This window comes from Camelus dromedarius, chromosome 12 (assembly GCF_036321535.1).
Source record: "Camelus dromedarius isolate mCamDro1 chromosome 12, mCamDro1.pat, whole genome shotgun sequence".
Lineage (NCBI taxonomy): Eukaryota > Metazoa > Chordata > Mammalia > Artiodactyla > Camelidae > Camelus > Camelus dromedarius.
Window position 1 is genome coordinate 45,052,707 of NC_087447.1, and position 51,854 is coordinate 45,104,560.

The 51,854-nt window shown below is 40.7% G+C and overlaps 3 protein-coding genes across 13 annotated transcripts; all 3 read right to left on the reverse strand.

Moving 5' to 3' along the window:
- Positions 1 to 1,971: 1,971 nt before the first annotated feature.
- Positions 1,972 to 2,921, reverse strand: LOC105097931 (olfactory receptor 52H1). Its single transcript, XM_010990559.3, has one exon. The coding sequence runs from the start codon at positions 2,919 to 2,921 to the stop codon at positions 1,980 to 1,982; it is 942 nt and encodes a 313-aa protein (XP_010988861.1). The 3' UTR covers positions 1,972 to 1,979.
- Positions 2,922 to 13,508: 10,587 nt separating this feature from the next.
- LOC116151278 (tripartite motif-containing protein 5) lies at positions 13,509 to 45,392 on the reverse strand. Of its 10 annotated transcripts, none has more exons than XM_064492631.1 (9): positions 45,182 to 45,314; positions 22,158 to 25,401; positions 21,481 to 21,576; positions 20,644 to 20,874; positions 17,124 to 17,146; positions 15,809 to 15,909; positions 15,501 to 15,527; positions 15,167 to 15,277; positions 13,509 to 13,891 (listed from the first exon to the last, which is right to left on the reverse strand). In XM_064492631.1, exons 2-9 carry the CDS (start codon positions 22,578 to 22,580, stop codon positions 13,797 to 13,799), a joined length of 1,107 nt encoding a protein of 368 aa, XP_064348701.1. In that variant the 5' UTR covers positions 22,581 to 25,401; positions 45,182 to 45,314; the 3' UTR covers positions 13,509 to 13,796. The 10 variants fall into 10 exon arrangements, 9 of the variants coding, with proteins under 9 accessions (XP_064348701.1, XP_064348703.1, XP_064348700.1 ...); XM_064492633.1 differs by having other exon boundaries at positions 13,509 to 14,495; XM_064492630.1 differs by lacking the exon at positions 22,158 to 25,401 and adding an exon at positions 26,637 to 26,761 and having other exon boundaries at positions 13,509 to 15,277; positions 45,309 to 45,392.
- On the reverse strand, positions 32,464 to 45,321 carry LOC105097932 (tripartite motif-containing protein 5-like). 2 transcript variants are annotated; one of them, XM_064492636.1, is made up of 8 exons: positions 45,182 to 45,321; positions 40,657 to 41,140; positions 39,980 to 40,075; positions 39,143 to 39,373; positions 35,625 to 35,647; positions 34,308 to 34,408; positions 34,000 to 34,026; positions 32,464 to 33,776 (listed from the first exon to the last, which is right to left on the reverse strand). In XM_064492636.1, the coding sequence occupies exons 2-8, from the start codon at positions 41,077 to 41,079 to the stop codon at positions 33,190 to 33,192; spliced, it is 1,488 nt and encodes a 495-aa protein (XP_064348706.1). In that variant the 5' UTR covers positions 41,080 to 41,140; positions 45,182 to 45,321; the 3' UTR covers positions 32,464 to 33,189. The 2 variants fall into 2 exon arrangements, with proteins under 2 accessions (XP_064348706.1, XP_064348707.1); XM_064492637.1 differs by lacking the exons at positions 32,464 to 33,776; positions 34,000 to 34,026; positions 34,308 to 34,408 and adding an exon at positions 35,139 to 35,286.
- Positions 45,393 to 51,854: the final 6,462 nt, after the last annotated feature.

Here is a 51,854-nt window from a genome sequence, read left to right on the forward strand (position 1 = left end):
TGGATAGATAATTACACAAGCAAATAAGATGATGGCTTATAATAGTGGCATGAATAAAGCAGCCCCTACATGTGTCTCTTCTAAACTGCCTACAGAGTATTACAGACAGCAAAAAAATATCACCACTCATAAATACAATGGATCTTATTTTAGAATGATAGTCTTACTCTTTACTTCTTACTCCTAAGGAATTTAATATGTTCATCTTGATTAAATATATGGCTTTTTTTCCAGTTGAGAGTTTAGGAAATAGGTATTTTTATCCTGGGACAGTTTCTTAAGAGGAGCGTGTATGGCTTCTGCTCAACTCCACCCAACACACACCGTATCCACACCAAGTTTGTGGTTCTTTTGTTTCTGTTTTTGTTTTTTGTACAATAACAAAACACTGGCTATGATAACACAAAAGAAGAACATCACTCTTGAAATTACTTGCTCAAAGAGTCAGGGAAGAGCAAATTAATTAGAAATAAACATACACCAAGTGTGAATAAATGTAAATCAAGTGCAAGGCTCTGATTTTCATGGAAGGTTGCTCTTTTTATTAAAGTCTTCCATTCCCTGCAATGATCCTAAAGACAATACTTATGCATGATCTTGAGAACAACTGAACTGTTGAAGAGTTTCAAGATGCAAAGAGACACAATCATATGTGGATAGTAAAATGATTGCTCTGGCTTTTATAGAGAGAGTGGATTGGATGGAGCAAGGATGTAACTCCTTGAAAAGGATAATTTTGAAATTCTCTCAAAAGAGACAGGTAATAGATAAGGGCCCAGATAGGCTGAAAGACCATGACAAAGGTGAGAATATGATGTGTATATCTCCTGTAATGACTTGTGAGCACTTCAGATTCAAATATTCAACTCAAATACTGAGTTCATTTTGTTGGAGGGTGACTTAGGGGAGATAAGGGGGAAGCCACAGGCTCCTGGTGTTAGACTTCAGGTTTGTGGTGGTGCTATTTACTATAAAGGAAAATAGAAAAGGAAGAGTATTTTTTAGGGAGGAAGTTAGTGAATTTCTAGGTCAGTTTTGGAGAAATTAAGTTTGAAAAGTTTAGGAACCATTCAAGTGAGTAGATATCTAGGGAGAAATTGGATAAAGAACTCAAATTTAGACAGATCTGGGTTTGGATCTTAAATATCTATTTGTCTTTCTGTAGTCTTTGTAAGTCTCTGTTTTATTTCCTCATTTGTGAAATAAATTACCTAGTGTTACCTTTTCATAATTCTTTTTAAATTAAATCAAATTTTAAATTTTAAAAATTAAATCAAATTTTTAATTCTTAAAATTAGACCAAATTTAAAAATTTTTAAATTAAATATAATTTTAAAATACATTTTAAATTAAATGTAATCATTTCAAATTAAGTTAAACTTGTAAAATATGGGCCAAGGGTAGTGAAAAAGTTTTGAAGCATGCGATTGAAGAAAACAGATGCAAAAGATAATCAGCTCTATGAAATTTGAGGTGGGTAGGGGAAAAAAAGTAAAGCAAGTGAAGGACAGAGGAGGAGGGATTAATAACATACAGAATCAGGACTGAAGTGTGAGCTGTAAGTTTGGTAGTCGTAACAGAAAGAATTGATAGCTACTTAAAAGGGAAGGAGGCTTTGTCTTTGATTCAGAAACTGAGAAACACAGAGGTGAGTTGCATGTTAGAAAATATCTAACCTTCAAATATCTCAAAATGAGAAATAGGAAATACATAAACCTTAATCTTAACGCTCTTTTGTACCCATCATCAGCTTCTTCATACAAGTGATGAAAAAACTAAACCAAGAAAATTCTTGATTTTCTAGACGTCCCAAAGACTTTCTTTCTCCCCTCTCCCTCCTGCTTATTCTTTGTACATGAGTAGAGCTATAAAATTTCAAGTTAAAAGTAGTTACAACTATATGCTTATGTCTTCCTGCATTATACAAAAATTCACCTAACTGATTTTACCTAAATATCTCCTTCAGGGGTCCTCCCCACTCATTGTGTCTTCTTCAAAGTGAAGAGGAGAACGAATTTGTCCTGGATCTGCTTGGTCTTCACACCATAAACTACAGGATTTAGAGCAGGAGGGATGGCCACATAGAGGTTGGCAAATAGGATGAGCACATTTCGAGGCACACCATGCCCAAAGTGATGCACAAGGTTGGAGAAGAAGGCAGGAGTGTAAAACATGAGGATCACACAGATGTGGGAGCCACAGGTGCCGAGAGCCTTTTGGCGGGCACCCAGGGATGAGAGTTGAAAGACAGCATGAAAGATGAAGACATAAGAGACAGCAATAAAGATCACATCTGAGATGACAGTCATGAGAGGCACAGAAAATCCATACCAGATGTTGATGGAGATGTCGGCAGAGGAAAGCCGAGCGACACCTATGTGCTCACAGTATGTGTGTGGGATGATACGTGTCCCGCAGAAGGGCAACTGTTTCAGCAGAAAAACATCTGGCAGGATGACAGAGAAGCTCCTCACAACGACGCTCACCACGAGCTTGATAATCACCTGAGGAGTCAGGATTGTGGTGTATCTCAAGGGGAAGCAGATGGCCACATAGCGGTCCAATGCCATGGCCAGCAGGATGGCTGAATCCACTACAAAGCTGAAGTGGAGGAAGAACATCTGGGTGAGACAACCAGTGAAGGTTATTTCCTGGGAGCCAAGCCAGAGGTTACTGAGCAGTTTGGGGACTGTGGCAACAGACAGGATGAGGTCCGTGGTGGCCAGCATAGAGAGGAAGAAAAACATGGGCTCGTGGAGGCTGTCCTCAACTGCAATGAGGTAGAGGAGGGTGCCATTGCCCGTGATAGCCAGAACGAAGATGACACAAAAGGGAATCCCAATCCAGATGTGGAACTTCTCCAGGCCAGGTATTCCAACAAGGATAAAGGAACCAGGGTTGTAACAGCTCAAGTTATACATGGTCTTTTCAGTCTGGGATCCACTGGATTCTGAGCCCTGAGAACAAATCAGTATCAGAATGGGCTGTGAAAGACAACAATCCCGCTCTGGTGCTGAACTCGTTGAGGACTGCAAGGGTCACATTCAGGGTGCCTGCATGAGAAGGAGAAGCACCTGCTGTCCCCAGGATGAGTTGGCACCCATAGGTCTAAAGTTGTTGCCCCTTTAGTTTGCCAGTGGCCCCATATCATTTCTTTATACATTTATTAATAAACCATATGAGATGGTTATTTTTATAGGTCACAAATTTCATGTGATTAAACATAAATAACTGGCCCTTTCTCAATACAGAATATTCAGGATAGGTCCAGGTTCAAAAGGAAAAAAAAATGTATGCATGAGGAGGAGGGAGGAGTGTGTGAGGGAAGAAAGGGAGGAGAAGAGAGAGAGAGGAAAGAACATTAAAACTGTTAAATGGGATGAAGAAAGGGGAGTAATTGATTTGTACACAGTAAATATTGTCTCAGACAATGGGTTTGATAAAATAAACTGAAGAGTTTCAATAAAGTAGCAGATAAAGAAAGGGAAAGGAAAAAGAAAGAACAGATTCCAGGGCTGTAGGTGGTATGGGAGCTTTTGTTACACAGAGATTGAAATATGGTACAGATTAAGATGTGTGCTTACTGGGCTGTGAATATATGAGAAAGCATCTACCAGTAAATGCAAAGGATAAGCGAGCAACATTTCCCTGACTCAGGCAGAGAGCAGTGAGCTCAGAGGATGACCTCAGGGACAATGCCAAAGCTTTGGAAGACCTGTTTCCTAACATAAATTGGGAAGACAGCTCTACCCATCAGTGAGCCTAGAAATGCCTCTATAATAGATATCAGCCAGTGTGATTTAGCCTAGGCAAAGTCAAGCAGAGCAGATTTTCACCTCCTAGAGATGGAAGGAAGAATAATAAAGTTTTGCCCCCATGTTTTTATTTCTGATCTGCCCATGTTGGACTCCATCTTTGGGAATTTTCAGTTTTGCACTAAATAGAGCCTGCCTTTGGAGGTGACTTTTGCACTGGAAATAGCCTTTGAGTTTTACCTCTGTCATGTGATCTATTTTATGAAGTACTTTTGACCTTATACTGGAGAATCCCAGAATAACCTGACCCATCTTTAGACCAGTTTTGAAGAGGCTTAGTTCTTATCCTCCCCTCAAAATTTACAGAGTCATTCAAAAACTTTAGGGGAAGGAAGTAGATTTTGTGGACAGGTTATAAGAGCTCTATATTATTGCATCTGGTGGGTATCTGTGGTTTTGTGCACAAGGAGGGAAGAGTGGATTGAGCCATGTAGGATTTTGTGACATCTCTAGCAGAACCCCAGTCAAATTTTACATAGTGAACTTCTTTCTCTCAGGGGATGGTTTTGTCGTTGCCAGCGTCCTTAATTAACCAAAGTGAACAAAGCATTTACCAAGGAGGTATGTAACTAGTTCCCACTGTCCAAAGGTAGCTCCCTGCCCCTTAAGAATGTATGTTCTAAGTGGCATCTCCAGATCTGTTGCAGATGGAACTCTTCCAGGCACTGAGCTTATTAGAATAAAGAAAGCAACAGTCTTCGCAAAAACCTCCCTTAAAAGGTTAGCTGCATCATCTTTTGTGGCATGAAGACCAGGTAGACTGAGAAAGCTCTAAAATGTCTCTGTAATTTAGGCAAGTCAGTTCTTTGGCGCATAGACTCACTGCCTCCTGACAAGAAATGCATTTCCTCGGGGTCACTGGGGTAAAAACATAAAAGGAGAAAAATAAAACCTCTAATCATTAAAACTACAAAGGGGGATCAAAAAGAAACATCCAAATCAAGGTCTCCTGCTCTAGTCAAAACCTATTCAGACCTCAGTCTTTTACCCAAAAAGCTCTTCTTTCCTAATGAAGTCCCCACTGTGACCTGTCACAGTAGCTGGTCTGCACTGAAGCATTGTGCTGTACACCAGAAACTGACACAAGATTGTAAACTGACTACACGTCAAAATAAATAAAATAAATAAATAAATAAATAAATAAATAAATAAATAAATAAATAAGAAATCAATAGTTTCCTTTCCTTTCAGGGTCCAATTACCATGGAGTCATTGGTGTGAGACTGTCTTCCCCCCAAAGTCACATCCTCCAGGGCACAGCCCCAATTTGGACACTAAAGAAACCTGAGGCTACATTATTTGATTAAAATCGCAGGGTCAGTGGATTTTTGGATATTTCTTCTCCCTGATTAACTATAGTTTTCAACTCACCGAACTCTGCCTTCTGTCTCTTGCTTCACAGGAGTAGTAGGAGGTAGCAATATGAAGGAAGAAAGTAAAATTTTAGGCTGGAAGAGATTCCGGAGGAGAGGAAAGAAAACATTTATGCATTTCCTTACATTCCCAAAAGATAGACCTCAGGCTACGTGGACCTGTCCATTTCCTGTTCCCAGACAAGGAACTGAATCAACCATTTTAACTCTTCCCTTGAGATGGAATGTAGCTTGGTGGGTTTAGTGTGCTTTTTATTGGATCCCTAGGAGATTCAGCCTAGACAATTCAGACCCAGTCTGATGAGACAGAATTCTCAGTGGCCTTGTACATGTGGTTTTCTTTAATTAGTCTGTTTGTATAATCTCACTAATACTGTACATTTTCAATTAAAGTTTTCTAGTCTTGATATTGGCAGGTAAGTGCTCCAACTTTTTTTTCTAAAGAATTTTAGCCATTCTCAGTACTTTGCATTGCCATAAAAGTTTTATAAGCAGCTTCACAACTTACAAACACACACATACACACATTTAGAGTTTTAATTTTGATTGCATGGAATCTATATATCAATATGTGAATACTTTGTATGTTTGTAATACTGTATACATTTGTATTATAAAAATAGAAACATGATATATGACTCCATTAATGTAATCTTTAAATTTCCTCAAAAATGGGTTAAGATGTAGATATGTTCTTAAAAAATACCAATACCCTTTTTTGTTGAATGTAGAATATTTGTTTTCTATAACTGCTATATCAAATTATCACAGACTTTATGCCTTAAAACAACATAAATTTATTATCTTACAGTTTTGCAGTTCAGAATTCCAGCATGTCTCACTGAGCTAAAATCAAGGTGTTGAGAAAGCAGTGTTCCTTTCTGGAAGTTCTAGAAAGTAATCTGTTCCCCTGCCTTTCCCAGCATCTAGGAGCCCCCTTTCTCCATCTTCAAAGCCAGCAATGTTACTTCTACCCCTCTTCCATACTCGCATTTCCCTCTGATTCTCCTCTTCTGTCTTCGTCTTCCCTTCTAAGAAGCTCTGTGATTACATTTGGGTCACTTGGATAATCGAAGAAACTCTCCCTATTTTTAGCTCTACTGAATGATTTCATGATATTCATCTGAAACTCAATTCCCCTTTGCTATGTCACCTAACGTTATCACAAGGGTTTAGGATGAGGGCATCATTTAGGTGGCCATTATTCTGCCTACCACACCAGGTTTCACAGTTTGCAAATTAAGTTAATCAATCTCTCTAATCTTGATTAATTTTAATTTGCTAGCTATGTTAATAATAATAGATATATTTAATGCCTCATTTGACTGTTAATCTCTTCTTGCTTCTTAGTTAGTATTTTACATATTGAGACTATTTTTACATTCACATAAGTTGCCTATTTTCACATATCCTCGTGGTTTGCAGCATCATTCTGAGTGGGAGACACCCTCTAACTTTTCCTTTGTTACTTCCTTCTTGAGCTCATCCTCCCAGTTACCCCATCCTCTTCTCCTAGGCACTCTGTCCTGAACCAGAGTTTAATGCGGTAGTTTCTGATCCTGATCCGGTGATGATTTTATGAATATCATAGATCTAGTTTCTTAGTCAGAAGGAAGATAAGTTTGATTCCTGAGAGCAGAATTGCCCATACTCTCTTACTTTTCTAAGCAAACCACTTTCTAAAAACTTTAAGTCTGGAAAGTAGTTTGATACCAGGTTTGGGTGTGTGTGTGTGTGTGTGTGTGTGTGTGTGTGTGTGTGTGTGTGTGTGTGTCTGTATGTAGATACATTTACATTTTGATGTGCTTAGTCTACATTTTAGTAAGGAACCCCATCTCTCATTCTTGGTTTCAAGTAGTAACCTCAGTTTAGGTTTTCTACATAAAAGAATTTTTACAAACTTGCAGAAGCTACTACTTTCTTTTTCTAGATCTGGAACCCAGACTATCTATGGGTCTGTGTTCCTTCTGGCTCATAATCCTTGTTTTATACTTTCTTTTCTGATCTGCAGGATGTAGGAATGCACCTGTAGGGTCTCAGAGGTGAAGCAACACTCAGGAGAAAAATAATACCATACTTTCCACCTCAGGGAGACTAGATGAGAGTCTAGTTGGGAGAGTGCATCACTCAAGGAAGCATGGGAAGGGTAGGGGCTGAAGACAATGAGAGTAAAAAAGAGTTGGGATTGGACAACCTGGAGAGATTAGGGGTAAAAATCAACAGGTTGTCCATTTTCTTAAATCCTAAAAGCTGAGATGTCTGGGCAGAAGTGGCAGGACCTTCCCATCCACCTCTAGGCCCATGGAGGGGAAGAAGGAGCAGTTCTTGGAGAAGTCACAGGGGCTGCCCCTCAAAATTTGGACGTAAGTTTTCTCAGGTGAAGGGAGGGATTGAAGAGTCAAGTGGGGCAGTGCAGGGCAGACCTGTCTGAGCTGAGCTCGGACTTCCCCTTGGCCTTCCGGGCAGTCCCAGGGGGACGTGGCTGTGCTGCTGCTGCTGCTGTCCATGTTCTCTTAGCCTAGAAGCAGCCGCCACGAGGGCAGCAAATGCCTTCTGAAAGAGGAGGTTTGCAGAAAGGTCCCTACACTGTGCCGTTCTCATTTACTGACTTCGGCAAGTTGATCTACCTCCAGAGGGGATCTAATTAAGACTTTACACAATCTTTATAAGGCTGCTGGGCAAATGGAGCCTAAAGGACTCTACATTCTTTTTTTTTCCCATGAAGTTTCAACAACTGGATGCACTGCAGGGTGTTATCAGGGCCAGAGACCCAAAATAGTCACTCAGCTCACAGAAGCCCACTGGCCATTCCCATTCATTCCTATGAAAAGGCTGGGGAAGAGCTTCTCTAGCTTTCTCCAAACCCCTCTGAGGTAAACAGACCCCCAGTGATTCCCGCGTCCTGGTGTTCATGATGTTGTGCAATTCCTTCCCCTTGCGAGTGAGCAGAATTTGTGAATTCCTTGTAAGCAACGGAATGTGGCAAAGGTAATGGAATGTCAACAGTATGGTTATGTTACAGTATTTGAGACTGTCTTCCTAGAGTAGTTGTCTTTTCCTGCTACCCTGGAAGAAGTAACAGTCATATTGTAAGCTTCCTATGGAAAGACACACATAGCAAAGAACTTTGGACAGTCTGTAGCAGCTGAGGGTCTTGGTCCTATAAATGCAAGGAACTGAGTTCTGTCAACAAGCTAAGTTAGCTTGGACCCAGATCATTCCCTACTCTAACGTGCATCCTAGCTGGGGCCTCGTGTATATTCCAGTGAGAACCTAAAGGAGAGAACCTAGCCAAGCTGTGCTCAGATTCCTGAGCCAAAGAAACTGTGACATAATAAATGAATGTTCTTTTAAGCTTGAATTACTGGATCCCATCAATGAATTCAGTAAAGTTGCAGGATACAAAATTAACACACAGAAATCTGTTGCATTTCTATACAGTAACAATAAACTATCAGAAAGATAAATTAAGAAAACAATCCATTTACCATCACATCAAAAAGAATAAATACCTAAGAATAAATCTAACTAAGGATGTAAAAGACTTGGCAAAAGATAAGACAGTGATGAAAGAAACTGAAGACAACACACACAGATGGAAAGATATATCATGTTCATGAACTGGAAGAATTTATACTCTTAAAACGATCAAACTACTCAAGGCAATCTGTATATTCAAAATAACCCCCATCAAATTACAAATGGCATTTTCCCCACAGAATTAGAGCAAATAAATTGTGTATGGAAACAGAACAGACTGCTATAGCCAAAGCTACCTTGAAAAAGAATAACAGAGCTGGAGGTATCACACTCTCTGACTTCAGAAGACTACACAAAGCTACAGTAATCAAAACAGCATGGTACTGGCACAAAAACAGACATATGTAGATCAATGGAACAGAAAAGAGCTGAAAACCCACACACTTACAGTCAGTTAATCTATGACAAAGCAGGCAAGGATATACAATGGAGAAAAGACAATCTTATCAACAAGTGGTGCTGGAGAAACTGTTCAGTTTACATGTAAAAGAGCAAAATTAGAACATTTTCCCACATCATATACAAAATAAACTCAAAAGGGATTAAAGGTGTGAGTATAAGCCCCGAAACCATAAAATTCCTAGAAGAGATCATAGGCAGAACACTTTTTGACATAAATCTTAACAATATTGTTTTGGATCTGTCTCCTAAGGCAAAGAAAACAAAGGCAAAAATAAACAAGTGGGACCTAACTAAACTTAAAACCTTTTGTCGCAAAGGAAATCATCAACAAAAGGAAAAGACATCCTAGTGAATGGGAGAAGATATTTGTAAATGACGTCTGATAAGAGGTTAGTATCCAAAATATATAAAGAACTCATACAATCAATATAAAAAAAACCCAAAAACTTGATTTAAAAATGGGCAAAAAACCTCAATGGACATTTTCAAAAGAACACAAACAGGTGGCCAATAGGCAGGTGAAAAGATGCTCAACATTGCTAATCATCAGGGAAATGCAAATCAAAACCACAATGAGATATCACCTCACACTCATCAGAATGACTATCATCAAAAATACCACAAGTAACATATGGTGGTGAGGATGTAGAGAAAAGGTACACAGTCAGTGAGAATATCCAAAGAAAACAAAACAGTAATTCAAAAAGGTGCAAAAGCTTATGAGTTTAATTAGGTCCTATTTGTTTATTTTTCCTTGTATTTCTATTGCCTGGGTAGACGGCCCTAGGAGAACATTGCTCAGATTTATGTCAGAAAATGTTTTGCCTATGTTATTTTTTAGGAGGTTTATTGTGTCTTATCAGCCAGTTTGAGATTATTTTTGTGTATGGTGTGAGGGAGTGCTCTAACTTCATTGATTTACATGCAGGTGTCCAGTTTTCCCAACACCACTTGCTGAAGAGACTTTTTTCTCCATTGTATATTCTTGCCTCCTTTGTTGAAGATTAATTCACCATAGTCTGTGGGTTAATTTCTGGGTTCTCTGTTCTGTTCCATGGATCCGTATGTCTGTTTTTATGCCAATAACATGCTGTTTTGATTACTGTACCTCTGTAGTGTTGTCTGAACTCTCGGAGGATTGTTTCTACAGCTTCATTCTTTTTCTTCAGTATTGCTTTGACAATTCTGAGTCTTTTGTGATTCTATATAAATTTTAGGATTATTTGTTCTAGTTCTGTGAAAAATGTCCTGGATAATTTGATAGGGATCACATTAAATCTGTAGACTGCCTTGGGCAGTATGGCCATTTTAACAATATTGATTCTTCTAATCCAAGATCATGGGGTATCCTTCCATTTTTTAAAAGTCATCATTAATTTCCTTAATCAATGTTTTGGAGTTCTCCATGCATCACTAATTATCAGAGAAATGCAAATCAAAACTACAACAAAGTATCACCTCACACCAGTCAGAATGGCCATCAATAAAATATCTTCAAATGATAAATGCTGGAGAGGGTGTGGTGAAAAGGGAACACTCCTACACTGTTGGTGGGAATGTAGTTTGGTGCAGCCATTATGGAAAATAGTATGGAGATTCCTTAAAAAAATAAGAATAGACTTACCATATGATCCAACATTCCCACTCCTGGGCATATATCTAGAGGGAACATGCACCCCAATGTTCATAACAGCACTGTATACAATAGCCAAGACATGGGAGCAACCTAAATGTCCATTGACAGATGATTGGATAAAGAAGTTGTGATACAGTTATATAATGGAATACTACTCAGTGATAAAAAATAATAAAATAATGCCATTTGCAGCAACATGGATGGACATGGATATCGTTATTTTAAGTGAAGTAAGCCAGAAAGAGAAAGAAAAATATCATATGATATTACTCATGTGGAATTTAAAAAAAAAAGAAAGAAAGAAAGAAAAAAAAAGAGGTCACTAATGAACTCATCTGCAAAACAGAAACAGACTTGCAGACATAGTAAAGAATTATGGTTACCAGGGGAAAGGGGGTGGGAAGGGATAAATTTTGGAGTTTGAGATTTGCAAATGTTAATCACTATATATAAAAATAGATAAAAATACAAATTTCTTCTGTATAGCACAGAGAATTACATTCAATATCTTTAACTTTTATTACATTCAATAACCTTTAATGAGAAAGAATATGGAAACAAATATATGTGTGTGTGTGTGTGTGTGTGTGTGTGTGTGTATATATATATATATATATACTTGACTGGGACATTATGCTGTACACCAGAAACTGATGCATTGTAACTGACTATCAACCCAATATTCATAGCATCATTATTTACAATAGCCAAGGTATGGAAGGAACCTAAGTCACTGACAGATGAATGGATAAGTCATACTATAGTTGTATTTCTCAGTTTGACTTATTTCACTAAACATAATGCACTTTAAATCCATATGTGTTGTTGCAAATGGCAGAATTTCATTATTTTTAAATAACTGAGTAATATTACATTGTGTATAATTATCACAATTTATATATTCACTCACCTGTATAGATACCTAGTTTGCATCCATACCTTGGCTATTTTAAATAATGCTTCTGTGAACGTTGTGGTGCATGTATCTTTTTTAGTGTTTTCTTTTTTTTTTTTTTTTTTCAGTTATGTACCCAGGAATGGAATTGCTGGATCATATGGTATTTCTACTTTTAGTTTTTTAAAGGAAACTCCATACAGTTTCCATTGTGGCTGCACCAATTTAATAGCCCACCAACACTGTACTTGCATTCTCATTTCTCCACATACTCACAAATAGTTGTTATTTGCTGTCCTTTTGATAACCATTGTAATCGGTGTGAGGTGATAGCTCATTGTGGCTTTGACTTGCATGTCTCTGACGATTAGCAATGTCGAGCACTTTTTCATGAGCCCTTTGGACATCTGTGTACCTTCTTTGGAAAAATGTCTATTGAATCTTCTGTCCTTTTTTTATTTGGATTCTTTGTTTTATTGATAATGAGATGTATGAGCTGTTTTTAAATTTTGATATAAACACTATTGGTCATATCATTAGCAAATGTTTTCTCCCATTCAGTAGTTTGGTTTCTCAGTTTGTTGATAGTTTTCTTTGTAGGGCAAGTGCTTTTAAGTTTAATTAGGTCCCATTTGTTTAGTTTTGTTTTTCTTTCTTTTGCCTTAGGAGACAGATCCAAAAATCTATTGCCATGAGTTATATCAAGAAGTGTCCTAACTATGCTCTCTTTTAGGAATTTTACTGTTTCAGGACTTACATTTAGGTCTTGAATTTCTTTTGAGTTTACTTTTCTACATGGTGTGAGGAAATGTTCAGTTGTCATTCTCTTGCATGTAGCTGTCCAGTTATCCCAGCACCAAGTATTGAAGAGATTCCAGGACACCTTTGGCATTTTACTGAGGAGAGGATCTGGAACTGGGAGCAACTTAGGGATATCTTACTGTTTTCAGCAGAGGGCTTCATTTCTGGGGCCGGGAGTCTCTGTTATAAAGTGAATGCCCCTGGATGTGCAGATGTTTCTCTGTTGTATACGGAAACTCAGGGCTTTCAATTCTTATATCTGGTTGTTTCATTCTTAACTGGAGGATTGGGCATTCTAGTAAATGAAAAGCCATCATTGTCCCTGGAGAGTCATTTGTCAATAATCAAGGGTACAGATTTTGCTAATGAGTCAGAACGTCAGTCATCGTAGCAATGGGGTGACAGGAAGGCAGAGGTCAAAGGGAAAATTTAGACGATCAACTCCCTTCAGTTCCTATGGATGAATGGTCAGATATGGATGTGTACATACACACACAGACACAGAAACTGGAAAAATTGTCCTCGCAAACCCTCATAAACTCAAAGGTCATCCAAAGATGAGGAAGCTGAGAATTCTTGGGAAAAAGCAGGAATGAGAGTAGATTCTACTTGAACAAACAATTCACTTTTTTCTTTTTCTTTTTTTTGAATTCTAATTTGGTTGGAGAAAATGTTGGAGAAAAAATTCCAAAAGACAGAGGGATCCCACAAAGCTCTAGATGAACATATATTGCAGAAATAATTCCTCTCTTAACTCACTGAGGGAAGATAACAGGTTTTTCCTCTTCTCTTCCTTCCTAAGAACTTTTATGTCATTGCAAAAGTTAGTGTGACTAGGGCACACAAAACAGTTACCTACATCAGTTAACATATCCCACAATTACACTTCTGACTATTAATGTATCACTGTGAATAATAGCTTATTAGCTGGGCAAATAGAGCCCAGACTAAAATTCAATTTCAATAAAATTGATTATAAGCAGACCATTTTTTAAAATGTAAGATAAGGCAAATTGCAGAAAAGTTTGAAATAAAAAAAATAGTAATTCATTGATCAATTTATTCAGTTCTTAAAACATAGCAACGGTAATAATGTTGAATACAAACTAGCATATATTCTAAAAATGATTTATCTTGGTCATAGGAAGAAGGAGACAAAAAATAAATACATATCATATTGGACCACCACTTATATCCTAGAAATTACAGACGCTATTGCAAACAGTGTATTGTTTAATATTCACAATATTGATCAGGTAATTTTTTTACAAATGAGAAACAATTCCATAGAATTTAGTTTACTTGTAAAGAACCAGTGTGTAGCAACACCAGAATTATAATAAAATTCTACTTGTGGTCACACACACACAGTTTTCCATGGCAGGGAGAGCTGGAGTAGTCTTGTCAGCAGCACAGAGGCATCTAGAATCTGCAAAATGAGACGACAGTAAAAACAACCCTTGTGCCCCTGAAGGCACAAACCTGTTAATGAGACACTGACACGGGTTATATTTCTCAGTAATGAACAAATCTAATATTTATTGTTAAGTTGAGAAGAATAGATGCTTTATACTTAATAACATTTATCTACTCACAATGATCTTATATATGGTGCAGTTTTCATACCAAGATCATTTTAAGAAAATAAACAGAGTGTTCTAGTATGTTTTTCAAGGTTTCACTGCTCATATGTGGAGAGACAGGGCTTGAAGTCACATACTCTGGATACAAAATTCCCACTCTTAGTACATGTTATTTGTGATATTTTCTCCTTAATTCCTTGGGGAGTAAGGGACAATATAGGTAAACTGAGACACCACTCAGGATCACACTTTAGTAAATGACAAGTAAATACAAAGGCTTTGATAATATATGAAATTTTTAAGAAGCATCCCTTCCTCTTCTTGGTCAGTGCCAAAGGAAATGAGGCTGTAAAAATTTGCAGAGGTGTTCCATCAGGACTGCTCCTTTGTACGGCATTAATCACTTTTTCTTGGGGTGTAGAAAATGATGAATTAAGATTTTCTCCTAATCTAGACATGATATTAGACAAAAAAAATAAAACACAGGGCCAGTTGAATAGCCTAACTGATGAATGAAAAACATTCAAATGGAAAAAAAAAGATAGAACAAAGGAAAATGGAGGGATGGTGCAGATGAGCTCAGGCAGGTTAGATGCACGCACAAGAAGAGGCAGGAGAAAGAAGTAGGTGTGAGTGTTACAAGGTTCAGGAGCCTGGCAAGCACAGAGTCATGGGGGCCTCACATTTCATAGGATTGAAATATGCATGCGTTTTCTGCGAAAAGGAACACGAAGAGAATTTATAGATGAGAGACCCATTGTTTGTGACATTGAAAAATGAGGCAGTGCGAGCATCATAGTCTAGGAAAACCCCAATACGCCTGGGAGGAACACTCAGGGAGAGGGGTATCTTTAAGGGATCAGAGGAGGGAGACTGGGCAAAAGCATAATATTGATAATTCTGTAACCCTATAACACAGTAGCCACATTTAGGTTGATATTGCAAGCAAACAGGTTGATAATTTTCATGTTCTTGGGATAAAACTCTCATAAAATTTCTGTGTCGGTTTTCATCATATACCCCAAGGATCCAGGCACGTTTCTGTGACACATCTACCTCCCAGTAATGTTTTCCTCTTGTAATAAATGGGGAGCCTAGGACACCAGGGTCTTGATAATCACCATTCAGATATGCATTGGATTGTCCAAAAGTATGCACATAACTCATTCGTCTTCCATCCGCAGAAATGACAACATTTGATTTACGCTTTGGAGGAATCAGGGTCACGGGAACTGTTGAAAAATAACAGCATTGAGTGAGGGATACGATGTAGTTTTATTTGTGATGTCGTGGAAGGGATCTTTAGAAGAACTTTAAGGGAAAGAAAATATGTTTGTGTTTGTGTATGCTGGGAGGGGAGACATGGGTCTTAAAACAGGAGACCTACTAGAAAATGAAAGACTCTAAAAGTTGATGAAAAGAGGGTGGCTTGATGACAGTGTGATTTCTCCTTACCCCAGTAGCGTTGCACGTCTCTCAGCTCTGAAATGATAAAAATCATAATACTAAATGTAATCAAAGGAATTAGGACTGAAATATATTTTCTCCCAGTTTAGGGGAAGGACTGTTGTGAAGTAGAAAACTGGCAAAAGAGAGAATGATCCAGACACCTGGTCACTCCCCATTAAATACCACCATATCGTCAGCACATAGCATCTGGCCTCCAATGTCTCTATCCACCCTTAGAAATTGGAGCCGCTTCCTCATTTTCCGCAGCCATCACAACAATCCCACAGACACCCACATGGGGAAAAACTCCTCACCATCAAACACTCTGAAAATCAGTCTCAGATCAGGAGCTCGAAACACTCTCCTTTGTTCCTTGGAAAAGGTTTTTGGCTTCTTCAGAGTCAAGGTCTCACTCCTAGGGAAGACAAAAATTGACCCCCACACCTCGGACACTTCACCCCTCGAAAAACACTAACTTGAAAAATTTTCCACCCATTGATTCACCTTGAACTGTTTTCCCTGGAGACCCTGGGAAAGTAAAGAGTGGATGCCTGACCTTGGAGCCAGAACAAATGTGCTCATGTCAGCTTTCCCAGTTACTCTCTGTGTGACCTGAGAAAGTTTTGACCTCTCATAAGCATTGTTTCTTCCTTTCAAAATGAAATCATTAACCTCTCCCTCACTACCTCCTAGAAATCATAGGAAATATTACATTAAGAAAACAAAACTTTGGTACCATAAAAAATTGCTTTGTGGAAAAGTCACTGCATGGATATGGGTTCCCTGGAAGACATAAAGTGAGCTTGTGAACCTGCCTCCTGGGAGTTTGAGACGTATCATGTATGAGAATATTGTCCAGAGTGTCCCCAAAATTTCAAAGGCTGCTTCCCAACAGGAGACCCTCAGAATAACTTGAGATTTCAGGTTCTCTGGGAACAACTAAAAACCCTAGGGAAATAAGACATCATGAATACTAAACCAACAGAGGTCTGAATTTCATGTGTTTGTAAAGAGTTTCATGCTGCCACGTAGGGGTGCAAATTCAGACATAAAGATGCCACCTTTTCATTCTGGCTTCTAGAGTATGTGACCAAATTGGATCAAATGTTTGTGTCAGGGCCAAAATATTCCTGGAGATTTAAGTCTATTTTGGGGAATTTAAACAGAATAATATGTAAGAAGCTGGTCTCTTCTACACCCAGGGCAGAAATTCAAATATAAAGGAGTTTTCTCTAGTTCTGGATGCTTGACAGATAAAGAAGATCTGACCTTCCCATGACAAGTCAAACACCTGTTAAATATGAGAATCCAAGTTAGATAATGACACACAGTGTGAATTAAACATTTGAAGCCACAGGTGTCTGATATTCGAAAGTGTTATCCCTAATACTACTACAGACGCAAACTCTGCAAATTCCCATGACCAAAACTGTCTACTATGGAATCTAGTCCACTCTCAGTATTTATAGAACAATCTAGCTATGATTTGTGAACAGAAATTTAAGATAAATGTGCATCCCATTTTTTCTTCCCTGAACATTATTTTACTCGAATTGGCCACCAGATAACTCCAATGGCTTTCTATTATTTCACAGACCAAAAGGACCAAGTCTGCTCTCCCACACATACCTTTTTATGATGCCATGCACATCCTAGTGAGAAAAGAGAAAACACGAGTCAAGAACCAAGCAGTTCCCCTACTTACAAAGCTTCTTCACGTCCCCACCATTCCCTATGGGAACAGAGATGGTCTCAGTGTGAGAGCCGGAAACTAAAGATGAGAGTGAGGTCAGTCACGCCAGAGACTCATGTGATGTTGTCAGGTTCCCAAAAAGGTGAAAAATGCTTTGGCCATAACGAAACAAGAGCATGAAACTTCCATATCAGGAGATGAGACATGTTTATGGGAAAAACAAGAAGCCTGTAAATTTGATGGCCCATGAGTTGATTTGAATACTTCATGAGATGATTTAAATGCTGTCATTTATTCACTAAAACTGTGAAATGATGCACTGTTATTTATCAAAGCTTTGGAGTATCAAAGATGAATACATAATCCTAATCTCTGCTGAACTATTTATAAGGCTTTTGTTGAGGGTACAAGTAAACAAATGTATTCATGCAGGTATTTTTGAGGTCTCTCTCTTCTCAATTTATGCATTGTTAATGACCCCTTCCTCTCTCTTAAATTCAGCATGCACATATGTGCAGTTCATTTCCAACTCTTTATTTTTATTCAATTTTGTCTCTTAAATGCATATTATTATATTCAGTCGTGAAACAGCCACAGGAATCAGTGACGTAGAATGTCTAATATGTTAGTTATGATTCACTGACCAAATTGTTTCCTCTCTTGTACCCCATTTTCATCATGTTCTCAATATCCACTCACTGCCCTAAAAACTGCAGAATTTATCTGCATTTTGGCCTCTACTGAGTCAGTTTAGTCCAGATCCTTTAGAGTTTTTAGCCATCTAACCTTCTTAATCATGACAGATATTGTTTTGTTTGTCTGAACATATATGTACCACTATATTTAATCACTTTTACTGAAGACTTACTTCATTCATGTCACCAAAAAGTAGGACCATAGCTGGGTTTAGGAAAAAAATTCTTTCTGTATTAGGGCTCCTTTGTTGTACAAGACAAAACTCAAATAAATATAGAATAAGTAGAGAAATGATAAATGATTCTGGGGGAGAGCTACAACTTTAATCAAACTTTAATTATGAACCTCAAACTTTGTCATCAGAATCAGGTCTCTATCTTTCTCCAGTTTTGTTTATTCCACTTATATTAGCTTTATTCTCAGCTCGTGAAGGATACATGAATCTCCTCATATAAACTCTAGAAGAAAAAAGAGCTTCTCCTCCCAGTTACAACAAAAAAGTCTGCACACCTGCAGGCACAAGCCTACACAGGGTGAGCAGCCCATGTGAAAAACATCCCTGCGTTGTTTTCGAAAGGAAGTGAAGTAGTGCTGAAGGAAGTTTCCATTTTTACTGGAAATAGCTTAGTGTGGTCAGAAGTAGCCCGTGATAGGGTAGGAGACATATTGTAATCACTCAAGCAACCGCTAGGAAAAAAGCTTAAAAAAATACAGTGAGGAAATAGGACAACTTAAAATTGTATACTTGAAAAATTCGTTTAACACAGAAGAAGCTAGTTAAGACGAAGGAGAAGAATGAAAACTAGAGTAGCCGTATAGAATGCAAATAGCAAAATGGTCAGTTTAATCACAGCCATGTCAGTAACTGCATTAAATGTCATGCATTAATACCACAAGTGAAAGGCAGAGATGGTAGGGCTGGATAAAAAGCAAAGTTCAACTATTGCTATCTATCTATCTTGAATCTTTAGATTCAAAGACACAAAAAGGGCAAAAGTAAAAAGACAGAAAAATATACATCATGCAAGCAATAATCAGGAGATAGGTCAAGTGCTTATATAAATAGTAGACAAAATAGACTTTAAGACAATAAGTATTATGTGAGAGTGAGAGAGAAATTTTATAATGGCAAAAGGTTCAGTATATCAAAAAGTTATAATGATTATAAGCGTATATACACCTAACAGCAGAGCTTCAAAGAACACAAAGTAAAATTAAAAAGGGAAATAGACGATTCAACAATAGTTACACATTTCAAAATCTCACTCTTAACAATGAGAGACTAGCTTATACGGAAACCATCAAATTTATAGACGACATGGACGATACTATCAACCATCCTGACCAAACTAACAGCTATAGACCATTTTACCCAATAATTGTGAATGCACAATCTTTTCAAATCTATATAGAAAATTTTCCTGAACATAAAGTTCTTAAGCCATAAACAAGTATCAATGAACCTAAAAGTTTTAAAGTACAAAAATATATATGCTCTCTGATTACAGCAGAATTAAATTTGAAATCCACAGCAGAAGTAAAACTCATAAGTCACCAAGTATTTTCTAATTAACAACACACTTTAAAATATCCAAGGTTTAAGAAAGCAAAACAAAACAAAACAGAAAACTGCAAAGGAAATCTGAGAAGGTGAAATTCAATGAAAATTAAAACTAAACAATCAAAATGTGAGGAATACAACTAAGGTCATGCACTTATATCATTAAACACTGTATCACAAGAGATGGTCTCAGATCAGCGATCTAAGTTCCCACCTCAGGAAACTAAGGAACTGCATATTAAACCAGCACACACACACAAACACACACACACACACACAAACACACACACACACACACACACACACACACACACACACACAAAGTATATACACACATAAAGAAAACAAATCTGACAGCAGATATTAATGAATAAGAAAACGTTAAAACAAAGTAAATAAAACAAGTTTGTTTTTGAAAACAATCAATGAATTGACAAAACATAAATAAACTGACCACGAAAGAAGTGAAACAGAAAATCACCAAACTCAGGAATAAAAGAGAGGACACTACTGTGAATAATATATAAATTAACGGGATAATAAAGGATTATTATAATGAACTTTATGCCTACAAATAAGAAAACTGAAAATAGACAATTGCTTACAAAGACGTACAAAAACTGACTCAATGACTGTGAAAAATAGAAATAATCCTAATACAGGTAAAATAGTTTAAAGCTTTCCTATAAGAAAAAGCCAGAGTGAGATGGCTTCACTAATGAATTCCATTAATATTTAAAGAATAAATAACAGTCCTTCAAAAATTATCTCCAGAAATAGAGAAAGAGAAAGAAAATATCAACACACTAAGGGAAAGAAAAAACATCTTGCAATCAGAAGTGCATTTGTTCGTGACTAAGCTGCGTCATGAAGAGCTGTCTGACAAATGCTTAACACTGGATCACAGATAACAGGGGCCTCCAGCAAATCACTGAAGACAGTGAATCTTCTCTCCACAGTCACATTTTTGCACTGAACATGGTACATTAAAAAATAAAAATTCCTCTTGTTATTCCTGAATTCAATTCATTCATTCAGATATTCTTATATCCTCCAGATGAGATGCAGGGAAGGGGCACAGCAGGGCCAAAGTAACCTTGGTGACAACACCAGAAAGAACACAACAATACAGAAGAGATGGAAACCTAGGCTTCATTTGTCTCAGCTCTCAGATGCTGAGGCTACTTCCCCAGGCTTACCTGCAGCATCTCCACCATTGACCGTTGCAAACATTGTTCCAGATCTGAGATGAGGTCTCTCACCAACTGGCTCTGCTGGACCACCTCATTCTCAGAGTCTGCCAGGTTACGCAGAATACCTCCTACATCATCCTTCAGCTTTTGAAGTTCCTTCTGCTCCTCATCGTTCAGGATAGCTCTCAGTTCTTTAAACTCTGCCTGGACATTTTGTCTCTCATTTTCCATTTGATGCTTCAGGAATGAAAGAGAGAGAGAGGAATTAGAACTCTCAGGCTGACACTGGGAACCAGAAAAAGACCTACATACTCAGGAAGTTCCCACAGGGAGGTGAGATAGAAGGAGGAAAAGAGTTCCTGGGGAAGCTGGTTATTGTCCATCACTTTTTCACCATCACATTCCAAATTAATGGCCCCAAGTCTGCATTACCTTAGGCCCCGCTGAGCCAAAATAGGATCCCTGTGGGTGCTAGGCTTCACATGTGTCCAGGATGCTCGTGCCTCCCTGAATTACTCCCGATCCCTCCCACAATCCACTGCCAAAAGTGGAATACTGAGGACAGAACCATCCGCCATTGCCATTTGACATGAACGGAACATGAAATTCACGCGTCATCCTCAGCAGAGAGCCCCTGCACACGAATACCTCCCTTGGGGTGGCGGTGTTCACTGGGGGTACGTGCGCTTCTCAGCCCTCAGCCCTATCAGGGGAAGGATGAACAAACGGACCAATGAAAGGACTTGACTGTCAGGGAACAAAGAGGAAGCTATCTCCTTGAGACTAACATCAAGGTCCTGCCCAGATACCTGTCTAACTCCCTCAGGAAGTGTCTCCACCTACCTTCCAGGCAGTGATCTCTTCTCTAACTTCCATCTCAAAGTTCTCAGCTTCCCGCTGCTCCTCCCTCAGCCTCTTCAGAATTGCCTGGAGTTTCCCCTGTGAGAAAAGAAGCACACCAGAGTCAAGCTCTGGGCTTGCTCAGCATCACTGCAGAGGATAAACGGGGGAGAAATGGTTGGGTTTCCAGACAATGGAATCCATAGAAATGAGCAATTAGAATCTATGACTTGGGAAAAACCATGAAGTAGTGAATGTGTTCTTAAGACTCAAGAGATAGAAGACCCAACATCTCACCGACAGAGGACTGATTCTCTTTGTCCTAGAAGAACCCGGATCCTATAGCAAGGGAACGACTTTCACCTTAGCTCACCCAGTGTCCTAGTTAGCCTCTTATTCGGAGTGATAATGAGAGCTTCTCTCTCGCACCAGGTCCCCACCATCCAGCACAAAGTGCATAAGTATCTACTTCTACCTGGAAGGCTGTGTGCAGGGTTATTATTTTGTAATTGGGTGGAATACACAGACATGTCCATTGACATCAGAAGGTACACACTGGAAGAGAAGAGGCCACAGGCTTTGGGTCTGTGGTGACCAGGTAAATAAAGCCCATTGCCAAGTGGAGGTTTCCCCTCAAGTACCGTTTTCTGCCCTGTCTTCCCTCCATTCTGGTCTGTTACCTGGTACTCCTGGGCAACCTCCTCCAAGAGGCACGTGCGGTGACCACGGTGCTCCTGGGACCGCTCGCAAAGCCAGCAAATGACCTTCCCATCCTCCTTACAGAAGAGCAGGAGTTTCTCTCTGTGGCGCGCACAGAGATTTTCCATCTGCTCCACCTCTGAACTCAGCCTGACCTCCCTGAGCCTCTCCACTATGTTGGACACAAGCTGGTTACGCCGCAGGTTCTCAGGCTGGTAACTGACTCGGCACACAGGGCAGCTGCTCTCCCCTTCTTGGCCAGTCCTGGACTCCTTGTTGTTCGCAGTGATGCAGGCTTGGCAGAACGTGTGGCCACAGTCAAGGCTGCAGGGTTCTGTCAGAAGCTCCAGGCAAATGGGGCAGGTCACCTCCTCCTGTATGTTCACCAGGATTCCTGACGCCATGCCAGCCACTCCCCTGTTTCCACCCGTCCTGATTTCTAAGGCTTCTCGTACTCACAGATCCCTGCGTGATTGGCAATATTGAAAGGCAACAGAGAAAGGTACAAAGAAAGTGATACTAATTGTGTAGAAATCAAAGATGCTTGAAGACCAAATTATTGAAGGCCAAAACAAACAAACAAACAAAGAAACAGAGAGAAAAAAGGAAGGAGCTGGCTGACCTGTTATAAAGGACATTTCATAATAATTTTAAACACTTTGCTCTCAGTTCATGATTCTTATTATTTAATTTTACCAAACAAAAGTATGATCTGATATTTTTCTACCAAGATCCGTGTATAAGCCTGGAATTCTGTCAAGGAGATTGATAGGAGACTAAGCCTGTGTGTATGTGTGTGTGTGTGTGTGTGTGTGTGTGTGTGTGTTCGTGTGTGTATATAAGGATGGATGGGATGGAGATGGTACAGGTATACTCATAGGATCACAGAAGTCAGATACCTAAAAACATAGAAACACACATGAAATGAATGTCAGCCCTGAGAAAAATCCACAAAGTACTAGGCAAAATCCTTCAGCTAATTTTCCTTGATGGTGACTTACACGCTAGCAACTGGCCTAACAGCCATAATCAGAAAGATGAGTCTAAACAGAGGATTTTAGTCACTATGAACTGGAAATTCACTTGGAAGGTAATGGCAAATTAAAATTCAGCCACATATCCATATATGTAGATGTGAAAAAGCAGACGTGAAAACTACTAGAGATGCATGTTGTTCAGAAATCAAATAATGGGGGACAATAAGGGATTGTCCAAGAATTCGAAGTTGTAAACACAAGGGTTAAACTGAAACCTCAAGCAGATGAAGGAAACGTGGCATGAAAGAGAGGAAAAATGCATTAGGGAGAGGAAATGAGCTGTTCCTGGAACACAGAGTATCTATCATAAGGTTGCAAATGTCCGTGTGGCTGGTGAGCAGAAAAGTGCTGGCCTTTGGTCTCACAAGAGCTACAATGACATAAATATGACACTTCCTAAATTACATAACATTTAGGGACCCATTTCCAAGAGGAAGGACAATGACCCATGTTTCCCCATCAGAGAAGAGGTGCCTGGAGCTGTGAGCTGTCACATGGACCCAGCGTGGACCTGGGAGGTTCAGGTGGGATGCCTGCACAGGGGCTCCGGGGAGAGATGATGAGGGGCCGGGTGCTGAAGACAATGGAGGCAGCAGATGGGAGTGAGCGCAGGAGGAGGGAACATGCAGGATTGGGGACTGGCTTAGACACGTGGAACAAAGGACTAACATGAGGCCTGGGGTCTTTGTTGCTTTACAGACAATGTTGGCTTACTCTTCTCCTAGTGTGTGTGTGTGTGTGTGTGTGTGTGTGTGTGTGTGTGTGTGTGTGTGCGTGTGGTTTTTCTGGGAAACGTCCTGGGTTACAACAAAGTGGAGGTTGGCAGGCTTTCAAGGTCACATTATTGACAGGAAAACTATCGTGACATATAAAGTGCGTTTGGTTAGGAAGGCTTTATACAGAGCTGAAATGCCAAGGGTAAGCATAGGTACCGTATTCACAGGGGGCTGTGACTGGTATGTTCAGATATGTCTCTTTTAGTTCCTTGGAAGCTGCTGCTCATAACCTTTACAAGGTAAGCAGATAAGCCACAGGGTTATGTCCCCTGGGGTAGTTTCACACACATATTCACCTAGTCTGGTTCCTTAAACAGCCGAGATAATGGGGATAATGTACCTCCTGGACCACTGTAAGGGCCACCTCCAAGAGCGCACCTGAGCCAGCCATCCAGTGCTGTGTCCCCTGTCCTGAAACTCCCAGCTAAGCTAAGTGAACCTGGTAGTTTATGTCCTATGAGGCTGTGTGCGTGGCATGGGTGGTCCAGTCTGGAAGCCACTCCTGGTGGTCAGTCAGAGGGAGCATCGCAGAGTGGTAGCAGAGTGATGCTCCTTCTTCAACCTGGACTCAGCATGGTGCTCGTAGTCCAGGCTCGGGAGTTCTGTAGCTACTCTAGGCAAATGGGGCCGTGACGCAATAAACATGTCCTGATGGTTGTCAACGTTTGATGGGAAAAGAAAGACCGCCAGTATGAAACAAACAATAAGTTTCCCTTTACTCAGCAAAAGGGAGGGAGAAGCTACAAAGCTGCCCAGAGATAAATGTACACCTGCTGAAACTCCACACTTACGCCATGTTCCTCACGCATGAAGAACACTTGATACAGAAGGAGGCTGCAGGTGAACTGTAAATGCAATGCAGATGAAGGTACAGACGCTGAAAATAGCCTAGAGGCCGTCTGCAGTTTGCCAAAGGTGGCAAAGATCTAGCTAATGAGTAACAAGATGAGAGGTGACATTGTATCAGTTCATGACTCAGGCTGTTGTCCAAATATTGTGGTGGGGCCTCTGTCTATTTCTCATACCTTTCAGGATCCAACCAATGCTGAGATGAGTCAAGAACCTACAGAGGAGGGAGAGCAGAGTCTGGAGTCTGCCATGGGGTTGCAGAATTTATTTTCCCTGCAGGGCTCCAAGGAGCTACTGTCAAAGCAGCTGCAGCACAACACACATAGAAGGAACAGGTCCTCACACATGAAGGATGACCCCCCCACTACCTAAGCAGTGACCCAAGGGCTCCCCAGCAGTCAGGGAGGTGGACGTGGGAAAGAGAGTGGCATCTGCCTGATGAAACATCAGGTCATGTGGCTGCCATGGTGTCAGCTGACTGCACCTTACAAGTCGGTCTTCTGACATCTGAGCTCATGAGATTGCAAACTCAATACATCCCAGCGGCAACACCTAAAGACAAGCTTAAAGGACATAAAAAGACAATTGTTATGTAAAAGTCCAGAAGTTAAGTTCATAGAAAGAACTTTCTTCTCTGGTCACTGCAGTAAAACAGGTTGTCTAATCATGATAAAGCCACAACTCATGGATGGTATAAGGGAAAGCGTCACTGTTCCCAGATAGAATCAGAAAGGGAAGTCGTGCAACGTTTTACCTCCTAGGCAGTCATGTAACGGTGTTGCATATAAACTCCTGACAACACTAGTGAGATGAACGTGAAGCAGTGAAGTAACAAAGCAGCTCTAAGACCTGCAGTGATTGGCCTGACGAAAGTGCATGTGCGAGTTCAGCAGACAAGTGTCTAACACTGACTTATGCTGAGAAAGGGTCTAGGAATTCACAGCCGAGGGATCATGTCCAGAGTGAACCTTGATGGAGGAAGATTTGGTCAGATCAGGGGAAGGCGTGGTGAGAAGAGAGATTTGGCCGAGTTAGGTGGGCGCAGCTGTACTGCCCATAGGACGGAGGAGGGGGAGGAAACACAGAGGCTCCTCTCACATCCTTCCCTTTTCAGTCTCATGATGTTATAATTCTGTTTCTTCTGACATCTTTTTATATCGTCAACCCCAGTCAAGTAACTCCTTTGGTTTATTAAAAGTTAGAACAGACGTCCCTTCTGGACGTTCCTCCTACATGCCTCTCTTGCTCCAGACCTCTCAGCTGAGCTCTGTTTCCCGATGATAGACATGGCTCAGGCAGAGGGGTGAGCAGGTTAGCGACTTAAGGAAGTGCAGTGGTTCCCTGGGTCTGGAGGAGAGGACACAGAGAGGCTCAGAGCCTGCCAGCTGTGACAGCACCAGGCTCCTGAGCACAGACAGGCCGAGGTCGTGAGAATTTCTCCGGAGTCAGGCAGAAACACTACACTGCTGCTCTGATAAGCGCTAAACTATTAGGACTCAAAGACCCCTCTGCAATTGTCCTTGTTGAGGGAAAGGACATTCTAGCTCTGAAAAATCAAGTAATCTTGTGTCCTCAGCAAGATGCTTTCAAAATTATAAAATGGGGTGGAGGCGTGTGTAGATTCACCGTGGAGGAACAAACAGTCCCTCTAAGGAACAAGCAAAGCCTTTTACTTCTTCCAACCCTGCTTCTTCTAAGACTCCCCCTGCCCCAGTCTCGTCTTCACTCTCAGCAGGAAGCCTGCAGGCACAGCCTTTTCCCTCTTTAGAACAGCTTCCAGAAATCAAGTAAAACTCACCCAAACACTTTCAGTTTCTCCTTCTATGTCTTTCGAAACCAGCCCTTCACAAAACCTGAGTATCTTCACTCTGCAGTGGAGAAGTTGTGATTCCTTAGGGAAGGGTGAAGACAGGGCCTGGGCACCTGTGTCCTGCATTCACTCACCAAACCAGGGGCCTGATATTCACCAAGAAGATTCCCCTTAGAAGAAGCAGGAAGATGAAATTTCAGTCTTGTGGGTGGAGTACAAGCAGGAAATGAGAAGTGAAGCTAGACCAGTGGGAGGCCTCCCCACAGGGCCCCCAGGAAATGACAAGGCTTTTGTGCCTCAGCCTGCTGGGCCAGGGAATGTATTTTTATTCCTGTCTCCTGTGTTCTCATGGCTCTTCACACTAATCCATCCTTTGAAGAACTCGGCTAGCCTAAGCCATGTCATATCACAGGCATCCTCCTTGTCTAGTTTGCTTACAAATGACCCGTCAGGAGGAGAGAGGAAGTTCTCCTTTATCACAGTGAAGACGCCCCGCTGAGGGCTCACCTACTGGAAGCACTCTCCTGTCCAGTGTCCTCCAGCTAAACTAAATGAATCCGTCCAGTGTGCACTGTTAAGACACGTTAGAGAAAAAAGTTTCTCCACATCTGACATTTCTCCGGCAGCCAGTCACAGGGGCTATCACAGAGCGCTAGAACACTGATGCTGTTTCAGAACGTGGATTCACTATGCCCAAAATGGCAAGATTCCTAAATAAGCAGCCGGAGATGAAACCCTCGGAAACATCATTTGTTGGGCAATGTCATCTGACACTATTTTACACGTAACGCCTATGATCAACATGAGAAAAATGAATCCAGGGAATTCGTGTGACGGTTATTACTATATGTCAACTAGACTGGTCACTGGGTGCCCAGTTTAGACATTCTTTCTGCGTGTGTCTGTGAAAGTGTTCTTTCCAGCCAAGATTAGAATGGGATCTGTGGACTCAGTATCGCAGCTGGCTTTCCGTGGCGTGGATGGGTATCATCCAATTTGTTGAGGCCTGAAAAGAACACAAATGTGCAAGAAGGAAGAATTTGTTCTTTTTGTTCCTGCCTGCCTGCTTCTGCTTCCGCGGGTCTTCTCCCGTCCTGAGACGGAAACTTATGTCATAGATATTCCCGGTCTGAAGCTTCCCGACTTGGACTGAGTTACTGGGTCTGCACCTTGCTGTTGGCAGGTCTGGAACTTCTCAGCCTCTATGATTATATGAGCCTCCTCCTTATAATAGGGCACCTTCCAATGTATATGATGAGGGTGGATAGCTAGCTAGCTAGCTAATAGAAAGAGATTCTATTTCTCTGAAGAACCCTGAGTAATACAGTAATGAAAAATTTCTAAAATTCTGTTAAGTGACATAGCTGAACTATGAGAGTAATCCAATGACTCAGCTGAACCATGTAATTTCAAAAGCTCTGTGCCAAACAGTGTATTTTCTTCCGCACTAGTGATATTATTATGGTAGAGGAATTGCACATGAATAACATAAAGAGAGCGAGTGTTATTATACTGGAAATCAATGTTTAGAATTATTGTGGTTAAATGCCGTATTATAACAGCTGCCATTTATCCTATATTGTCAACTGATGAATAGGTTATGATTTTTCCTAGCTGGGCTTGGTTAAGTCCATCTCAAGCTCTGATTAGGATGGATAATATGACTATGGTTAGTATCACGCTTATGTTGACGAATCGTGAGATTTGAAATAAACTGATATTGCTGAAAGTGTTTGTCCTGTTCATAGGATTAGGCCTGCTCTTGGTGGATTATGTTTAACTTTGGTCACTCGCAAGTGGAATGAGGAAAGTGCTAACTTTATGATAACGGCTACCATTTTGATGGTGGTTACTGTTGTATTAAATGTTTTGGGAAATTGTTCATTGATTTGAATATACTAAATGAATACTGATAGCAATTATAGGAATGTTGACATGGTAGCTTGTGTTAAAATAATTTGCTGGATGTTTCTATGGCTCATGGAGTAAGTATTTTTATTAGGAAAGAGATAATAGATACTATTTTTATTCTGAAGCCAATTCAAAATCTTAATCAGTGTGAGCGTATCATTACAATTATGGTTCCTGAGATGATGGTTAGTAGAATGATACTAAAACTATGTGATTTTTAGCATGGGAATGCTATAAACCAACATTTTCTGGATATGGGTTTAGTAGCCTACTTGGTTGACCTTACTCTAGAATATGATATAATATGGTACACTGAGAAAGTTGACTTTGTATGGATAGGTTCGATTTCTACAGTTCTAAAAATAAAAGGGTTTTAACCTACATTATTTATTCAAGTAACTCTTTCGCTAGACATATTTTTTTCTTAAGTTTGTGGAGGAATGCCTGAGGTGATGGTGGGTAGTGAAACATTCCATTTGCACAGAGCAGAGGAAAAGAAAGGCAGGCAGAGAAAGGATAGTGATGGTGCAGAGATTTAGAACAAACAAAACATTAACATCATAGTTAAAAAGAAGAAATGGGAGAGACAAGAGGAGTAAGTCAATGACAGAATGATAATGGATATTGTGATATTCTGGTTCTGTCTACTTATCACTTTTCTCTAAGTTTTGTGTATTTTTGCCATTTTGTTTCTGGTAGGAATATTCTCTCAAATTTCTTGTAAGAGGGGGTCTAGGGTTCATCCACTCCCTCGGCTTTTGATTGGGAAAGTCTTTATTTTTCCTTCCTATCTGAATGATACTTTGCTGGATAGCGTATTCTTGGGTGACAGTTTTGCCTTTCACTATTTTGAGAATGTCATTCCACTCCTTCCTGGCCTGTTGGGCTTCTGCTGAAAAATCTGCTGATGGTCTTACCGAGGTTCCTTTGTACATGATCATCCTGTTTACACTCGCTGCAGTTAAAATTCACTTTTTGACATCGAGTTTTGACAAGTTTAGTATCTTGTGTCCTGGAAAAGGCCTTTTTGCAATGCGGTCATTAAGTGTTCTCTCAGGTGCATGGGCGTGTATATCCAGTTCCTTCCCCAGGTTTGGGGAGTTCACAGCTATTATTTCTTTAAAATCTCTCTGCTCCCTTTTGTCCCTTTGCTCCTTCTGGGATACCCGTTACCCTAATGGTGCCCTTCCTAAAAGAGTCCGATAGTCCTGGGAAATTAACTCATTTTTATGTCTTATTTCTCTCTCCTCTTCTACTCATATCATTTCTAGATTTCAACGTGCGAGCTCATGAATTCCCTCTCCATCTGGTCTGCTCTACTTTCAATGCTTTCTAACGTGTTCTTCTTCCCACTTTCGGTGTTCTTCAGCTCCAGAATTTGTTCGATTCTGTTTTAGAGTTTCATCCTTGTTGGGAAGGTTTTCCTTCAGAACTTGAATTTTATTCCTGAGCTCTGTAGACTGCCTGAGTGAGTTTTGCTGTATCTCTTTGAGTCCTCTATCGGTTAGATCACAATATTCCATGACTTTCAGTTTGATTTCTGGAAAATTGGCATTTTCCTTTTGTCAAGTAGTGTAATTCTGGTTCTTCATGTTGCTTTCTGATTGAAGTATAGTTGATTTCCAATGTTGTGCTGGTTTCTGGTGAACAGCATGGTGATTCAGTGAATGAATTTTTCTCTGTCTGTGCATGTGAAATAAAATGACAGGTTAGGAGTGAGGCTCCTTTGGTTGGTGTTCCAGTAGGTGGAGATATCACAGAAGTTTGGATGTCTCTTGCCTGCGCTTCCTCTGGCTGTGGTTGAGTTCGCACTTTCCAGCCTGCACCGGTTCTGTAAGAGGTGCCTCCATGCTTTCACTGCAGCTTCATGTGCCACCACGGTGGTTGCTGCCTTGTTTCTGCCAGAGCCACTGTCATCACCGGGATGGTGGGCTCTTTCCTGGCATCCATCTGAGATCCCTTAGAGACACAGGTTCCACATGGGACAGGGGCACAGCTGGGAGGAGCTAGGTCAAGAAGGCTGTCTCAGTATTCAAGTTTCACATATTCAAGATTTTAAGAGATGATACTCCATTTAGAGTTACTGCAGAACAACAGCCATACTTGCCTGTGCTGTACAGTATATCCTTGTACCCTATTCACTTTACACATAGCAGTTGGTGTCTCTTGGTCCCATACACACATCTTCTCCCTCCCTCCTTCCTGCTCCTCAGTTTTGCCACCAGTTGTTCCCTGTATGTGTCAGTCTGCTTCTGTTTCGTCCTGTAACTTTGATTTCATTTTTAGACTCCACTTGTAAGTGGTAACAAAGAATATTTGTTGTTTACTGTCTGACTTATTTCACTAAGCATAATGTACTTCAGATAACTGACGTTGTTGCAAATGGCAAAACTTCATTCCTTTTGAAGGTAAGTAATATTCCATTGTGTATATTCCACAACTTCTACACCCATTCATCTGGTCGGAAACTTAGGTTGCTTCCATCTCTTGGCAGTTGTAAATAATACTGCTGTGAACATTGGGGTATATGTGTCTTTTCAAGTTAGTGTTATGCTTTTCTTAGCTATATAAGCTCAGGAGTGGGATTGCTGGATCATACAGTATTTCACTTTTAATTTTTTGAAGATCCTCTGTACTGTTTGTATTGTGGCTGCACCAATTTAAAGTCCTATCAACATTGCTCTCAGGTTCCCTTTTGCCAGCATCCTCACCAATGTTTGTTATTTGTTGATAACCATTTTGTTTTTGATGATAACCATTTAGACAGGCATGAGTTAATAGCTCGTTGTGGCTTTGATTTGCAGTTTTCCATGATTAGTAATGTTGACCATTTTTTCCTGTGCCTGTTGAACATCTGTGTACCTTCTTTGGAAAAAAGTGTATTCAGGTCTCTTGCCCATTTTTTATTGAATTCTTTGGTTTTTTAAAATATTGAGTTGTTTGAGCTGTTCATAAGCTTTAGATATTAACCCCTTAATGATCATAGCACTTGGAAATATTTTCTCCCATTCAGTAGAGTATCTTTTAATCGTGTCGATGATTTGTGCTTCTCAAAATCTTTTACGTTTAATTAGGGACCATTTGTTTTGGGTTCTGCTTCTTTTTGCTTTTCTTTCTTTTGTTTTAGGAGACAGATCAAAAAATATATTGCCAAGGTCTATACCGAGGAGTGTCCTACTTATGGTCACTTCTTGGAATTTCATGGTTTCAGGGCTTACATTTAGGTCTTTAATCCCTTTTGGGTTTACTTTTCTACATAGTGTGAAGAAATGTTCAATTGTCATTCTCTTGCATGTAGCTGTCCAGTTATCCCAGCGCCAAGTATTGAAGAGATTCCAGGACACCTTTGGCATTTTACTGAGGAGAGGATCTGGAACTGGGAGCAACTTGAGATACCTTATTCTTTTCAGTGGAGGGCTTCATTTCTGGGGCCAAGATTCTCTGTTATAAAGTGAATGCCCCTCGATGTGCAGATGTTTCTCTGTTGTATACGAAAACTCAGGGCTTCCAATTCTTATATGTGGGTGTTTCATCCTCAACTAGAGAACTGGGCATGCAAGCAAATGAAAAGCCATCATTGTCCCTAGAAAGTCATTTGTCAATAATTCAAGGGTATAGAGTTTTCTCAGTGAGACAGAACCTCAATCACTGTAGCAATGGGGTGACAAGAAGACAGAGGTCAAAGGGAAAATTTAGGTTGATTTCCTTCAGTTTCCATGGATGACTACTAATCAAAGAGTGTGCACATGCACACTCATACACACACAGTTTTCCATGGCAGGGAGAGTTGGAGTAGTCTTGTCAGCAGCACAGAGGCATCTAGAATCTGGAAAATGAGACGACAGTAGAAACAACCCTTGTGCCCCTGAAGGCACAAACCTGTTTAATGAGACACTGACACGGGTTATATTTCTCAGTAACTAACAGATCTAATATTTATTGTGAAGTTGAGAAGCTTAAATGCTTTATAATAAATAACATTTATCTACTCACAATGATCTTATATATGGTGCAGTTTTTATACCAGGATCATTTTAAGAAAATAAACAGAGTGTTCTAGTATGTTTTTCAAGGTTTCACTGCTCATATGCGGAGAGACAGGGCTTGAAGTCACATACTCTGGACACAAAATTTCCAATCTTAGTACATGTTATTTATGATATTTTCTCCTTAATTCCTTGGGGAGTAAGGGACAATATAGGTAAACTGAGACACCACTCAGGATCACACTTCAGTAAATGAAAAGTAAACACAAGGGCTTTGATAATATATGAAGTTTTTAAGAAGCATCCCTTCCTCTTCTTGGTCAGTGCCAAAGGAAATGAGGCTGTAAAAATTTGCAGAGGTGTTCCATCAGGACTGCTCCTTCTTTGTACGGCAGTAATCACTTTTTCTTTGGGTATGGAAAATGATGAATTAAGATTTTCTCTCAATCCAGACATGATATTGAACCAAAAAATATGACACAAGGCCAGCTGAATAGCCTAACTGATGAATGAAAAATATTCAAATGGGAAAAAAAGTAGATGGAAGAAAGATAAATGGAGGGATGGTGCAGATGAGCTCAGGCAGGTTAGATGCACGCACAAGAAGAGGCAGGAGAAAGAAGTGGGTGTGAGTGTAAGAAGGTTCAGGAGCCTATCGAGCACAGAGTCATGGGGGCCTCACATTTCATAAGATTGAAATATGGATACAGTTTCTGTGGGAAGGAACACGAAGAGAATTTATAGATGAGAGACCCGTTGTTTGTGACATTGAAAAATGAGACAGTGCGAGCATCATAGTCTAGGAAAACCCCAATAAGCCTGGGAGGAACACTCAGGGAGAGGGGTATCTTTAAGGGATCAGAGGAGGGAGACTGGGCAAAAGCATAATATTGATAATTCTGTAACCCTATAACACAGTAGCCACATTTAGGTTGATATTGCAAGCAAACAGGTTGATAATTTTCATGTTCTTGGGATAAAAGTCTCATACAATTTCTCTGTTGGTTTTCATCACATACCCCAAGGATCCAGGCACGTTTCTGTGACACATCTACCTCCCAGTAATGTTTTCCTCTTGTAATAAATGGGGAGCCTAGGACACCAGGGTCTTGATAATCACCATTCAGATATGCATTGGATTGTCCAAAAGTATGCACATAACTCATTCGTCTTCCATCCGCAGAAATGACAACATTTGATTTACGCTTTGGAGGAATCAGGGTCACAGGAACTGTTGAAAAATAACAGCACTGAGTGAGTGATACGATATAGTTTTATTTGTGATGTCGTGGAAGGGATCTTTAGAAGAACTTTAAGGGAAAGAAAATATGTTTGTGTTTGTGTATGCTGGGAGGGGAGACATGGGTCTTAAAACAGGAGACCTACTAGAAAATGAAAGACTCTAAAAGTTGATGAAAAGAGGGTGGCTTGATGACAGTGTGATTTCTCCTTACCCCAGTAGCGTTGCACGTCTCTCAGCTCTGAAATGATAAAAATCATAATATTAAATGTAATCAAAGGAATTAGGACTGAAATATATTTTCTCCCAGTTTAGGGGAAGGATTGTTGTGAAGTAGAAAACTGGCAAAAGAGAGAATGAACCAGACAGCTGGTCACTCCCCATTAAATACCACCATATCGTCAGCACATAGCATCTGGCCTCCAATGCCTCTATCCACCCCTGGAAAATTGGAGCTGCTGCCCATTTTCTGCAGCCATCACAACAATCCCACAGACACCCACGTTGGGAAGCACTCCTCACCATCAAATGCTCTCAAAATCTGTCTCAGCTCAGGAGCTCGAAACACTCTCCTTTGTCCCTTGGGAAAGGTTTTTGGCTTCTTCAGAGTCAGGGTCTCACTCCTAGGGATGATAAAAATTGACCACCACACCTCGGATATTTTATCCCTTGAAAACCAGTGACTTTCTATATTTTCACCCCATAGATGCACTTGTAGGGTCGTTCCTAGAGACCCTGAGAAAGGAGGCAATGGATGCCTGATCTTGGAGCCAGAACAAATGTGCTCATGTCCACTTTCCCAATTCCTCTGTGTGACCTGAGAAGGTCTTGATCTCTCAGAAGCACAGTTCGTCCCTTTCAAACTGAAATCATTAACCTTTCCCCCTCTCCCTCCTAGAAATCATAGGAAATAATGGACTCAACAGAACAAAACTTTGGTACCTTAAAAACATTAATTTGTGGAAAAGTCACTGCATGGATATGGGTTCCCTGGAAGATGTCAGAAAGTGAGATTGTGAACCTGCCTCCTGGGAGTTTGAGATGTATCATGTATGAGAATATTGTCCAGAGTGTCCCCAAAATTTCAAAGGCTGCTCCCCAACAGGAGACCCTCAGAATAACTTGAGATTTCAGGTTCTCTGGGAACAAGTAAAAACCCTTCGGAAATAAGACATCATGAACACTAAACCAACAGTGGTCTGAATTTCACGTGTTTGTAAAGAGTTTGATGCTGCCAAGTAGGGGTGCATATTCAGACACAAAGTTGCTACCTTTTCATTCTGGCTTCTAGAGTATGTGACCAAGATGGATCAATTGTTTGCATCAGGGCCAAAATATTCCTGGAGATTTAAGTCTATTTTTGGAAATTTAAATGGAAATATATATAAGAAGCTGGTCTCTTCTATACCCAGGGCAGAAGTTCAAATATAAAGGAGTTTTCTCTAGTTCTGGATGCTTGACAGATAAAGAAGATCTGACCTTCCCATGACAAGTCAAACACCTGTTAAATATGAGAATCCGAGTTAGATAATGACACACAGTGTGAATTAAATATTTGAGGTCACAGGTGTCTGACATTCGAAAGTGTTATCCCTAATACTACTACAGTCGCAAACTCTGCAAATTCCCATGACCAAAACTGTCTACTATGGAATCTAGTCCACTCTCAGTATTTATAGAATAATCTAGCTATGATTTGTGAACAGAAATTTAAGATAAATGTGCATCCCATTTTTTCTTCCCTGAACATTATTTTACTCGAATTGGCCACCAGATAACTCCAATGGCTTTCTATTATTTCACAGCCCAAAAGGACCACGTCTGGTCTCCCACACATACCTTTTTATGATGCCATGCACATCCTAGTGAGAAAAGAGAAAACACGAGTCAAGAACCAAGCAGTTCCCCTACTTACAAAGCTTCTTCACGTCCCGACCAGCCCCTGATTATGGGAATAGAGATTGACTCAATGTGAGAGCCAGAAACTAAAGATGAGAGTGAGGTCAGTCATGCCAGAGACTCATGTGATGTTGTCAGGTTCCCAAAAAGGTGAAAAATGCTTTGGCCATTACGAAAAAAGAGCATGAAACTTCCATATCAGGAGATGAGACATGTTTATGGGAAAAATGAGAGGCCTGTAAATTTGATGGCCCATGAGTTGATTTGAATACTTCATGAGATGATTTAAATGCTGTCATTTATTCACTAAAACTGTGAAATGATGGACTGTTATTTATCGAAGCTTTGGAGTATCAAAGTTGAATACATAATCCTAATCTCCCCCAACTATTTATAAGGCTTTTGTTGAGGGTACAAGTAAGCAAATGTATTAATGCAGGTATTTTTGAGGTCTCTCTCTTCTCAATTTATGCACTGTTAATGACCCCTTCCACTGTCTTTAATTCAGCATGCCCATATGTGCAGTTCATTTCCAACTCTTTATTTTTATTCAATTTTGTCTCTTAAATGCATATTATTATATTCAGTCGTGAAACAGCCACAGGAATCAGTGACGTAGAATGTCTAATATGTTAGTTATCATTCACTGACCAAATTGTTTCCTCCCTTGTACCCCATTTTCATCATGTTCTCAATATCCACTCACTGCCCTAAAAACTGCAGAATTTATCTGCATTTTGGTCTCTACTGAGTCAGTTTAGTCCAGATCCTTTAGAGTTTTTAGCCATCTAACCTTCTTAATCATGACAGATATTGTTTTGTTTGTCTGAACATATATGTACCACTATATTTAATCACTTTTACTGAAGACTTACTTCATTCATGTCACCAAAAATTAGGACCATAGCTGGGTTTAGGAAAAAAATTCTTTCTGTATTAGGGCTCCTTTGTTGTACAAGACAAAACTCAAATAAATATAGAATAAGTAGAGAAATGATAAATGATTCTGGGGGAGAGCTACAACTTTACTCAAACTTTAATTATGAACCTCAAACTTTGTCATCAGAATCAGGTCTCTATCTTTCTCCAGTTTTGTTTATTCCACTTATATTAGCTTTATTCTCAGCTCATAAAGGAAACATGAATCTCCTCATATAAACTCTAGAAGAAAAAAGAGCTTCTCCTCCCAGTTACAACAAAAAAATCTGCACGCCTGCAGGCAGGAGCCTACACAGGATGAGCAGCCCATTTAAAAACATCCCTCCGTTGTTTTCAAAAGGAAATGAAATAGTGCTGAAGGAAGTTTCCATTTTTACTAGAAATAGCTTAGTGTAGTTGGAAGTAGCCGATGATAGGGTAGGAGACATATTGTAATCACTCGAGCAACCACTAGGAAAAAAGCTTATAAAAATACAGTGAGAAAATAGGACAACTGAGATTTGTATACTTGAAAAATTCGTTTAACACAGAAGTAGCTAGTTAAGGAGAAAGAGAAGAATGAAAACTAGAGTAGCCATAATGAATGCAAATACAAAATGGTCATGTTAAACACAGCCATATCAATACTTGCATTAAATGTCATGCATTAATACCACAAGTGAAAGGCACAGATGGTAGGGCTGGATAAAAAGCAAAGTTCAACTATTGCTATCTATAAGAGACCTATTTTAGATTCAAAGACACAAAAAGGGCAAAAGTAAAAAGACAGAAAAATATACATCATGCAAGCAATAATCAGGAGATAGGTCAAGTGCTTATATAAATAACAGACAAAATAGACTTTAAGACAATAAGTATTATGTGAGAGTGAGAGAGAAATTTTATAATGGTAAAAGGTTCAGTATATCAAAAAGTTATAATGATTATAAGCGTATATACACCTAACAGCAGAGCTTCAAAGAACACAAAGTAAAATTAAAAGGGGAAATAGACGATTCAACAATAGTTACACATTTCAAAATCTCACTCTTAACAATGAGAGACTAGCTTATACGGAAACCATCAAATTTATAGACGACATGGACGATACTATCAACCATCCTGACCAAACTAACAGCTATAGACCATTTTACCCAATAATTGTGAATGCACAATCTTTTCAAATCTATATAGAAAATTTTCCTGAACATAAAGTTCTTAAGCCATAAACAAGTATCAATGAACCTAAAAGTTTTAAAGTACAAAAATATATATGCTCTCTGATTACAGCAGAATTAAATTTGAAATCCACAGCAGAAGTAAAACTCATAAGTCACCAAGTATTTTCTAATTAACAACACACTTTAAAATATCCAAGGTTTAAGAAAGCAAAACAAAACAAAACAGAAAACTGCAAAGGAAATCTGAGAAGGTGAAATTCAATGAAAATTAAAACTAAACAATCAAAATGTGAGGAATACAACTAAGGTCATGCACTTATATCATTAAACACTGTATCACAAGAGATGGTCTCAGATCAGCGATCTAAGTTCCCACCTCAGGAAACTAAGGAACTGCATATTAAACCAGCACACACACACAAACACACACACACACACACAAACACACACACACACACACACACACACACACACACACACAAAGTATATACACACATAAAGAAAACAAATCTGACAGCAGATATTAATGAATAAGAAAACGTTAAAACAAAGTAAATAAAACAAGTTTGTTTTTGAAAACAATCAATGAATTGACAAAACATAAATAAACTGACCACGAAAGAAGTGAAACAGAAAATCACCAAACTCAGGAATAAAAGAGAGGACACTACTGTGAATAATATATAAATTAACGGGATAATAAAGGATTATTATAATGAACTTTATGCCTACAAATAAGAAAACTGAAAATAGACAATTGCTTACAAAGACGTACAAAAACTGACTCAATGACTGTGAAAAATAGAAATAATCCTAATACAGGTAAAATAGTTTAAAGCTTTCCTATAAGAAAAAGCCAGAGTGAGATGGCTTCACTAATGAATTCCATTAATATTTAAAGAATAAATAACAGTCCTTCAAAAATTATCTCCAGAAATAGAGAAAGAGAAAGAAAATATCAACACACTAAGGGAAAGAAAAAACATCTTGCAATCAGAAGTGCATTTGTTCGTGACTAAGCTGCGTCATGAAGAGCTGTCTGACAAATGCTTAACACTGGATCACAGATAACAGGGGCCTCTAGCAAATCACTGAAGACAGTGAATCTTCTCTCCACAGTCACATTTTTGCACTGAACATGGTACATTAAAAAATAAAAATTCCTCTTGTTATTCCTGAATTCAATTCATTCATTCAGATATTCTTATATCCTCCAGATGAGATGCAGGGAAGGGGCACAGCAGGGCCAAAGTAACCTTGGTGACAACACCAGAAAGAACACAACAATACAGAAGAGATGGAAACCTAGGCTTCATTTGTCTCAGCTCTCAGATGCTGAGGCTACTTCCCCAGGCTTACCTGCAGCATCTCCACCATTGACCGTTGCAAACATTGTTCCAGATCTGAGATGAGGTCTCTCACCAACTGGCTCTGCTGGACCACCTCATTCTCAGAGTCTGCCAGGTTACGCAGAATACCTCCTACATCATCCTTCAGCTTTTGAAGTTCCTTCTGCTCCTCATCGTTCAGGATAGCTCTCAGTTCTTTAAACTCTGCCTGGACATTTTGTCTCTCATTTTCCATTTGATGCTTCAGGAATGAAAGAGAGAGAGAGGAATTAGAACTCTCAGGCTGACACTGGGAACCAGAAAAAGACCTACATACTCAGGAAGTTCCCACAGGGAGGTGAGATAGAAGGAGGAAAAGAGTTCCTGGGGAAGCTGGTTATTGTCCATCACTTTTTCACCATCACATTCCAAATTAATGGCCCCAAGTCTGCATTACCTTAGGCCCCGCTGAGCCAAAATAGGATCCCTGTGGGTGCTAGGCTTCACATGTGTCCAGGATGCTCGTGCCTCCCTGAATTACTCCCGATCCCTCCCACAATCCACTGCCAAAAGTGGAATACTGAGGACAGAACCATCCGCCATTGCCATTTGACATGAACGGAACATGAAATTCACGCGTCATCCTCAGCAGAGAGCCCCTGCACACGAATACCTCCCTTGGGGTGGCGGTGTTCACTGGGGGTACGTGCGCTTCTCAGCCCTCAGCCCTATCAGGGGAAGGATGAACAAACGGACCAATGAAAGGACTTGACTGTCAGGGAACAAAGAGGAAGCTATCTCCTTGAGACTAACATCAAGGTCCTGCCCAGATACCTGTCTAACTCCCTCAGGAAGTGTCTCCACCTACCTTCCAGGCAGTGATCTCTTCTCTAACTTCCATCTCAAAGTTCTCAGCTTCCCGCTGCTCCTCCCTCAGCCTCTTCAGAATTGCCTGGAGTTTCCCCTGTGAGAAAAGAAGCACACCAGAGTCAAGCTCTGGGCTTGCTCAGCATCACTGCAGAGGATAAACGGGGGAGAAATGGTCGGGTTTCCAGACAATGGAATCCATAGAAATGAGCAATTAGAATCTATGACTTGGGAAAAACCATGAAGTAGTGAATGTGTTCTTAAGACTCAAGAGATAGAAGACCCAACATCTCACCGACAGAGGACTGATTCTCTTTGTCCTAGAAGAACCCGGATCCTATAGCAAGGGAACGACTTTCACCTTAGCTCACCCAGTGTCCTAGTTAGCCTCTTATTCGGAGTGATAATGAGAGCTTCTCTCTGGCACCAGGTCCCCACCATCCAGCACAAAGTGCGTAAGTTTCTACTTCTACCTGAAAGGCTGTGTGCAGGGTTATTATTTTGTAATTGGGTGGAATACACAGACATGTCCATTGACATCAGAAGGTACACACTGGAAGAGAAGAGGCCACAGGCTTTGGGTCTTTGGTGACCAGGTAAATAAAGCCCATTGCCAAGTGGAGGTTTCCCCTCAAGTACCGTTTTCTGCCCTGTCTTCCCTCCATTCTGGTCTGTTACCTGGTACTCCTGGGCAACCTCCTCCAAGAGGCACGTGCGGTGACCACGGTGCTCCTGGGACCGCTCGCAAAGCCAGCAAATGACCTTCCCATCCTCCTTACAGAAGAGCAGGAGTATCTCTCCGTGGCGCGCACAGAGATTTTCCTTCTGCTCCATCTCTGGGCTCAGCTTGACCTCCCTGAGCCTCTCCACTATGTTGGACACAAGCTGGTTACGCCGCAGGTTCTCAGGCTGGTAACTAACTCGGCACACAGGGCAGCTGCTCTCCCCTTCTTGGCCAGTCCTGGACTCCTTGTTGTTCGCAGTGATGCAGGCTTGGCAGAACGTGTGGCCACAGTCAAGGCTGCAGGGTTCTGTCAGAAGCTCCAGGCAAATGGGGCAGGTCACCTCCTCCTGTATGTTCACCAGGATTCCTGACGCCATGCCAGCCACTCCCCTGTTTCCACCCGTCCTGATTTCTAAGGCTTCTCGTACTCACAGATCCCTGCATGATTGGGAATATTAAAAGGCATCAGAGAAAGGTACAAAGAAAGTGATATTAATTGTGTAGAAATCAAAGATGCGCAAAGACCAAATTATTGAAGGCCAAAACAAACAAACAAACATACAAAAAAGAAACAGAAAAAAGGAAGCAGCTGGCTGACCTGTTAAAAGGACATTTCATAATAATTTTAAACACTTTACTCTCGGTTCATAATTCTTATTATTTAATTATACTTAACAAAAGGATGATGTCATACTTTTCTACCAAGATCCGTGTATAAGCCTGGAATTCTGTCAAGGATATTGACAGGAGACTAAGCCTGTGTGTGTGTGTGTGTGTGTGTGTGTGTGTGTGTGTGTGTGTGTGTGTGTTCGTGTGTGTATATATGTATAAGGATGGATGGGATGGAGATGGTACAGGTATACTCATAGGATCACAGAAGTCAGATACCTAAAAACATAGAAACACACATGAAATGAATGTCAGCCCTGAGAAAAATCCACAAAGTACTAGGCAAAATCCTTCAGCTAATTTTCCTTGATGGTGACTTACACGCTAGCAACTGGCCTAACAGCCATAATCAGAAAGATGAGTCTAAACAGAGGATTTTAGTCACTATGAACTGGAAATTCACTTGGAAGGTAATGGCAAATTAAAATTCAGCCACATATCCATATATGTCGATGTGAAAAAGCAGATGAGAAAAATACTAGAGATGCATGTTGTTCAGAAACCAAATAATGGGGGACAATAAGGGATTGTCCAAGAATTCCAAATTGTAAACACAAGGGTTGAACTGAAACCTCAAGCAGATGAAGGAAACGTGGCATGAGAGAGAGGAAAAATGCATTAGGGAGAGGAAATGAGCTATTCCTGGAACACAGAGTATCTATCATAAGGTTGCAAATGTCCGTGTGGCTGGTGAGCAGAAAAGTGCTGGCCTTTGGTCTCACAAGAGCTACAGTGACATAAATATGACACTTCCTAAATTACATAACATTTAGGGACCCATTTCCAAGAGGAAGGACAATGACCCATGTTTCCCCATCAGAGAAGAGGTGCCTGGAGCTGTGAGCTGTCACATGGACCCAGCGTGGACCTGGGAGGCTCAGGTGGGATGCCTGCACAGGGGCTCCGGGGAGAGATGATGAGGGGCCGGGTGCTGAAGACAATGGAGGCAGCAGATGGGAGTGAGAGCAGGAGGAGGGAACGTGCAGGATTGGGGACTGGCTTAGACACGTGGGAACAAAGGACTAACATGAGGCCTGGGGTCTTTGTTGCTTTACAGACAATGTTGGCTTACTCTTCTCCTAATGTGTGTGTGTGTGTGTGTGTGTGTGTGTGTGTGTGTGTTTGTGTGTGTGTTTGTGTGTGTGTGTCTGCGGGTGGTTTTTCTGGGAAACGTCCTGGGTTACAAAAAAAGTGGAGGTTGGCAGGCTTTCACGGTCACATTATTGACAGGAAAACTATCCTGACATTAAGTGCGTTTGGTTAGGAAGGCTTTATACAGAGCTGAAATGCCAAGGGTAAGCATAGGTACCGTATTCACAGGGGGCTGTGACTGGTATGTTCAGATATGTCTCTTTTAGTTCCTTGGAAGCTGCTGCTCATAACCTTTACAAGGTAAGCAGATAAGCCACAGGGTTATGTCCCCTGGGGTAGTTTCACACACATATTCACCTAGTCTGGTTCCTTAAACAGCCGAGATAATGGGGATAATGTACCTCCTGGACCACTGTAAGGGCCACCTCCAAGAGCGCACCTGAGCCAGCCATCCAGTGCTGTGTCCCCTGTCCTGAAACTCCCAGCTAAGCTAAGTGAACCTGGTAGTTTATGTCCTATGAGGCTGTGTGCGTGGCATGGGTGGTCCAGTCTGGAAGCCACTCCTGGTGGTCAGTCAGAGGGAGCATCGCAGAGTGGTAGCAGAGTGATGCTCCTTCTTCAACCTGGACTCAGCATGGCCCGGTGCTCGTAGTCCAGGCTCGGGAGTTCTGTAGCTACTCTAGGCAAATGGGGCCGTGAAGCAATAAACGTGTCTTGATGGTTGTCAACGTTTGATGGGAAAAGAAAGACCGCCAGTATGAAACAAACAATAAGTTTCCCTTTACTCAGCAAAAGGGAGGGAGAAGCTACAAAGCTGCCCAGAGATAAATGTACACCTGCTGAAACTCCACACTTACGCCATGTTCCTCACGCATGAAGAACACTTGATACAGAAGGAGGCTGCAGGTGAACTGTAAATGCAATGCAGATGAAGGTACAGACGCTGAAAATAGCCTAGAGGCCGTCTGCAGTTTGCCAAAGGTGGCAAAGATCTAGCTAATGAGTAACAAGATGAGAGGTGACATTGTATCAGTTCATGACTCAGGCTGTTGTCCAAATATTGTGGTGGGGCCTCTGTCTATTTCTCATACCTTTCAGGATCCAACCAATGCTGAGATGAGTCAAGAACCTACAGAGGAGGGAGAGCAGAGTCTGGAGTCTGCCATGGGGTTGCAGAATTTATTTTCCCTGCAGGGCTCCAAGGAGCTACTGTCAAAGCAGCTGCAGCACAACACACATAGAAGGAACAGGTCCTCACACATGAAGGATGCCCCCCCACTACCTAAGCAGTGACCCAAGGGCTCCCCAGCAGTCAGGGAGGTGGACGTGGGAAAGAGAGTGGCATCTGCCTGATGAAACATCATGTCATGTGGCTGCCATGGTGTCAGCTGACTGCACCTTACAAGTCGGTCTTCTGACATCTGAGCTCATGAGATTGCAAACTCAATACATCCCAGCGGAAACACCTAAAGACAAGCTTAAAGGACATAAAAAGACAATTATTATGTAAAAGTCCACAAAGTAAGTTCATAGAAAGAACTTTCTTCTCTGGTCACTGCAGTAAAACAGGTTGTCTAATCATGATAAAGCCACAACTCATGGATGGTATAATGGAAAACGTTACTTTTCCCAAATAGAATCAGAAAGGGAAGTCGTGCAATGTGTTACCTCCTAGGCAGTCATCTAATTTTGTTTCATATAAACTCCTGACAACACTAGTGAACTGAAACCTAAAACAGTAAAGTAATAAATCAGTTCTAAAGTCCTGTAATAATTGGCCTGACGAAAGTGCACTGTGCGAGTTCAGAAGACAAGTGTCTATAACAACTCATGCTGAGAAGGGGTCTAGGAATACACAGCCGAGGGATCATCTCCAGAGTGAACCTTGATGAAGGAAGATTTGGTCAGATCAGGGGAAGGCGTGGTGAGAAGAGAGATTTGGCCGAGTTAGGTGGGCGCAGCTGTACTGCCCATAGGACGGAGGAGGGGGAGGAAACACAGAGGCTCCTCTCACATCCTTCCCTTTTCAGTCTCATGATGTTGTTATAATTCTGTTTCTTCTGACATCTTTTTATATCATCAACCCCAGTCAAGTAACTCCTTTGGTTTATTAAAAGTTAGAACAGACGTCCCTTCTGGACGTTCCTCCTACATGCCTCTCTTGCTCCAGACCTCTCAGCTGAGCTCTGTTTCCGGGTGACAGATATGGCTCAGGCAGAGGGGTGAGCAGGTTAGCGACTAAGGAAGTGCAGTGGTTCCCTGGGTCTGGAGGAGAGGACACAGAGAGGCTCAGAGCCTGCCAGCTGTGACAGCACCAGGCTCCTGAGCACAGACAGGCCGAGGTCGTGAGAATTTCTCCGGAGTCAGGCAGAAACACTACACTGCTGCTCTGATAAGCATTAAACAATTAGGACTCAAAGACCCCTCTGCAATTGTCCTTGTTGAGGGAAAGGACATTCTAGCTCTGAAAAATCAAGTAATCTTGTGTCCTCAGCAAGATGCTTTCAAAATTATAAAATGGGGTCGAGGCGTGTGTAGATTCACCGTGGAGGAAAAAACAGTCCCTCCAAGGAACAAGCAAAGCCTTTTACTTCTTCCAACCCTACTTCTTCTAAGACTCCCCCTGCCCCAGTCTCATCTTCACTCTCAGCAGGAAGCCTGCAGGCCCAGCCTTCTCCCTCTTTAGAACAGCTTCCGTGAAATGAAACTTAAACTCACCGAAACAGTTTCAGTTTCTCCTTCTATGTCTCTGGAAACCAGCCCTTCACAAAACACTCCAGTAGCTTCACTCTCCAATGGAGAAGTTGTGATTCCTTAGGGAAGGGTGAAGACAGGGCCTGGGCACATGTGTCCTGCATTCACTCACCAAACCAGGGGCCTGATATTCACCAAGAAGATTCCCCTTAGAAGAAGCAGGAAGATGAAATTTCAGTCTTGTGGGTGGAGTACAAGCAGGAAATGAGAAGTGAAGCTAGACCAGTGGGAGGCCTCCCCACAGGGCCCCCAGGAAATGACAAGGCTTTTGTGCCTCAGCCTGCTGGGCCAGGGAATGTATTTTTATTCCTGTCTCCTGTGTTCTCATGGCTCTTCAAATTAATCCATCCTTTGAAGAACTCGGCTAGCCTAAGCCATGTCATATCACAGGCATCCACCTTGTCTAGTTTGCTTACAAATGACCCGTCAGGAGGAGAGAGGAAGTTCTCCTTTATCACAGTGAAGACGCCCCACTGAGGGTTCACCTACTGGAAGCGCTCTCCTGTCCAGTGTCCTCCAGCTAAAGTAAATGAATCCATCCAGTGTGCACTGTTAAGACACGTTAGAGAAAAAAGTTTCTCCAAATCTGACATTTCTCCGGCAGCCAGTCACAGGGGCTATCACAGAGCGCTAGAACACTGATGCTGTTTCAGAACGTGGATTCACTATGCCCAAAATGGCAAGTTTCCTAAATAAGCAGCCAGAGATGAAACCCTCGGAAGCATCATTTGTTGGGCAATGTCATCTGACACTATTTTACACGTAACGCCTATGATCAATTTGAGAAAAATGAACCCAGGGAATTCGTGTGACGGTTATTACTATATGTCAAATAGACTGGTCACTGGGTGCCCAGTTTAGACATTCTTTCTGCGTGTGTCTGTGAAAGTGTTCTTTCCAGCCAAGATTAGAATGGGATCTGTGGACTCAGTATCGCAGCTGGCTTTCCGTGGCGTGGATGGGTATCATCCAATTTGTTGAGGCCTGAAAAGAACACAAATGTGCAAGAAGGAAGAATTTGTTCTTTTTGTTCCTGCCTGCCTGCTTCTGCTTCCGCGGGTCTTCTCCCGTCCTGAGACGGAAACTTATGTCATAGATATTCCCGGTCTGAAGCTTCCCGACTTGGACTGAGTTACTGGGTCTGCACCTTGCTGTTGGCAGGTCTGGAACTTCTCAGCCTCTATGATTATATGAGCCTCCTCCTTATAATAGGGCACCTTCCAATGTATATGATGAGGGTGGATAGCTAGCTAGCTAGCTAATAGAAAGGGATTCTATTTCTCTGAAGAACCCTGAGTAATACAGTAATGAAAAATTTCTAAAATTCTGTTAAGTGACATAGCTGAACTAAGAGTAATCCAATGACTCAGCTGAACCATGTAATTTCAAAAGCTGTGTACCAAACAGTGTATTTCACTTGTGCACTAGTGATATTATTATGGTAGAGGAATTGCACATGAATAACATAAAGAGAGCGAGTGTTATTATACTGGAAATCAATGTTTAGAATTATTGTGGTTAAATGCCATATTATAACAGCTGCCATTTATCCTGTATTGTCAACTGATGAATAGGTTATGATTTTTCCTAGCTGGGCTTGGTTAAGTCCATCTCAAGCTCTGATTAGGATGGATAATATGACTATGGTTAGTATCATGCTTATGTTGACGAATCGTGAGATTTGAAATAAACTGATATTGCTGAAAGTGTTTGTCCTGTTCATAGGATTAGGCCTGCTCTTGGTGGATTATGTTTAACTTTGGTCACTCGCAAGTGGAATGAGGAAAGTGCTAACTTTATGATAACGGCTACCATTTTGATGGTGGTTACTGTTGTATTAAATGTTTTGGGAAATTGTTCATTGATTTGAATATACTAAATGAATACTGATAGCAATTATAGGAATGTTGACATGGTAGCTTGTGTTAAAATAATTTGCTGGATGTTTCTATGGCTCATGGAGTAAGTATTTTTATTAGGAAAGAGATAATAGATACTATTTTTATTCTGAAGCCAATTCAAAATCTTAATCAGTGTGAGCGTATCATTACAATTATGGTTCCTGAGATGATGGTTAGTAGAATGATACTAAAACTATGTGATTTTTAGCATGGGAATGCTATAAACCAACATTTTCTGGATATGGGTTTAGTAGCCTACTTGGTTGACCTTAGTCTGGAATATGATATAATATGGTACACTGAGAAAGTTGACTTTGTATGGATAGGTTCGATTTCTACAGTTCTAAAAATAAAAGGGTTTTAACCTACATATTTATTCAAGTAACTCTTTCGCTAGACATATTTTTTTCTTAAGTTTGTGGAGGAATGCCTGAGGTGATGGTGGGTAGTGAAACATTCCATTTGCACAGAGCAGAGGAAAAGAAAGGCAGGCAGAGAAAGGATAGTGATGGTGCAGAGATTTAGAACAAACAAAACATTAACGTTCATTGTTAAAAAGAAGAAATGGGAGAGACAAGAGGAGTAGGTCAATGACAGAATGATAATGGATATTGTGATATTCTGGTTCTGTCTACTTATCACTTTTCTCTAAGTTTTGTGTATTTTTGCCATTTTGTTTCTGGTAGGAATATTCTCTCAAATCTCTTGTAAGAGGGGGTCTAGGGTTCATCCACTCCCTCGGCTTTTGATTGGGAAAGTCTTTATTTTTCCTTCCTATCTGAATGATACCTTTGCTGGATAGCGTATTCTTGGGTGACAGTTTTTGCCTTTCACTATTTTGAGAATGTCATTCCACTCCCTCCTGGCCTGTTGGGCTTCTGCTGAAAAATCTGCTGATGGTCTTACCGAGGTTTGTTTGTACATGACCATCCTGTTTACACCCTCTGCCATTAAAATTCACTTTTTGACATCGACTTTTGACAAATTTAGTATCTTGTGTCCTGGAAAAGGCCTTTTTGCAATGCAGTCATTAAGTGTTCTCTCAGGTGCATGGGCGTGTATATCCAGTTCCTTCCCCAGGTTTGGGGAGTTCACAGCTATTATTTCTTTAAAATCTCTCTGCTCCCTTTTGTCCCTTTGCTCCTTCTGGGATACCCGTTACCCTAATGGTGCCCTTCCTAAAAGAGTCCGATAGTCCTGGGAAATTAACTCATTTTTATGTCTTATTTCTCTCTCCTCTTCTACTCATATCATTTCTAGATTTCAACGTGCGAGCTCATGAATTCCCTCTCCATCTGGTCTGCTCTACTTTCAATGCTTTCTAACGTGTTCTTCTTCCCACTTTCGGTGTTCTTCAGCTCCAGAATTTGTTCGATTCTGTTTTAGAGTTTCATCCTTGTTGGGAAGGTTTTCCTTCAGAACTTGAATTTTATTCCTGAGCTCTGTAGACTGCGCGAGCGAGTTTTGCTGTATCTCTTTGAGTCCTCTCTCGGTTAGATCATGGCGCTGTTGAGACTCTTCGCAAAGCCAGCAAATGGCCTTCCCATCCTCCTTGCAGGAGAGCAGGAGTTTCTCTTTGTGGTGTGTACAGAGATTTTCCTTCTGCTCCACCTCCAGGCTCAGCCTGACCTCCCTGAGCCTCTCCACTATGTTGGCCACGTGCCGATTAGGCCGTAGGTTCTTAGGCTCATAACTGACTCGGCACAGAGGGCAGCTGCTCTCTCCTTCTTGGCCAGTCTTGGACTCCTTATTGTTCGCAGTGATGCAGGCTTGGGAGAACGTGTGGCCACAGTCAAGGCTCCTGGGTTCTGTCAGAAGCTCTAGGCAAATGGGGCAGATTACCTTCTCCTGTATGTTCACCAGGATTCCTGATGCCATGCCAGCCACTCCCCTGTTTCACACATCCTGATTTCTAAGGGTTCTTGTACTCACAGATCCCTGCGTGATTTGGGAATATTAAAAGGGGACAGAGTGAGAAAGGTGGCAATAAACTGATACCAGCTGTGTAGAAATCAAGGGTGGGGCAAGCCCAAATTATTGAAGGACGTAAAAGAAAACATGAAGAAAAAAGGGAAGAAGCTTGCTGATGTGTTAAAAAGGACATTTCATGATACTTTTAAAACTTTGCTCTTGGTTCATGGTTTATATCACATGGCAAATTCCATCCACCCTTATCTGTGCAATTATTCTTAATATTTATATTTGCTAAACAAAGAATGACCTGATTCATTTTTTACCAAGATCCATGTGTGACTCAGCTTCTATCCTGCTTTTGTTTCCTGTGCAAAAAAAAAAAAGAAAAAGAAAGAAAGAAAGAAAGAAAGAAAGAAAGAAAGAAAGAAAGAAAGAAAGAAAGAAAGATCATCAATATATAAGGCTGAAACCACTTATGTGTTTGGGCTTTCAAACCTACTCTTCTCTCAGCAGGAATGATGCCCCACAGATCAGTGTGATGCTTTCTTACACTTCAGTAAACTCTCTCATTACTTGTTCTTTTATCCCAAAGACCTGCTCTGATGACTAATTTACACGGTGACCATTGCCAACATTTGCTGTACATTTAGAATGATTTTCCTTATTATCATGACATAATATATGAAAATGTGTTTGCATTTACGGTAAAAGCAAACCTTTAATCAAATGTGTAAATAGAGACAGTGACTTACAAAAATCAAGTAACTTCACTACACAGAATGGGAATGAATTAAATATATTTGAGGTCTTTCTTCAGAGGCCTTTCTCCTACCCCACTGAGTCAATGAAAAGCAAACAGAGGTGACTTCATTTACCCAATTAACACCCAGATCAATGGGATGTGTGGAGATGAAGAGATCCAGACTAGGTGGGAGGTTCTGGGAAGTCTTGAATGTGTGAAAGGTGATTTCACCTTAGCCTGGAAATATGTCAGACATTAATAGGAGACTAAAGATGTTTGTGCATGAGCATGATGGGGAGGAAGATGGTATAAGTATGCTCATAGGGTCACATGAGTCAGACACCTAAAAACATAGAAACACACATGAAATGAATGTCAGTCATGAGGGAAAAAGAGCTCAAAATATCAGGCAAGATCATTCAGTTAGTTATCCTTGACAATGACTTATCTATCAACTGGACTAATATTCATAATCAGAAAAGTGACTCTAAACAGATGTTTTAAGCCACTATGGACTTGATATTTACCTGAAAAGTAATAGTAAATAAAAAATCACCCGTATATATACAAAAGAGCAGATGTGACAAATACTGCTAGAAATTTGTACATGTTCAGAAATCAAATAATGGGGGAAAATAAGGGATTGTTCAAGAATTCCAAATTGTAAACACAAAGGTTGAACTGAAGGCTCAAGCAGAGGAAGGAAACATGGCATGAGAGAGAGGAAAAATGCATTAGGGAGAGGAAATGGGCTGTTCCTGGAGTACAGAGCATCTATTCTGAGGTTGCAAGTGTCCGTGTGGCTGGTGAGCAGAAAAGTGCTGGCCTTTGGTCTCACAAGAGCTACAGTGACATAAATGTGACACTTCCTAAATTACATAACATTTAGGGACCCATTTCCAAGAGGAAGGACAATGACCCATGTTTCCCCGTCAGAGAAGAGTGGGGGCACAGCGAGCTGCGCACTGGAGCTGTGAGGTGTCAGATGGACCCAGCGTGGACCTGGGAGGCTCAGGTGGGATGCCTGCACAGGGGCTCCGGGGAGAGATGATGAGGGGCCGGGTGCTGAAGACAATGGAGGCAGCAGATGAGAGTGAGCGCAGGAGGAGGGAAATGTGCAGGATTGGGGATTGGCTTAGATATGTGGGAACAAAGGACTAACATCAGGCCTGGGGTGGCTTACTCTTCTCCTAGTGTGTGTGTGTTTGTGTGTTGTTTTTTCTGGGAAATCCATTGGGTTACAACATAGTGGAGGTCAGCAACCTTTCAAGATCACATTATTGATAGTAAAACTAGCCTGATACATAAAGTGCATTTGGGTAGGAAGAATTTATACAGAACTCTAATACCACCTGGTAAACACAGACCTCATTTTTCACAGGGATTGTGACTCTCATGTCCAAATGTGTCTCTTTCAGGTCCCTGGAAGTTGCTGCTCATGGTCTGTTACAAGGTAATCAATCCTTTGCAGCACTAGGCTTATCTAATCTGTCGTAGTTTCATTTACCCCCATCTGATCTGGTTCCTTAAAAGGCTGAGATGATGGGGATAATGTACATTCTGTACCATTGTAAGGGCCATCTCTGAGAGCTCACCTGATGCTGCCATGTCTAATACTGTGTCTTCTGTCCCACTTTTGGGCATATATCCAGAGGGAATTTAATTTGAAAAGATACATGCACCCCAATGTTCATAGCAGCATTATTTACAATAGCCAAGACATGGAAACAACCTAAAGGTCCATCGACAGATGACTGGATAAAGAAGATGTGGTATATTTATACAATAGAATACTACTCAGCCATAAAAAAGAATAAAATATTGCCATTTGCAGCAATGTGGGTGGACCTGGAGATTGTCATTCTAAGTGAAGTAAGCCAGAAAGAGAAAGAAAAATACCATATGATATCACTTATATGTGGAATCTTAAAAAAAAGACAAATGAACTTATTTGCAAAACAGAAACAGACACACAGACATAGAAAACAAACTTACGGTTACCAGGGAAGAAAGATGGTGGGAAGGAATAAACTGGGAGTCCAAGATTTGCAGATACTAACTACTAACTATTATGCGTATA

Bases quoted from the DNA above. Each gene is read 5' to 3' on its own strand.
- LOC105097931 (XM_010990559.3), bottom strand. From the start codon at position 2,921: ATGTATAACTTGAGCTGTTACAACCCTGGTTCCTTTATCCTTGTTGGA.
- LOC116151278 (XM_064492627.1), bottom strand. From the start codon at position 22,580: ATGGCGTCAGGAATCCTGGTGAACATACAGGAGGAGGTGACCTGCCCC. The intron at 20,875-21,480 runs GTAGGTGGAGAC...TCATTCCTGAAG, and splicing joins AAGAGATCACTGCCTGGAAG to CATCAAATGGAAAATGAGAG. The intron at 17,147-20,643 runs GTAAGCCTGGGG...TTTTCTCACTAG, and splicing joins CAATGGTGGAGATGCTGCAG to GATGTGCATGGCATCATAAA.
- LOC105097932 (XM_064492636.1), bottom strand. From the start codon at position 41,079: ATGGCGTCAGGAATCCTGGTGAACATACAGGAGGAGGTGACCTGCCCC. The intron at 40,076-40,656 runs GTAACAGACCAG...CTTTTCTCACAG, and splicing joins AGGTTGCCCAGGAGTACCAG to GGGAAACTCCAGGCAATTCT. The intron at 33,777-33,999 runs GTAAGGAGAAAT...ATTTTTCAACAG, and splicing joins AGACGTGCAACGCTACTGGG to TTCCTGTGACCCTGATTCCT.